The 69,865-nt window shown below is 54.0% G+C and overlaps 6 protein-coding genes across 6 annotated transcripts; all 6 read right to left on the reverse strand.

The window, feature by feature from the left end:
* Positions 1-8,653: 8,653 nt before the first annotated feature.
* LOC133270750 (pineapple eye protein-like) lies at positions 8,654-10,321 on the reverse strand. The gene has a single exon (XM_061456228.1). The coding sequence runs from the start codon at positions 10,319-10,321 to the stop codon at positions 8,654-8,656; it is 1,668 nt and encodes a 555-aa protein (XP_061312212.1).
* Positions 10,322-20,212: 9,891 nt separating this feature from the next.
* LOC133270751 (histone-lysine N-methyltransferase 2D-like) lies at positions 20,213-21,880 on the reverse strand. Its single transcript, XM_061456229.1, has one exon. It carries the CDS (start codon positions 21,878-21,880, stop codon positions 20,213-20,215), a length of 1,668 nt encoding a protein of 555 aa, XP_061312213.1.
* Positions 21,881-28,265: 6,385 nt separating this feature from the next.
* LOC133270752 (PHD finger protein 7-like) lies at positions 28,266-30,085 on the reverse strand. Its single transcript, XM_061456230.1, has 2 exons — positions 29,206-30,085; positions 28,266-28,657 (listed from the first exon to the last, which is right to left on the reverse strand). The coding sequence occupies exons 1-2, from the start codon at positions 30,083-30,085 to the stop codon at positions 28,266-28,268; spliced, it is 1,272 nt and encodes a 423-aa protein (XP_061312214.1).
* Positions 30,086-38,506: 8,421 nt separating this feature from the next.
* On the reverse strand, positions 38,507-40,174 carry LOC133270753 (pineapple eye protein-like). Its single transcript, XM_061456231.1, has one exon. It carries the CDS (start codon positions 40,172-40,174, stop codon positions 38,507-38,509), a length of 1,668 nt encoding a protein of 555 aa, XP_061312215.1.
* A 10,557-nt stretch (positions 40,175-50,731) lies between these two features.
* Positions 50,732-52,399, reverse strand: LOC133270754 (pineapple eye protein-like). The gene has a single exon (XM_061456232.1). The coding sequence runs from the start codon at positions 52,397-52,399 to the stop codon at positions 50,732-50,734; it is 1,668 nt and encodes a 555-aa protein (XP_061312216.1).
* Positions 52,400-62,336: 9,937 nt separating this feature from the next.
* On the reverse strand, positions 62,337-64,004 carry LOC133270755 (histone-lysine N-methyltransferase 2D-like). Its single transcript, XM_061456234.1, has one exon. The coding sequence runs from the start codon at positions 64,002-64,004 to the stop codon at positions 62,337-62,339; it is 1,668 nt and encodes a 555-aa protein (XP_061312218.1).
* Between the last annotated feature and the right edge of the window lie 5,861 nt (positions 64,005-69,865).

Below are 69,865 nucleotides of genomic sequence, written 5' to 3' on the forward strand. Positions count from 1 at the left end.
AATGAACAGAGCAGCTACGCCAGTGGCAAGTACAGCAGCTGCTCAAACTTCAACCGCAACAGACAGCGCGGTTACCCCAGCTCCATGCACAGCAGCTACACCACCCCTAGCAACAAGTACAGTTGCTACTCAGCCACAGTGATAATCACTGCAGCCAAACCAGAGGACCAATTCGTACCAATATCGGTTGCCCCTGTACGCAAGAGAACAAGCAAAAAGGAGGCAAAAAGGGTGAAGCGAGATGAAAGAAACAAGGAATTCACCACCCGCTCCAGAATCTGATCAGGAGTCATCATCACATGACGAAGAAGAAGAAGAAGAGGTAACTTCTCGACCTCGGACCTCAACCGAGCTGCGGAATATGCAAAAAGATTTTACCCGTCAACCAGGGGAGCACATCATCACCTGGTTACTCCGATGCTGGGACAATGGGGCCGATGGTCACGAACTAGAAGGTACAGAAGCCAAGCAGCTGGGATCACTTGCTAGAGAAGGCGGAATTGACAAAGCAATTGCAAGAGAGAAAAAGTCCCTCAGCCTTTGGAGGCGGCTCTTGGCAGCTGTGAAAGGAAGGTTTCCGTACAAGGACGATGTTACGAGTCGTTCGGCCAAGTGGACTACTATAGACAAAGGCATCCAGTCTCTGAGGGAATCGGCCATCGTAGAGATGATCTATCACATCAAGCTGAATGACGGGCATACACCTATAGATCCAGATGAAGTTGAATGTACACGACCCATGTGGCGAAAACTTACACGAATGCACCGTCATCATATGCCCATTCATTGGCAACAGTAACCTGGAATGACATAGTACCACTAACTGTGGATGAAATGGTTCATAAACTCCGAGAGTTCGAAGACAATCTCACCCCTTCCATCATCTCAGCTGTGAAAAAACTGTCCCAGGACCCTCGAACAATTGAGGGACGATCTATCTGATTTATCCAGCTCCTCACGTGTACCAACACACGTCTCAGCTATTAACAAAAGGCATCCTATTGTTCAAGAGAGGAGATACAGGAGGTATACGCCACGGGGTACCCTATGGTTTTACCTGCTGGATCACGGAGAAGACATGACAAAGTGGGATGGAAAACCTCCTTCAGCTTTGGAGGAACGGGTGAGTGAACTGAAGAGGGGAGCAAGGGCCAAGACTGATCGTCCCATGAGAGCTACGGCTTCAGTCTCTGGTGAGCAGTTTCTCAGATGGAATGGAAGAGCTGATTTTACTCCAGCTCCTGTGATAACGAAGAATAATCCCTTTCACCACGACTTAAGTGTCCAAGGCTGTGACGACCATTAGAGGGGCCCTGCCTCCAGCCAGGTGGAGGTAGGGGACAATCGGATTTACTGGACTGTGTGGATCAGATGGCCTGGCACATCAGTCCCACAGAAGTATAAGGCTCTAGTAGATACCGGTGCACAGCGTACCCTGATGCCATCAAGCTGTCAATGGGTGGAACCCATCTATATTTCTGGAGTGACAGGAGGATCCCAAGAGTTGACTGTGCTGGAGGCTGAAATCAGCCTGACTGGGAGGGAATGGCAAAAGCACCCTATTGTGACTGGTCCAGAGGCTCCATGCATCCTCGGCATAGACTACCTCAAGAGAGGGTACTTCAAAGACCCAAAAGGGTACCGGTGGGCTTTTGGTATTGCTGCTTTGGAGACTGAGGAAATTGAGCAGCTGTCCACCTTGCCTGGTCTCTCACAAGATCCCTCTGCTGTGGGGTTGCTGAAAGTTGAAGAACAACAAGTGCCAATTGCGACCACAACAGTGCACCGGCGGCAATATCGCACCAACCGAGACTCCCTGATTCCCACCCATCAGCTGATTCGTGGACTGGAGAGTCAGGGGGTGATCAGCAGGACCCGCTCACCCTTTAATAGCCCCATATGGCCAGTGCGAAAGTCGAATGGAGACTAATAGTAGACTATCGCGGCCTGAATGAAGTCACACCACCATTGAGTGCTGCCGTACCGGACATGCTAGAACTTCAGTATGAACTAGAGTCAAAGGCAGCCAAGTGGTATGCCACGATTGATATTGCCAATGCATTTTTCTCAATTCCTTTGGCAGCAGAGTGCAGGCCACAGTTTGCTTTTACTTGGAGGGGTGTCCAGTTCACTTGGAACCGACTGCCCCAGGGGTGGAAACAAAGCCCTACCATTTGCCACGGACTGATCCAGACTGCACTGGAACAGGGGCAAGCTCCAGAACACCTGCAATACATTGATGACATTATTGTGTGGGGCGATACAGCGGAAGAAGTCTTTGAGAAAGGGAGGAAAATAATCCAAATCCTGCTGAAAGCCGGTTTTGCCATAAAACGGAGTAAGGTCAAGGGACCTGCACAGGAGATTCAATTTTGGGGAATAAAATGGCAAGATGGACGTAGACAGATCCCCACAGATGTGATCAACAAGATAACAGCAATGTCTCCACCAACTAATAAGAAAGAAACGCAAGCTTTCTTGGGTGCAGTGGGGTTCTGGAGAATGCACATCCTGAATTACAGTTCGATTGTAAGCCCTCTCTATCATGTGACCCGGAAGAAGAATGATTTTAAATGGGGCCCTGAGCAGCAACAAGCCTTTGAGCAAATTAAGCGTGAGATAGTTCATGCAGTAGCCCTTGGACCAGTCCGGACCGGACCAGATGTAAAAAATGTACTGTACACTGCAGCTGGGGAGAACGGTCCTACCTGGAGCCTCTGGCAGAAAGCTCCAGGGGAGACTCGAGGTCGACCCCTCGGCTTTTGGAGTCGGGGATATAAAGGATCTGAGGCCAGCTATACCCCAACTGAGAAAGAGATACTGGCAGCCTATGAAGGGGTTCGAGCTGCTTCGGAAGTGATTGGCACTGAAGCACAGCTCCTTCTAGCACCCCGGTTGCCCGTGCTGGGCTGGATGTTCAAAGGCAGGGTCTCCTCTACACATCATGCAACTGATGCTACATGGAGTAAATGGGCTGCACTAATTACACAACGAACTCAAATAGGAAATCTCAGTCATCCAGGCATTCTAGAAGTCATCATGGACTGGCCAGAGGGCAAAGATTTTGGAATGTCACCAAAGGAGGAGGTGGTGCGCGCTGAAGAGGCCCCACCATATAATAAACTGTCAGAAAGTGAAAAGCAGTATGCCTTGTTTACTGATGGCTCTTGCCGTATTGTGGGAAAGCATCGGAGATGGAAGGCAGCTGTATGGAGTCCTGGACGACAAGTTGCAGAAACTGCTGACGGAGAGGGTGAATCAAGTCAGTTTGCCGAGGTGAAAGCCATCCAGCTGGCCCTGCACATTGCTGAACGAGAAAAGTGGCCAGTACTTTATCTCTGTACTGACTCATGGATGGTGGCAAATGCCCTGTGGGGGTGGTTGAAGCAATGGAAGCAGAGCAACTGGCAACGCAGAGGTAAACCCATCTGGGCTGCTGCACAGTGGAAAGATATCGCTGCCCAGGTGCAGAACCTGGTGGTGAAGGTACGTCATGTAGATGCCCATGTACCCAAGAGTCGGGCCACTGAAGAACACCAGAACAACCAACAAGTGGATAAAGCGGCTAAGATTGAAGTGGCTCAGATGGACTTAGATTGGCAACATAAAGGTGAATTATTTTTGGCCCGGTGGGCCCATGACACTTCAGGCCATCAGGGCAGAGATGCAACATATAGATGGGCCCGTGATCGAGGGGTGGACTTAACAATGGACACTATTGCCCAGGTTATTCATGAGTGTGAAACATGTGCTGCAATTAAACAAGCCAAGCGGTTAAAGCCCATGTATACCTCAAGGGGATTTGATTTTAGGCGAAAACAGCTAGTGAACTCAATTGTATGCTGTTGCCTGCTGTGTAATGCTTTTATAGCCCATCAACTAGATGTCTCCAGGTTACCAGCAACTGGCCCTGACTTCCCTCCAGCCATCGTCCCAGCAGAGAATGAACTTTGAACATCATGGACCGAATGGACTCGGCAGCATTATAGGGATTGGTCCATGCACTAAGAAAATGATCTTTTCCTCTTGGTCTGTATGTATATGGATGTATATATATGGGAGAGCGATGGTGTATTGAAAATGTGGGATCTGAGCACGACGTTGTCGTGGTTTAAACCCAGTCAGGTAATTCGTTCGCTCACTTCCCCCCCTTTCTTGCCCTCCCCCTGCTCTCGGAGGGACGGAGAGGAGAATCAAAAGAATGCTACTCCCACGGGTTGAGATAAGAACAGTTTAGTAACTAAGGTATAACACAAATCACTACTGCTACCACCAATGATAATAATGATAAAGGAAATAACAAGGGAACAGAATACAACACCTCACCACCCGCTGACCGATAACTCGCCCCCCAAGCCCGACCAAGCTCCGACCGATACCTCCTCCAACCCTGCAGTCTCCCAGCCCTTCCGGCTAACTCCCAGTTACATCCTGGGCATGACGTGCTGTGGTATGGAATACCTCTTTGGTCAGTTTGGGTCAGGTGTCCTGTCTCTGCTTCCTCCCAGCTTCCCCTCCTCCCTGGCAGAGCATGAGGCTCACAAAGTCCTTGGCCAAACCAAAACATCTCTATCAGCTCTGTTCCCGAGCCGAAAGTCAAAACACTGCACTGCACCAGCTACCAAGGAGGAGAAACATGACTGCTACTGCTGAACCCAGGACATTATCCACCCCTTATTCCATACCATTCACGTCATGCTCAGATCCCACATTTTCAATATACCATCACTCTTATCTCGGTGCACTCTTATCTTAGTGCATGGACCAGTCCCTATAAAGCTGCTGAGTCCATCTGGTACATGTCAGGCTCCATCTCTTATACCAGTCAGAGCAGGAGAGAATGTGTGCAGTGTTCACACTCGTGAATAATCTGGGCAATAGTGTCCATTGCTAAGTCCACCCCTCGATCATGAGTCCATCTCTATGTTGCATCTCTGCTCTGATGGCCTGAAGTGCCATGGGCCCACCAGGCTCAAAATAATTCACTGTCCCCTTCAGCAGTTTCTGCAGCTTGTTGCTGGGGACTCCATACAGCTGCCTTCCATCTCCGACGCTTCCAAAGCACTGGAGGGGCCCAGTGGACTAGATACTTGCCCATACTGTCACACACACCCTGCCACTCATGACTGTCCAGCCTTGGGGAAAACCTCTTGGTCCCCCTATATTGTCGTCTAACCCCAGACAAGACCCAAACCTGACTCTGCTTAACTTTTGAGATCAGACAAAATGGTTGTGGGTAGAACACAGTCTGTGTGTGTGCCAACATGCTGATCCCCATCACAATCAGCAGGCAGGTCCCAAGGATACCCAAAGGCCATTCGAAACCTTCAGAACTCTCAAACGATGCTGCTGTACTTGTCACTGGGGCTGGTGTAGCCTCTGTGCTTGCCGGCTCTCCCACCGCCAGCTTCTCTTTTCCTGAGTCCAGCTCTTCCTCCTCTGCCTTGCTGGGAAACGCTGCGTGGTCTCCTGCGTCCTCCTGGGGCTCGGCAGGCGGCTTCCGGGAAACGCTCTCGGCCGTCGCGGGGCTGGGCTCCTCCGCGGGGCTGGGCTCCTCCGCGGGGCTCGGCTCGGCGGCGGGGCTCGGCTCGGCGGCGGGGCTCGGCTCCTCCGCGGGCCTCGGCTCCTCCGCGGGCCTCGGCTCCTCCGCGGGCCTCGGCTCCTCCGCGGGGCTCGGCTCCTCCGCGGGGCTCGGCTCTTCCGCGGGGCTCGGCTCCTCCGCCGCCTTATCCCGCTGCTCGGCAGCCGCTTCCTTCTGCTCCTCGACCGCCCCGGCCTCCTCCACCGGCAGCCGTCCCCTGGCGGCCTCCGGCCCCGCTCCCGCCGCCGCTTGGTCCCCGGGGCCGCTCTCCTGAGCCGCTTCGGCTGCCGCCGGCTCCCGGGGCCGCTCCCCCTCGGCTCCCCGCAGCCTCACGAAGATGGAGAGTAGGGCGAGGGCCAGGACGGTGAAGAGCAGCCGGACGGCCAGGTACAAGTCCACGGCCACGTCCGTCCCGCCCTGCTGCTGGAGCCCGCCCGTATTACAAGCCGTTGCCATAAAGCACAGTGAGACAAGAACCTTAGCCCAGGCCCCACACTTGATAAACACTAACACAGCAAATACCGGCTCTAAGTAAGTTACAACGGTCTGAAGCTGTGAGATCAACAAGAACAACTCTGAGAGCCAATAAATCAGCATTGTGACGAGTGACTATTAATCCAGTCAGATCTGTCGTTATCTCAACCCTTCGTGCCCCACGTTGGGCGCCAAAAAGAACTGTCGTGGTTTAAACCCAGTCAGGTAATTCGTTCGCTCACTTCCCCCCCTTTCTTGCCCTCCCCCTGCTCTCGGAGGGACGGAGAGGAGAATCAAAAGAATGCAACTCCCACGGGTTGAGCTAAGAACAGTTTAGTAACTAAGGTATAACACAAATCACTACTGCTACCACCAATGATAATAATGATAAAGGAAATAACAAGGGAACAGAATACAACACCTCACCACCCGCTGACCGATAACTCGCCCCCCAAGCCCGACCAAGCTCCGACCGATACCTCCTCCAACCCTGCAGTCTCCCAGCCCTTCCGGCTAACTCCCAGTTACATCCTGGGCATGACGTGCTGTGGTATGGAATACCTCTTTGGTCAGTTTGGGTCAGGTGTCCTGTCTCTGCTTCCTCCCAGCTTCCCCTCCTCCCTGGCAGAGCATGAGGCTCACAAAGTCCTTGGCCAAAACAAAACATCTCTATCAGCTCTGTTCCTGAGCCGAAAGTCAAAACACTGCACTGCACCAGCTACCGAGGAGGAGAAACATGACTGCTACTGCTGAGCCCAGGACAGACGTGAATGGTATGGAATAAGGGGTGGATAATGTCCTGGGTTCAGCAGTAGCAGTCATGTTTTTTTTCCTTTGTGGTAGCTGGTGCAGTGCTGTGTTTTGACTTCCAGCCTGAGAACAGTGTTGGTGAAGTCGATGTTTTCAGTTGTTGCTAAGTGATGTTTACCCTGACCAAGGACTTTGTGAGGCTCATGCTCTGCCAGGGAGGAGGGGAAGCCGGGAGGAAGCAGAGACGGGGCGCCTGACCCGGGCTAGCCAGGAAGGTATTCCATACCACAGCACGTCATGGCCAGGGTGGGGAGTGACTGGGAGTTACCCGGAAGGACACGGGCTTCCGGGTGGAACTCGTTTTCTTGGCCGGTGGTATCGTATTCTCTTCCCTTGTTATTTTCCCTTATCGTTGTTGTAGTTGATAGTAGCGGTGGTGATTTGTTGCTGGACTGTTCTTGTCTCAACCCGTGGGAGTTGCACTTTTTCGATCCTCCTCCCCGTTCCACCGGGAGCGGGAAAGGGGAGAACCCCGGTGGGGGGGGGGGACGACACGGACCTCGATTGTTGTCAGCTCGGCACCACTCACTGGGAGTGAGTGAACAAGTTGCCTGACTGGGTTTAAACCACGACACAGCTACAGTCAGTATCAATGGAAACAGCATGGAGCAACTACCCAGCAGGACTGGGTTTACTCTGCAAAATATTCAGTGGTACATTTAACCATAATTTCTTCTGGGTTTGGTTTTTTTTTTGACAGTTTCAGCTGAAAAGACAAAAGTATAATAATATTACTATATGAGTAAATTTACATGTGTCCTTCATCTGCATATAGCACCAGCATCACATTTCATACAGAGAAAATGGAGGTTAAGAGTGAACTTTTGGCCCAAATAAAGTCAGTGGGAGTTTTGCCATGGCCTTTAGAGGACCAGCTTGTTACCACAGGTATTCAGCCTGAGTCAGTATAACCCATTCTTATTTATGGACTTTATTTGTGAACACAATTTTTGCTTTAGTGGTTAGAGTGTGTTGAAAATACTGACCTTCTGAGCTAACGAAAGGCAAAAGCAGGAAAAAAAAAGAAGTGATTTGTGTGCACGATAAAAGTGGGGTTTTTTTGGTTGCTGTTTTTTTCTGTTTGTTTGTTTGTTTTTTTTCCAGAGCTGAAGAGCCACCTTTATTGTGCCGGTAGAGGGGGATCACAGTGGTCGCTCAGAGATGAAACACGGTTGGTGCCACTGAGGTGTCCAGGCCGCGCGTCGGGAGTTTGGGCCCGATCTTGCAAGTGGGAGTTGTCTCGCACCCACGTGGGGCTAGCGGGGATGGAGCTGCTGCCGCTTTCCAGTGCTGCGGAGTCAGAGGATGCTGCCGATGGCCGATGCCTGCTGGTTCTGGGGCTCCTGGTCTCAGGTATTGGCGAGCCCTGGGACAGCCCCTCACTGCCTGGCTGTGGGTGCTCCTTTCACCACGTGGTGCTGGCAGTTGGCTTCTCTCTCGCTGTCTTCTGAGCCGCGTGTAGGCAGCTTGGGTGTGACAGTTCAACTGGGAGCACGCTGGGGAGCCGTGGCACGGCCCGATTGTTGCAGTGCCAGTGTGTGGTGCCAGGGAACTGTGGCATGGCTGTATTGCCTCCTGTCTGTCAGTGCTGCAGCTGCTGCTCCCTGATGACTCGACTGTCACTGCTGCAGAGCTGCTAGCACGTGCTGGGGAGCGCTGGCGTAGCCCCGACACAGCCCGTCTGCGTGTGCTCCTCTTTGCACGTGGTGCTGGCGTGTGGCTGCTCTAACGGTGTCTTTTGCGCCGCGTGTTGGGAGTTTGGACCCGGCGTTGCGAGCGGGAGCGGTCTCACACCTGCACGGGCCCCGTGGATCCTGAGGCGCTGTCTCTTTGACGTGTTCTGGAGCCACGGGATGACGCTGATGGCCGCTGTCTTGTTGTGCTGTGGCTGTGGCTCGCACGTTCGCGTGAGCCCTGGGACCGCCTGGGCGCAGCCAGTCTGCGGGGGCTCCTCCCAGCTCGAGCTGCTGGTGTGTGGCTGCCCTGGGAGCGTCTTCTGGGCCGTGCATAGGGAGCTTGGGCCCGACGCTGCAAGCGGGAGCGGTCTCGCACCCGCATGGGCCCACCGGCTCTGTTGCTCCTGCTTCCTTGCAGTGGTGCAGAGCCATGGGATGCCGCCGATGGCTGCTGCCTGGTGGTGCTGCGGCTGCGGGTCTCACGTGGTGGGGAGCATTGGGACAGCCTTGGCACCGCCTGGCTGCTGGTATTGCTCGCAGCGCGTGTTGCTGGCGGTCGGCTTCTCTCCTGCAGTCTTCTAGGCCATGTGTAGGGTGCCTGGGTCTGACGGGTGCCCCGGGTTTGGTGTTGCCGTCGGTCAGGCCCAGGCTGGCTGGAGCAGCTGCAGCCCTCAGACACTGGGCAACTGGGGAATGGTGCCGATGGCATCTGTCTGCTGCTGCTGGGGCTGCTGGTCTCCTGTGTCTGAGGTTCAGGAGACTGGCCCGGTGCTGCTGGGCTGGCAGTGCTTTTAGGGATTGTCTTCCAGGACCGGGGCAGGGTCCTGAGCCGTGCCCCAGTCCTCCTGGAGCAGACAGGCTGTGCCAAGCTCACACCAGGCACCCTCTGCTGGGCCTTGCCTGACCCCTGGCCCCAGCCCAGGGCCACCCGGGTGCTTTGACACTTGGAGGTGCCCAGGCCAGCACAGCTCTCACACTGCCATCTGCCCTCATAGCTGTTTGTCAGGTTCGAGCAGCGTCTGTGAGTGCCCACAGCAGCGCAGGAGCGGCACAGGAACAGCTGCCAGGGCCCATTTTGCTCAGCCACCCGCCTGCCTCCTGGACAAAGGCACTCCCTGGCATCGCAGCTCGCGTGCCTCTGCTGCCGTTCTGTGGATGCATCGTTGTCTTCCCATGACGCTTTTCTTACGGGGAGTCGGATCCCCATGGAGAGCATTTCTGTTAGAAACAGTCTCCTGTTTTGGCACAGAGGGCACACCAAGGAAAAAGCGCCAGCATTCATAGCCTGTCCCTGGATGCAGGCCCTGTGGAACCAGGCGTGTTTGCATGCTGGGCACACCATGGTCCCATAGGTGGTTCTGCCTTCCACAGGGTCCTTGCAGATGAGGCAGTTGGCGTCCTCTGGAGCCGCCAGCTCTTGCTGCTGTGGGCGGTGCTCCCAGCAGAAGGAACTGTACGGCAGGAGGTAACGGGTGACGCATTCACCCTCCACGGCACAGGGGAGATGGAACCTGCGGTCGCAGCCCGTCTCCTGGCAGGTGATGGTGGCCCCCCTCTTGCCACACACAAAGCAGACCATCCGGGCTGCCAGCTTGGCTGTACGATCAACCTCTTCAGGAAGAAATTCCATCACTTCTTCCTGCTCGGTCCCTTGTGGACGAAGGTCACTGGCAAAAAGCAGGCAAAGGTGATGAGCATAGATCCCCTGATATCTCAGTTTTGGCCCGCACATGTCCGGATCTGCCTTTACACGGCAACACAGAATGCATTCGTGCTCCATCGCGTCGGGTGTCCTGCAGCTCCTTGCGGAGGTGTCAGACATCAAAGGTTGGCAGTGCTGGAGCTTCTTCTCCAAACGCTCCTCTGCTACCTCTGAGGGAGAAGAGAGACGCGCGTGAGTTTGCAGCACAGGCCCAGAGCCCTGCGGTGTGGAGCCCCCTCCTCCCTCGGCAGCCCCCCGAGAGTCCTGTCCCTGCCCTCTACTCCCCGCACCTCACCAGGTCGCAGTGATGCACTGTGCCCAGCGTTCTCTTTTTATAGGCCTGCCCCTGCCACCGGTCAGAGTGGCCTCTGTGACATCAGCACTGCTGGCCTGCGTGCACCCCAAACACGGGCACGGGCATCCTCGGCCACACACCACCCACTGTGACACGGGCTCTTGGCACCCAGGTCGCCGGGGCGGCTGCTCCACCTGCAAGCGCAGACTCAAGGGCCAGCTTAGGGGCATGGTTTCCTGGTGAACTTGGCGGTGTTTGCTTAACGGTTGGACTCGATGACCTTTATGGCCTTCTCCAGCCTAAATGATTCCTGTGACTCTCATTACCATTCCGCTATTATTTTATCACCATTTGCTTACGCTATGGTTAACATTTAAAAGATTTAAAAGCTTATCAAGGGGCGTTTCAGCTCTGTATTTGGCACTACTGGGGTCTGCATTAATGCGTGTAAGTTACCTGTAAAATGGGAGCAATGAGGTGGTCAAATTAATGCCTGAATGGGTATTCTTGAGCGGTTACATATGCTTTTTGCCCTTTTTTTTTTAAAATGACAAAATCTGTTTTAAGTGTAGGTTGTCTTTCATGAGCATTTGTAACTTTGCCAGGTACTTAGTAACCTGTCAGCGTGTCAGAAGTCACTGGCACTGGGGTGCATGATTGTGGGGGGTGAGCCGTGAGGGCCCGGCCGGCTGGGTGGGTGGGTGGGTGGGTGCAGGAGGTGGGTCAGCAGGAGGTGCTGCTGACATCTAGGGAAAGGACAATGCGCTGGGCGCAGTCCCTCATGCTGCCCCTTGAGAAAGGCAGGGGAGGAGGAAGCCAACCAAGGAGCCTGGAATCTCCCAGTCCAGATCTGAAGTGCGTACAGGGGCAACAGCTGCTACTCAAACTTTGGCTGATATGAACAGCACAGCTACCCCAGCGGCAAGTACAGCAGCTGCTCAAACTTCAACCGCAACAGACAGCGCGGTTACCCCAGCTCCAAGCACAGCAGCTGCACCAACCCCAGCGACAAGTACAGTCGCTACTCAAACTTTGGCCTCAATGAACAGAGCAGCTACGCCAGTGGCAAGTACAGCAGCTGCTCAAACTTCAACCGCAACAGACAGCGCGGTTACCCCAGCTCCATGCACAGCAGCTACACCACCCCTAGCAACAAGTACAGTTGCTACTCAACCACAGTGATAATCACTGCAGCCAAACCAGAGGACCAATTCGTACCAATATCGGTTGCCCCTGTACGCAAGAGAACAAGCAAAAAGGAGGCAAAAAGGGTGAAGCGAGATGAAGAAACAAGGAATTCACCACCCGCTCCAGAATCTGATCAGGAGTCATCATCACATGACGAAGAAGAAGAAGAAGAGGTAACTTCTCGACCTCGGACCTCAACCGAGCTGCGGAATATGCAAAAAGATTTTACCCGTCAACCAGGGGAGCACATCATCACCTGGTTACTCCGATGCTGGGACAATGGGGCCGATGGTCACGAACTAGAAGGTACAGAAGCCAAGCAGCTGGGATCACTTGCTAGAGAAGGGGGAATTGACAAAGCAATTGCAAGAGAGAAAAAGTCCCTCAGCCTTTGGAGGCGGCTCTTGGCAGCTGTGAAAGGAAGGTTTCCGTACAAGGACGATGTTACGAGTCGTTCGGCCAAGTGGACTACTATAGACAAAGGCATCCAGTCTCTGAGGGAATCGGCCATCGTAGAGATGATCTATCACATCAAGCTGAATGACGGGCATACACCTATAGATCCAGATGAAGTTGAATGTACACGACCCATGTGGCGAAAACTTACACGGAATGCACCGTCATCATATGCCCATTCATTGGCAACAGTAACCTGGAATGACATAGTACCACTAACAGTGGATGAAATGGTTCATAAACTCCGAGAGTTCGAAGACAATCTCACCCCTTCCATCATCTCAGCTGTGAAAAAACTGTCCCAGGACCTCGAACAATTGAGGGACGATCTATCTGATTTATCCAGCTCCTCACGTGTACCAACACACGTCTCAGCTATTAACAAAAGGCATCCTATTGTTCAAGAGAGGAGATACAGGAGGTATACGCCACGGGGTACCCTATGGTTTTACCTGCTGGATCACGGAGAAGACATGACAAAGTGGGATGGAAAACCTCCTTCAGCTTTGGAGGAACGGGTGAGTGAACTGAAGAGGGGAGCAAGGGCCAAGACTGATCGTCCCATGAGAGCTACGGCTTCAGTCTCTGGTGAGCAGTTTCTCAGATGGAATGGAAGAGCTGATTTTACTCCAGCTCCTGTGATAACGAAGAATAATCCCTTTCACCACGACTTAAGTGTCCAAGGCTGTGACGACCATTAGAGGGGCCCTGCCTCCAGCCAGGTGGAGGTAGGGGACAATCGGATTTACTGGACTGTGTGGATCAGATGGCCTGGCACATCAGTCCCACAGAAGTATAAGGCTCTAGTAGATACCGGTGCACAGCGTACCCTGATGCCATCAAGCTGTCAAGGGGTGGAACCCATCTATATTTCTGGAGTGACAGGAGGATCCCAAGAGTTGACTGTGCTGGAGGCTGAAATCAGCCTGACTGGGAGGGAATGGCAAAAGCACCCTATTGTGACTGGTCCAGAGGCTCCATGCATCCTCGGCATAGACTACCTCAAGAGAGGGTACTTCAAAGACCCAAAAGGGTACCGGTGGGCTTTTGGTATTGCTGCTTTGGAGACTGAGGAAATTGAGCAGCTGTCCACCTTGCCTGGTCTCTCACAAGATCCCTCTGCTGTGGGGTTGCTGAAAGTTGAAGAACAACAAGTGCCAATTGCGACCACAACAGTGCACCGGCGGCAATATCGCACCAACCGAGACTCCCTGATTCCCACCCATCAGCTGATTCGTGGACTGGAGAGTCAGGGGGTGATCAGCAGGACCCGCTCACCCTTTAATAGCCCCATATGGCCAGTGCGAAAGTCGAATGGAGACTAACAGTAGACTGTCGTGGCCTGAATGAAGTCACACCACCATTGAGTGCTGCCGTACCGGACATGCTAGAACTTCAGTATGAACTAGAGTCAAAGGCAGCCAAGTGGTATGCCACGATTGATATTGCCAATGCATTTTTCTCAATTCCTTTGGCAGCAGAGTGCAGGCCACAGTTTGCTTTTACTTGGAGGGGTGTCCAGTTCACTTGGAACCGACTGCCCCAGGGGTGGAAACACAGCCCTACCATTTGCCACGGACTGATCCAGACTGCACTGGAACAGGGGCAAGCTCCAGAACACCTGCAATACATTGATGACATTATTGTGTGGGGCGATACAGCGGAAGAAGTCTTTGAGAAAGGGAGGAAAATAATCCAAATCCTGCTGAAAGCCGGTTTTGCCATAAAACGGAGTAAGGTCAAGGGACCTGCACAGGAGATTCAATTTTGGGGAATAAAATGGCAAGATGGACGTAGACAGATCCCCACAGATGTGATCAACAAGATAACAGCAATGTCTCCACCAACTAATAAGAAAGAAACGCAAGCTTTCTTGGGTGCAGTGGGGTTCTGGAGAATGCACATCCCGAATTACAGTTCGATTGTAAGCCCTCTCTATCATGTGACCCGGAAGAAGAATGATTTTAAATGGGGCCCTGAGCAGCAACAAGCCTTTGAGCAAATTAAACGCGAGATAGTTCATGCAGTAGCCCTTGGACCAGTCCGGACCGGACCAGATGTAAAAAATGTACTGTACACTGCAGCTGGGGAGAACGGTCCTACCTGGAGCCTCTGGCAGAAAGCTCCAGGGGAGACTCGAGGTCGACCCCTCGGCTTTTGGAGTCGGGGATATAAAGGATCTGAGGCCAGCTATACCCCAACTGAGAAAGAGATACTGGCAGCCTATGAAGGGGTTCGAGCTGCTTCGGAAGTGATTGGCACTGAAGCACAGCTCCTTCTAGCACCCCAGTTGCCCGTGCTGGGCTGGATGTTCAAAGGCAGGGTCTCCTCTACACATCATGCAACTGATGCTACATGGAGTAAATGGGCTGCACTAATTACACAACGAACTCAAATAGGAAATCTCAGTCATCCAGGCATTCTAGAAGTCATCATGGACTGGCCAGAGGGCAAAGATTTTGGAATGTCACCAAAGGAGGAGGTGGTGCGCGCTGAAGAGGCCCCACCATATAATAAACTGTCAGAAAGTGAAAAGCAGTATGCCTTGTTTACTGATGGCTCTTGCCGTATTGTGGGAAAGCATCGGAGATGGAAGGCAGCTGTATGGAGTCCTGGACGACAAGTTGCAGAAACTGCTGACGGAGAGGGTGAATCAAGTCAGTTTGCCGAGGTGAAAGCCATCCAGCTGGCCCTGCACATTGCTGAACGAGAAAAGTGGCCAGTACTTTATCTCTATACTGACTCATGGATGGTGGCAAATGCCCTGTGGGGGTGGTTGAAGCAATGGAAGCAGAGCAACTGGCAACGCAGAGGTAAACCCATCTGGGCTGCTGCACGGTGGAAAGATATCGCTGCCCAGGTGCAGAACCTGGTGGTGAAGGTACGTCATGTAGATGCCCATGTACCCAAGAGTCGGGCCACTGAGGAACACCAGAACAACCAACAAGTGGATAAAGCGGCTAAGATTGAAGTGGCTCAGATGGACTTAGATTGGCAACATAAAGGTGAATTATTTTTGGCCCGGTGGGCCCATGACACTTCAGGCCATCAGGGCAGAGATGCAACATATAGATGGGCCCGTGATCGAGGGGTGGACTTAACAATGGACACTATTGCCCAGGTTATTCATGAGTGTGAAACATGTGCTGCAATTAAACAAGCCAAGCGGTTAAAGCCCATGTATACCTCAAGGGGATTTGATTTTAGGCGAAAACAGCTAGTGAACTCAATTGTATGCTGTTGCCTGCTGTGTAATGCTTTTATAGCCCATCAACTAGATGTCTCCAGGTTACCAGCAACTGGCCCTGACTTCCCTCCAGCCATCGTCCCAGCAGAGAATGAACTTTGAACATCATGGACCGAATGGACTCGGCAACATTATAGGGATTGGTCCATGCACTAAGAAAATGATCTTTTCCTCTTGGTCTGTATGTATATGGATGTATATATATGGGAGAGCGATGGTGTATTGAAAATGTGGGATCTGAGCACGACGTTGTCGTGGTTTAAACCCAGTCAGGTAATTCGTTCGCTCACTTCCCCCCCTTTCTTGCCCTCCCCCTGCTCTCGGAGGGACGGAGAGGAGAATCAAAAGAATGCTACTCCCACGGGTTGAGATAAGAACAGTTTAGTAACTAAGGTATAACACAAATCACTACTGCTACCACCAATGATAATAATGATAAAGGAAATAACAAGGGAACAGAATACAACACCTCACCACCCGCTGACCGATAACTCGCCCCCCAAGCCCGACCAAGCTCCGACCGATACCTCCTCCAACCCTGCAGTCTCCCAGCCCTTCCGGCTAACTCCCAGTTACATCCTGGGCATGACGTGCTGTGGTATGGAATACCTCTTTGGTCAGTTTGGGTCAGGTGTCCTGTCTCTGCTTCCTCCCAGCTTCCCCTCCTCCCTGGCAGAGCATGAGGCTCACAAAGTCCTTGGCCAAACCAAAACATCTCTATCAGCTCTGTTCCCGAGCCGAAAGTCAAAACACTGCACTGCACCAGCTACCAAGGAGGAGAAACATGACTGCTACTGCTGAACCCAGGACATTATCCACCCCTTATTCCATACCATTCACGTCATGCTCAGATCCCACATTTTCAATATACCATCACTCTTATCTCGGTGCACTCTTATCTTAGTGCATGGACCAGTCCCTATAAAGCTGCTGAGTCCATCTGGTACATGTCAGGCTCCATCTCTTATACCAGTCAGAGCAGGAGAGAATGTGTGCAGTGTTCACACTCGTGAATAATCTGGGCAATAGTGTCCATTGCTAAGTCCACCCCTCGATCATGAGTCCATCTCTATGTTGCATCTCTGCTCTGATGGCCTGAAGTGCCATGGGCCCACCAGGCTCAAAATAATTCACTGTCCCCTTCAGCAGTTTCTGCAGCTTGTTGCTGGGGACTCCATACAGCTGCCTTCCATCTCCGACGCTTCCAAAGCACTGGAGGGGCCCAGTGGACTAGATACTTGCCCATACTGTCACACACACCCTGCCACTCATGACTGTCCAGCCTTGGGGAAAACCTCTTGGTCCCCCTATATTGTCGTCTAACCCCAGACAAGACCCAAACCTGACTCTGCTTAACTTTTGAGATCAGACAAAATGGTTGTGGGTAGAACACAGTCTGTGTGTGTGCCAACATGCTGATCCCCATCACAATCAGCAGGCAGGTCCCAAGGATACCCAAAGGCCATTCGAAACCTTCAGAACTCTCAAACGATGCTGCTGTACTTGTCACTGGGGCTGGTGTAGCCTCTGTGCTTGCCGGCTCTCCCACCGCCAGCTTCTCTTTTCCTGAGTCCAGCTCTTCCTCCTCTGCCTTGCTGGGAAACGCTGCGTGGTCTCCTGCGTCCTCCTGGGGCTCGGCAGGCGGCTTCCGGGAAACGCTCTCGGCCGTCGCGGGGCTGGGCTCCTCCGCGGGGCTGGGCTCCTCCGCGGGGCTGGGCTCCTCCGCGGGGCTCGGCTCGGCCGCGGGGCTCGGCTCCTCCGCGGGCCTCGGCTCCTCCGCGGGGCTCGGCTCGGCCGCGGGGCTCGGCTCCTCCGCGGGGCTCGGCTCTTCCGCGGGGCTCGGCTCCTCCGCCGCCTTATCCCGCTGCTCGGCAGCCGCTTCCTTCTGCTCCTCGACCGCCCCGGCCTCCTCCACCGGCAGCCGTCCCCTGGCGGCCTCCGGCCCCGCTCCCGCCGCCGCTTGGTCCCCGGGGCCGCTCTCCTGAGCCGCTTCGGCTGCCGCCGGCTCCCGGGGCCGCTCCCCCTCGGCTCCCCGCAGCCTCACGAAGATGGAGAGTAGGGCGAGGGCCAGGACGGTGAAGAGCAGCCGGACGGCCAGGTACAAGTCCACGGCCACGTCCGTCCCGCCCTGCTGCTGGAGCCCGCCCGTATTACAAGCCGTTGCCATAAAGCACAGTGAGACAAGAACCTTAGCCCAGGCCCCACACTTGATAAACACTAACACAGCAAATACCGGCTCTAAGTAAGTTACAACGGTCTGAAGCTGTGAGATCAACAAGAACAACTCTGAGAGCCAATAAATCAGCATTGTGACGAGTGACTATTAATCCAGTCAGATCTGTCGTTATCTCAACCCTTCGTGCCCCACGCTGGGCGCCAAAAAGAACTGTCGTGGTTTAAACCCAGTCAGGTAATTCGTTCGCTCACTTCCCCCCCTTTCTTGCCCTCCCCCTGCTCTCGGAGGGACGGAGAGGAGAATCAAAAGAATGCAACTCCCACGGGTTGAGCTAAGAACAGTTTAGTAACTAAGGTATAACACAAATCACTACTGCTACCACCAATGATAATAATGATAAAGGAAATAACAAGGGAACAGAATACAACACCTCACCACCCGCTGACCGATAACTCGCCCCCCAAGCCCGACCAAGCTCCGACCGATACCTCCTCCAACCCTGCAGTCTCCCAGCCCTTCCGGCTAACTCCCAGTTACATCCTGGGCATGACGTGCTGTGGTATGGAATACCTCTTTGGTCAGTTTGGGTCAGGTGTCCTGTCTCTGCTTCCTCCCAGCTTCCCCTCCTCCCTGGCAGAGCATGAGGCTCACAAAGTCCTTGGCCAAAACAAAACATCTCTATCAGCTCTGTTCCTGAGCCGAAAGTCAAAACACTGCACTGCACCAGCTACCAAGGAGGAGAAACATGACTGCTACTGCTGAGCCCAGGACAGACGTGAATGGTATGGAATAAGGGGTGGATAATGTCCTGGGTTCAGCAGTAGCAGTCATGTTTTTTTTCCTTTGTGGTAGCTGGTGCAGTGCTGTGTTTTGACTTCCAGCCTGAGAACAGTGTTGGTGAAGTCGATGTTTTCAGTTGTTGCTAAGTGATGTTTACCCTGACCAAGGACTTTGTGAGGCTCATGCTCTGCCAGGGAGGAGGGGAAGCCGGGAGGAAGCAGAGACGGGGCGCCTGACCCGGGCTAGCCAGGAAGGTATTCCATACCACAGCACGTCATGGCCAGGGTGGGGAGTGACTGGGAGTTACCCGGAAGGACACGGGCTTCCGGGTGGAACTCGTTTTCTTGGCCGGTGGTATCGTATTCTCTTCCCTTGTTATTTTCCCTTATCGTTGTTGTAGTTGATAGTAGCGGTGGTGATTTGTTGCTGGACTGTTCTTGTCTCAACCCGTGGGAGTTGCACTTTTTCGATCCTCCTCCCCGTTCCACCGGGAGCGGGAAAGGGGAGAACCCCGGTGGGGGGGGGGGACGACACGGACCTCGATTGTTGTCAGCTCGGCACCACTCCCTGGGAGTGAGTGAACAAGTTGCCTGACTGGGTTTAAACCACGACACAGCTACAGTCAGTATCAATGGAAACAGCATGGAGCAACTACCCAGCAGGACTGGGTTTACTCTGCAAAATATTCAGTGGTACATTTAAGAATAATTTCTTCTGGGTTTGGTTTTTTTTTTGACAGTTTCAGCTGAAAAGACAAAAGTATAATAATATTACTATATGAGTAAATTTACATGTGTCCTTCATCTGCATATAGCACCAGCATCACATTTCATACAGAGAAAATGGAGGTTAAGAGTGAACTTTTGGCCCAAATAAAGTCAGTGGGAGTTTTGCCATGGCCTTTAGAGGACCAGCTTGTTACCACAGGTATTCAGCCTGAGTCAGTATAACCCATTCTTATTTATGGACTTTATTTGTGAACACAATTTTTGCTTTAGTGGTTAGAGTGTGTTGAAAATACTGACCTTCTGAGCTAACGAAAGGCAAAAGCAGGAAAAAGAAAGAAGTGATTTGTGTGCACGATAAAAGTGGGGGTTTTTTGGTTGCTGTTTTTTTTTGTTTGTTTGTTTGTTTTTTTTCCAGAGCTGAAGAGCCACCTTTATTGTGCCGGTAGAGGGGGATCACAGTGGTCGCTCAGAGATGAAACACGGTTGGTGCCACTGAGGTGTCCAGGCCGCGCGTCGGGAGTTTGGGCCCGATCTTGCAAGTGGGAGTTGTCTCGCACCCACGTGGGGCTAGCGGGGATGGAGCTGCTGCCGCTTTCCAGTGCTGCGGAGTCAGAGGATGCTGCCGATGGCCGATGCCTGCTGGTTCTGGGGCTCCTGGTCTCAGGTATTGGCGAGCCCTGGGACAGCCCCTCACTGCCTGGCTGTGGGTGCTCCTTTCACCACGTGGTGCTGGCAGTTGGCTTCTCTCTCGCTGTCTTCTGAGCCGCGTGTAGGCAGCTTGGGTGTGACAGTTCAACTGGGAGCACGCTGGGGAGCCGTGGCACGGCCCGATTGTTGCAGTGCCAGTGTGTGGTGCCAGGGAACTGTGGCATGGCTGTATTGCCTCCTGTCTGTCAGTGCTGCAGCTGCTGCTCCCTGATGACTCGACTGTCACTGCTGCAGAGCTGCTAGCACGTGCTGGGGAGCGCTGGCGTAGCCCCGACACAGCCCGTCTGCGTGTGCTCCTCTTTGCACGTGGTGCTGGCGTGTGGCTGCTCTAACGGTGTCTTTTGCGCCGCGTGTTGGGAGTTTGGACCCGGCGTTGCGAGCGGGAGCGGTCTCACACCTGCACGGGCCCCGTGGATCCTGAGGCGCTGTCTCTTTGACGTGTTCTGGAGCCACGGGATGACGCTGATGGCCGCTGTCTTGTTGTGCTGTGGCTGTGGCTCGCACGTTCGCGTGAGCCCTGGGACCGCCTGGGCGCAGCCAGTCTGCGGGGGCTCCTCCCAGCTCGAGCTGCTGGTGTGTGGCTGCCCTGGGAGCGTCTTCTGGGCCGTGCATAGGGAGCTTGGGCCTGACGCTGCAAGCGGGAGCGGTCTCGCACCCGCATGGGCCCACCGGCTCTGTTGCTCCTGCTTCCTTGCAGTGGTGCAGAGCCATGGGATGCCGCCGATGGCTGCTGCCTGGTGGTGCTGCGGCTGCGGGTCTCACGTGGTGGGGAGCATTGGGACAGCCTTGGCACCGCCTGGCTGCTGGTATTGCTCGCAGCGCGTGTTGCTGGCGGTCGGCTTCTCTCCTGCAGTCTTCTAGGCCATGTGTAGGGTGCCTGGGTCTGACGGGTGCCCCGGGTTTGGTGTTGCCGTCGGTCAGGCCCAGGCTGGCTGGAGCAGCTGCAGCCCTCAGACACTGGGCAACTGGGGAATGGTGCCGATGGCATCTGTCTGCTGCTGCTGGGGCTGCTGGTCTCCTGTGTCTGAGGTTCAGGAGACTGGCCCGGTGCTGCTGGGCTGGCAGTGCTTTTAGGGATTGTCTTCCAGGACCGGGGCAGGGTCCTGAGCCGTGCCCCAGTCCTCCTGGAGCAGACAGGCTGTGCCAAGCTCACACCAGGCACCCTCTGCCGGGCCTTGCCTGACCCCTGGCCCCAGCCCAGGGCCACCCGGGTGCTTTGACACTTGGAGGTGCCCAGGCCAGCACAGCTCTCACACTGCCATCTGCCCTCATAGCTGTTTGTCAGGTTCGAGCAGCGTCTGTGAGTGCCCACAGCAGCGCAGGAGCGGCACAGGAACAGCTGCCAGGGCCCATTTTGCTCAGCCACCCGCCTGCCTCCTGGACAAAGGCACTCCCTGGCATCGCAGCTCGCGTGCCTCTGCTGCCGTTCTGTGGATGCATCGTTGTCTTCCCATGACGCTTTTCTTACGGGGAGTCGGATCCCCATGGAGAGCATTTCTGTTAGAAACAGTCTCCTGTTTTGGCACAGAGGGCACACCAAGGAAAAAGCGCCAGCATTCATAGCCTGTCCCTGGATGCAGGCCCTGTGGAACCAGGCGTGTTTGCATGCTGGGCACACCATGGTCCCATAGGTGGTTCTGCCTTCCACAGGGTCCTTGCAGATGAGGCAGTTGGCGTCCTCTGGAGCCGCCAGCTCTTGCTGCTGTGGGCGGTGCTCCCAGCAGAAGGAACTGTACGGCAGGAGGTAACGGGTGACGCATTCACCCTCCACGGCACAGGGGAGATGGAACCTGCGGTCGCAGCCCGTCTCCTGGCAGGTGATGGTGGCCCCCCTCTTGCCACACACAAAGCAGACCATCCGGGCTGCCAGCTTGGCTGTACGATCAACCTCTTCAGGAAGAAATTCCATCACTTCTTCCTGCTCGGTCCCATGTGGACGAAGGTCACTGGCAAAAAGCAGGCAAAGGTGATGAGCATAGATCCCCTGATATCTCAGTTTTGGCCCGCACATGTCCGGATCTGCCTTTACACGGCAACACAGAATGCATTCGTGCTCCATCGCGTCGGGTGTCCTGCAGCTCCTTGCGGAGGTGTCAGACATCAAAGGTTGGCAGTGCTGGAGCTTCTTCTCCAAACGCTCCTCTGCTACCTCTGAGGGAGAAGAGAGACGCGCGTGAGTTTGCAGCACAGGCCCAGAGCCCTGCGGTGTGGAGCCCCCTCCTCCCTCGGCAGCCCCCCGAGAGTCCTGTCCCTGCCCTCTACTCCCCGCACCTCACCAGGTCGCAGTGATGCACTGTGCCCAGCGTTCTCTTTTTATAGGCCTGCCCCTGCCACCGGTCAGAGTGGCCTCTGTGACATCAGCACTGCTGGCCTGCCTGCACCCCAAACACGGGCACGGGCATCCTCGGCCACACACCACCCACTGTGACACGGGCTCTTGGCACCCAGGTCGCCGGGGCGGCTGCTCCACCTGCAAGCGCAGACTCAAGGGCCAGCTTAGGGGCATGGTTTCCTGGTGAACTTGGCGGTGTTTGCTTAACGGTTGGACTCGATGACCTTGCCTGGTCTCTCACAAGATCCCTCTGCTGTGGGGTTGCTGAAAGTTGAAGAACAACAAGTGCCAATTGCGACCACAACAGTGCACCGGCGGCAATATCGCACCAACCGAGACTCCCTGATTCCCACCCATCAGCTGATCCGTGGACTGGAGAGTCAGGGGGTGATCAGCAGGACCCGCTCACCCTTTAATAGCCCCATATGGCCAGTGCGAAAGTCGAATAGAGACTAACAGTAGACTATCGTGGCCTGAATGAAGTCACACCACCATTGAGTGCTGCCGTACCGGACATGCTAGAACTTCAGTATGAACTAGAGTCAAAGGCAGCCAAGTGGTATGCCACGATTGATATTGCCAATGCATTTTTCTCAATTCCTTTGGCAGCAGAGCGCAGGCCACAGTTTGCTTTTACTGGGAGGGGTGTCCAGTTCACTTGGAACCGACTGCCCCAGGGGTGGAAACACAGCCCTACCATTTGCCACGGACTGATCCAGACTGCACTGGAACAGGGGCAAGCTCCAGAACACCTGCAATACATTGATGACATTATTGTGTGGGGCGATACAGCGGAAGAAGTCTTTGAGAAAGGGAGGAAAATAATCCAAATCCTGCTGAAAGCCGGTTTTGCCATAAGACGGAGTAAGGTCAAGGGACCTGCACAGGAGATTCAATTTTGGGGAATAAAATGGCAAGATGGACGTAGACAGATCCCCACAGATGTGATCAACAAGATAACAGCAATGTCTCCACCAACTAATAAGAAAGAAACGCAAGCTTTCTTGGGTGCAGTGGGGTTCTGGAGAATGCACATCCCGAATTACAGTTCGATTGTAAGCCCTCTCTATCATGTGACCCGGAAGAAGAATGATTTTAAATGGGGCCCTGAGCAGCAACAAGCCTTTGAGCAAATTAAACGCGAGATAGTTCATGCAGTAGCCCTTGGACCAGTCCGGACCGGACCAGATGTAAAAAATGTACTGTACACTGCAGCTGGGGAGAACGGTCCTACCTGGAGCCTCTGGCAGAAAGCTCCAGGGGAGACTCGAGGTCGACCCCTCGGCTTTTGGAGTCGGGGATATAAAGGATCTGAGGCCAGCTATACCCCAACTGAGAAAGAGATACTGGCAGCCTATGAAGGGGTTCGAGCTGCTTCGGAAGTGATTGGCACTGAAGCACAGCTCCTTCTAGCACCCCGGTTGCCCGTGCTGGGCTGGATGTTCAAAGGCAGGGTCTCCTCTACACATCATGCAACTGATGCTACATGGAGTAAATGGGCTGCACTAATTACACAACGAACTCAAATAGGAAATCTCAGTCATCCAGGCATTCTAGAAGTCATCATGGACTGGCCAGAGGGCAAAGATTTTGGAATGTCACCAAAGGAGGAGGTGGTGCGCGCTGAAGAGGCCCCACCATATAATAAACTGTCAGAAAGTGAAAAGCAGTATGCCTTGTTTACTGATGGCTCTTGCCGTATTGTGGGAAAGCATCGGAGATGGAAGGCAGCTGTATGGAGTCCTGGACGACAAGTTGCAGAAACTGCTGACGGAGAGGGTGAATCAAGTCAGTTTGCCGAGGTGAAAGCCATCCAGCTGGCCCTGCACATTGCTGAACGAGAAAAGTGGCCAGTACTTTATCTCTATACTGACTCATGGATGGTGGCAAATGCCCTGTGGGGGTGGTTGAAGCAATGGAAGCAGAGCAACTGGCAACGCAGAGGTAAACCCATCTGGGCTGCTGCACAGTGGAAAGATATCGCTGCCCAGGTGCAGAACCTGGTGGTGAAGGTACGTCATGTAGATGCCCATGTACCCAAGAGTCGGGCCACTGAGGAACACCAGAACAACCAACAAGTGGATAAAGCGGCTAAGATTGAAGTGGCTCAGATGGACTTAGATTGGCAACATAAAGGTGAATTATTTTTGGCCCGGTGGGCCCATGACACTTCAGGCCATCAGGGCAGAGATGCAACATATAGATGGGCCCGTGATCGAGGGGTGGACTTAACAATGGACACTATTGCCCAGGTTATTCATGAGTGTGAAACATGTGCTGCAATTAAACAAGCCAAGCGGTTAAAGCCTCTTTGGTATGGAGGACGATGGTTGAAGTATAAATATGGGGAGGCCTGGCAGATTGACTATATCACACTGCCACCAACCCGCCAAGGCAAGCGCCATGTGCTTACCATGGTGGAAGCAACCACCGGGTGGCTGGAAACATACGCTGTGCCCCATGCCACTGCCCGGAACACTATCCTGGGCCTTGAGAAACAGATTTTGTGGCGACACGGCACCCCAGAGAGAACTGAGTCAGACAATGGGACTCATTTCCGGAATAACCTTATAGATATTTGGGCCAAAGAGCATGGCATTGAGTGGGTGTATCACGTCCCCTACCATGCACCAGCCTCTGGGAAAATCGAACGGTACAATGGGCTGTTAAAAACTACACTGAGAGCAATGGGTGGCGGAACTTTCAAGCATTGGGATACACACTTACCAAAGGCCACCTGGTTGGTCAACACCAGAGGATCTGCCAACAGGGCTGGCCCAGCCCAGTCAGAACTTTTACATATTGTAGAGGGGGACAAAGTTCCCGTGGTGCATATGAAGAATTTGCTGGGGAAGACAGTCTGGGTAATTCCTGCTTCAGGTAAAGGCAAACCCACTCGTGGGATTGCTTTTGCTCTGGGACCTGGATATACTTGGTGGGTAATGCGGGAAGATGGGGAAGTCCCATGTATACCTCAAGGGGATTTGATTTTAGGGGAAAACAGCTAGTGAACTCAATTGTATGCTGTTGCCTGCTGTGTAATGCTTTTATAGCCCATCAACTAGATGTCCCCAGGTTACCAGCAACTGGCCCTGACTTCCCTCCAGCCATCGTCCCAACAGAGAATGAACTTTGAACATCATGGACCGAATGGACTCGGCAGCATTATAGGGATTGGTCCATGCACTAAGAAAATGATCTTTTCCTCTTGGTCTGTATGTATATGGATGTATATATATGGGAGAGCGATGGTGTATTGAAAATGTGGGATCTGAGCACGACGTTGTCGTGGTTTAAACCCAGTCAGGTAATTCGTTCGCTCACTTCCCCCCCTTTCTTGCCCTCCCCCTGCTCTCGGAGGGACGGAGAGGAGAATCAAAAGAATGCAACTCCCACGGGTTGAGCTAAGAACAGTTTAGTAACTAAGGTATAACACAAATCACTACTGCTACCACCAATGATAATAATGATAAAGGAAATAACAAGGGAACTGAATACAACACCTCACCACCCGCTGACCGATAACTCGCCCCCCAAGCCCGACCAAGCTCCGACCGATACCTCCTCCAACCCTGCAGTCTCCCAGCCCTTCCGGCTAACTCCCAGTTACATCCTGGGCATGACGTGCTGTGGTATGGAATACCTCTTTGGTCAGTTTGGGTCAGGTGTCCTGTCTCTGCTTCCTCCCAGCTTCCCCTCCTCCCTGGCAGAGCATGAGGCTCACAAAGTCCTTGGCCAAACCAAAACATCTCTATCAGCTCTGTTCCCGAGCCGAAAGTCAAAACACTGCACTGCACCAGCTACCAAGGAGGAGAAACATGACTGCTACTGCTGTACCCAGGACATTATCCACCCCTTATTCCATACCATTCACGTCATGCTCAGATCCCACATTTTCAATATACCATCACTCTTATCTCGGTGCACTCTTATCTTAGTGCATGGACCAGTCCCTATAAAGCTGCTGAGTCCATCTGGTACATGTCAGGCTCCATCTCTTATACCAGTCAGAGCAGGAGAGAATGTGTGCAGTGTTCACACTCGTGAATAATCTGGGCAATAGTGTCCATTGCTAAGTCCACCCCTCGATCATGAGTCCATCTCTATGTTGCATCTCTGCTCTGATGGCCTGAAGTGCCATGGGCCCACCAGGCTCAAAATAATTCACTGTCCCCTTCAGCAGTTTCTGCAGCTTGTTGCTGGGGACTCCATACAGCTGCCTTCCATCTCCGACGCTTCCAAAGCACTGGAGGGGCCCAGTGGACTAGATACTTGCCCATACTGTCACACACACCCTGCCACTCATGACTGTCCAGCCTTGGGGAAAACCTCTTGGTCCCCCTATATTGTCGTCTAACCCCAGACAAGACCCAAACCTGACTCTGCTTAACTTTTGAGATCAGACAAAATGGTTGTGGGTAGAACACAGTCTGTGTGTGTGCCAACATGCTGATCCCCATCACAATCAGCAGGCAGGTCCCAAGGATACCCAAAGGCCATTCGAAACCTTCAGAACTCTCAAACGATGCTGCTGTACTTGTCACTGGGGCTGGTGTAGCCTCTGTGCTTGCCGGCTCTCCCACCGCCAGCTTCTCTTTTCCTGAGTCCAGCTCTTCCTCCTCTGCCTTGCTGGGAAACGCTGCGTGGTCTCCTGCGTCCTCCTGGGGCTCGGCAGGCGGCTTCCGGGAAACGCTCTCGGCCGTCGCGGGGCTGGGCTCCTCCGCGGGGCTGGGCTCCTCCGCGGGGCTGGGCTCCTCCGCGGGGCTCGGCTCGGCCGCGGGGCTCGGCTCCTCCGCGGGGCTCGGCTCTTCCGCGGGGCTCGGCTCCTCCGCCGCCTTATCCCGCTGCTCGGCAGCCGCTTCCTTCTGCTCCTCGACCGCCCCGGCCTCCTCCACCGGCAGCCGTCCCCTGGCGGCCTCCGGCCCCGCTCCCGCCGCCGCTTGGTCCCCGGGGCCGCTCTCCTGAGCCGCTTCGGCTGCCGCCGGCTCCCGGGGCCGCTCCCCCTCGGCTCCCCGCAGCCTCACGAAGATGGAGAGTAGGGCGAGGGCCAGGACGGTGAAGAGCAGCCGGACGGCCAGGTACAAGTCCACGGCCACGTCCGTCCCGCCCTGCTGCTGGAGCCCGCCCGTATTACAAGCCGTTGCCATAAAGCACAGTGAGACAAGAACCTTTTTGACAGTTTCAGCTGAAAAGACAAAAGTATAATAATATTACTATATGAGTAAATTTACATGTGTCCTTCATCTGCATATAGCACCAGCATCACATTTCATACAGAGAAAATGGAGGTTGAGAGTGAACTTTTGGCCCAAATAAAGTCAGTGGGAGTTTTGCCATGGCCTTTAGAGGACCAGCTTGTTACCAGAGGACAGCCTGAGTCAGTATAACCCATTCTTATTTATGGACTTTATTTGTGAACACAATTTTTGCTTTAGTGGTTAGAGTGTGTTGAAAATACTGACCTTCTGAGCTAACGAAAGGCAAAAGCAGGAAAAAAAAAGAAGTGATTTGTGTGCACGATAAAAGTGGGGGTTTTTTGGTTGCTGTTTTTTTTTGTTTGTTTGTTTGTTTTTTTTCCAGAGCTGAAGAGCCACCTTTATTGTGCCGGTAGAGGGGGATCACAGTGGTCGCTCAGAGATGAAACACGGTTGGTGCCACTGAGGTGTCCAGGCCGCGCGTCGGGAGTTTGGGCCCGATCTTGCAAGTGGGAGTTGTCTCGCACCCACGTGGGGCTAGCGGGGATGGAGCTGCTGCCGCTTTCCAGTGCTGCGGAGTCAGAGGATGCTGCCGATGGCCGATGCCTGCTGGTTCTGGGGCTCCTGGTCTCAGGTATTGGCGAGCCCTGGGACAGCCCCTCACTGCCTGGCTGTGGGTGCTCCTTTCACCACGTGGTGCTGGCGGTTGGCTTCTCTCTCGCTGTCTTCTGAGCCGCGTGTAGGCAGCTTGGGTGTGACAGTTCAACTGGGAGCACGCTGGGGAGCCGTGGCACGGCCCGATTGTTGCAGTGCCAGTGTGTGGTGCCAGGGAACTGTGGCATGGCTGTATTGCCTCCTGTCTGTCAGTGCTGCAGCTGCTGCTCCCTGATGACTCGACTGTCACTGCTGCAGAGCTGCTAGCACGTGCTGGGGAGCGCTGGCGTAGCCCCGACACAGCCCGTCTGCATGTGCTCCTCTTTGCACGTGGTGCTGGCGTGTGGCTGCTCTAACGGTGTCTTTTGCGCCGCGTGTTGGGAGTTTGGACCCGGCGTTGCGAGCGGGAGCGGTCTCACACCTGCACGGGCCCCGTGGATCCTGAGGCGCTGTCTCTTTGACGTGTTCTGGAGCCACGGGATGACGCTGATGGCCGCTGTCTTGTTGTGCTGTGGCTGTGGCTCGCACGTTCGCGTGAGCCCTGGGACCGCCTGGGCGCAGCCAGTCTGCGGGGGCTCCTCCCAGCTCGAGCTGCTGGTGTGTGGCTGCCCTGGGAGCGTCTTCTGGGCCGTGCATAGGGAGCTTGGGCCCGACGCTGCAAGCGGGAGCGGTCTCGCACCCGCATGGGCCCACCGGCTCTGTTGCTCCTGCTTCCTTGCAGTGGTGCAGGGCCATGGGATGCCGCCGATGGCTGCTGCCTGGTGGTGCTGCGGCTGCGGGTCTCACGTGGTGGGGAGCATTGGGACAGCCTTGGCACCGCCTGGCTGCTGGTATTGCTCGCAGCGCGTGTTGCTGGCGGTCGGCTTCTCTCCTGCAGTCTTCTAGGCCATGTGTAGGGTGCCTGGGTCTGACGGGTGCCCCGGGTTTGGTGTTGCCGTCGGTCAGGCCCAGGCTGGCTGGAGCAGCTGCAGCCCTCAGACACTGGGCAACTGGGGAATGGTGCTGATGGCATCTGTCTGCTGCTGCTGGGGCTGCTGGTCTCCTGTGTCTGAGGTTCAGGAGACTGGCCCGGTGCTGCTGGGCTGGCAGTGCTTTTAGGGATTGTCTTCCAGGACCGGGGCAGGGTCCTGAGCCGTGCCCCAGTCCGCCTGGAGCAGACAGGCTGTGCCAAGCTCACACCAGGCACCCTCTGCTGGGCCTTGCCTGACCCCTGGCCCCAGCCCAGGGTCACCCGGGTGCTTTGACACTTGGAGGTGCCCAGGCCAGCACAGCTGTCACACTGCCATCTGCCCTCATAGCTGTTTGTCAGGTTCGAGCAGCGTCTGTGAGTGCCCTCAGCAGCGCAGGAGCGGCACAGGAACAGCTGCCAGGGCCCATTTTGCTCAGCCACCCGCCTGCCTCCTGGACAAAGGCACTCCCTGGCATCGCAGCTCGCGTGCCTCTGCTGCCGTTCTGTGGATGCATCGTTGTCTTCCCATGACGCTTTTCTTACGGGGAGTCGGATCCCCATGGAGAGCATTTCTGTTAGAAACAGTCTCCTGTTTTGGCACAGAGGGCACACCAAGGAAAAAGCGCCAGCATTCATAGCCTGTCCCTGGATGCAGGCCCTGTGGAACCAGGCGTGTTTGCATGCTGGGCACACCATGGTCCCATAGGTGGTTCTGCCTTCCACAGGGTCCTTGCAGATGAGGCAGTTGGCGTCCTCTGGAGCCGCCAGCTCTTGCTGCTGTGGGCGGTGCTCCCAGCAGAAGGAACTGTACGGCAGGAGGTAACGGGTGACGCATTCACCCTCCACGGCACAGGGGAGATGGAACCTGCGGTCGCAGCCCGTCTCCTGGCAGGTGATGGTGGCCCCCCTCTTGCCACACACAAAGCAGACCATCCGGGCTGCCAGCTTGGCTGTACGATCAACCTCTTCAGGAAGAAATTCCATCACTTCTTCCTGCTCGGTCCCTTGTGGACGAAGGTCACTGGCAAAAAGCAGGCAAAGGTGATGAGCATAGATCCCCTGATATCTCAGTTTTGGCCCGCACATGTCCGGATCTGCCTTTACACGGCAACACAGAATGCATTCGTGCTCCATCGCGTCGGGTGTCCTGCAGCTCCTTGCGGAGGTGTCAGACATCAAAGGTTGGCAGTGCTGGAGCTTCTTCTCCAAACGCTCCTCTGCTACCTCTGAGGGAGAAGAGAGACGCGCGTGAGTTTGCAGCACAGGCCCAGAGCCCTGCGGTGTGGAGCCCCCTCCTCCCTCGGCAGCCCCCCGAGAGTCCTGTCCCTGCCCTCTACTCCCCGCACCTCACCAGGTCGCAGTGATGCACTGTGCCCAGCGTTCTCTTTTTATAGGCCTGCCCCTGCCACCGGTCAGAGTGGCCTCTGTGACATCAGCACTGCTGGCCTGCGTGCACCCCAAACACGGGCACGGGCATCCTCGGCCACACACCACCCACTGTGACACGGGCTCTTGGCACCCAGGTCGCCGGGGCGGCTGCTCCACTTGCAAGCGCAGACTCAAGGGCCAGCTTAGGGGCATGGTTTCCTGGTGAACTTGGCGGTGTTTGCTTAACGGTTGGACTCGATGACCTTTATGGCCTTCTCCAGCCTAAATGATTCCTGTGACTCTCATTACCATTCCGCTATTATTTTATCACCATTTGCTTACGCTATGGTTAACATTTAAAAGATTTAAAAGCTTATCAAGGGGCGTTTCAGCTCTGTATTTGGCACTACTGGGGTCTGCATTAATGCGTGTAAGTTACCTGTAAAATGGGAGCAATGAGGTGGTCAAATTAATGCCTGAATGGGTGTGTGTTTTCTTGAGCGGTTACGTATGCTTTTTGCCCTTTTTTTTTTTAAATGACAAAATCTGTTTTAAGTGTAGGTTGTCTTTCATGAGCATTTGTAACTTTGCCAGGTACTTAGTAACCTGTCAGCGTGTCAGAAGTCACTGGCACTGGGGTGCATGATTGTGGGGGGTGAGCCGTGAGGGCCCGGCCGGCTGGGTGGGTGGGTGGGTGGGTGGGTGCAGGAGGTGGGTCAGCAGGAGGTGCTGCTGACATCTAGGGAAAGGACAATGCGCTGGGCGCAGTCCCTCATGCTGCCCCTTGAGAAAGGCAGGGGAGGAGGAAGCCAACCAAGGAGCCTGGAATCTCCCAGTCCAGATCTGAAGTGCGTACAGGGGCAACAGCTGCTACTCAAACTTTGGCTGATATGAACAGCACAGCTACCCCAGCGGCAAGTACAGCAGCTGCTCAAACTTCAACCGCAACAGACAGCGCGGTTACCCCAGCTCCAAGCACAGCAGCTGCACCAACCCCAGCGACAAGTACAGTCGCTACTCAAACTTTGGCCTCAATGAACAGAGCAGCTACGCCAGTGGCAAGTACAGCAGCTGCTCAAACTTCAACCGCAACAGACAGCGCGGTTACCCCAGCTCCATGCACAGCAGCTACACCACCCCTAGCAACAAGTACAGTTGCTACTCAACCACAGTGATAATCACTGCAGCCAAACCAGAGGACCAATTCGTACCAATATCGGTTGCCCCTGTACGCAAGAGAACAAGCAAAAAGGAGGCAAAAAGGGTGAAACGAGATGAAGAAACAAGGAATTCACCACCCGCTCCAGAATCTGATCAGGAGTCATCATCACATGACGAAGAAGAAGAAGAAGAGGTAACTTCTCGACCTCGGACCTCAACCGAGCTGCGGAATATGCAAAAAGATTTTACCCGTCAACCAGGGGAGCACATCATCACCTGGTTACTCCGATGCTGGGACAATGGGGCCGATGGTCACGAACTAGAAGGTACAGAAGCCAAGCAGCTGGGATCACTTGCTAGAGAAGGGGGAATTGACAAAGCAATTGCAAGAGAGAAAAAGTCCCTCAGCCTTTGGAGGCGGCTCTTGGCAGCTGTGAAAGGAAGGTTTCCGTACAAGGACGATGTTACGAATCGTTCGGCCAAGTGGACTACTATAGACAAAGGCATCCAGTCTCTGAGGAAATCGGCCATCGTAGAGATGATCTATCACATCAAGCTGAATGACGGGCATACACCTATAGATCTAGATGATGTTGAATGTACACGACCCATGTGGCGAAAACTTACACGGAATGCACCGTCATCATATGCCCATTCATTGGCAACAGTAACCTGGAATGACATAGTACCACTAACTGTGGATGAAATGGTTCATAAACTCCGAGAGTTCGAAGACAATCTCACCCCTTCCATCATCTCAGCTGTGAAAAAACTGTCCCAGGACCTCGAACAATTGAGGGACGATCTATCTGATTTATCCAGCTCCTCACGTGTACCAACACACGTCTCAGCTATTAACAAAAGGCATCCTATTGTTCAAGAGAGGAGATACAGGAGGTATACGCCACGGGGTACCCTATGGTTTTACCTGCTGGATCACGGAGAAGACATGACAAAGTGGGATGGAAAACCTCCTTCAGCTTTGGAGGAACGGGTGAGTGAACTGAAGAGGGGAGCAAGGGCCAAGACTGATCGTCCCATGAGAGCTACGGCTTCAGTCTCTGGTGAGCAGTTTCTCAGATGGAATGGAAGAGCTGATTTTACTCCAGCTCCTGTGATAACGAAGAATAATCCCTTTCACCACGACTTAAGTGTCCAAGGCTGTGACGACCATTAGAGGGGCCCTGCCTCCAGCCAGGTGGAGGTAGGGGACAATCGGATTTACTGGACTGTGTGGATCAGATGGCCTGGCACATCAGTCCCACAGAAGTATAAGGCTCTAGTAGATACCGGTGCACAGCGTACCCTGATGCCATCAAGCTGTCAAGGGGTGGAACCCATCTATATTTCTGGAGTGACAGGAGGATCCCAAGAGTTGACTGTGCTGGAGGCTGAAATCAGCCTGACTGGGAGGGAATGGCAAAAGCACCCTATTGTGACTGGTCCAGAGGCTCCATGCATCCTCGGCATAGACTACCTCAAGAGAGGGTACTTCAAAGACCCAAAAGGGTACCGGTGGGCTTTTGGTATTGCTGCTTTGGAGACTGAGGAAATTGAGCAGCTGTCCACCTTGCCTGGTCTCTCACAAGATCCCTCTGCTGTGGGGTTGCTGAAAGTTGAAGAACAACAAGTGCCAATTGCGACCACAACAGTGCACCGGCGGCAATATCGCACCAACCGAGACTCCCTGATTCCCACCCATCAGCTGATCCGTGGACTGGAGAGTCAGGGGGTGATCAGCAGGACCCGCTCACCCTTTAATAGCCCCATATGGCCAGTGCGAAAGTCGAATGGAGACTAACAGTAGACTATCGTGGCCTGAATGAAGTCACACCACCATTGAGTGCTGCCGTACCGGACATGCTAGAACTTCAGTATGAACTAGAGTCAAAGGCAGCCAAGTGGTATGCCACGATTGATATTGCCAATGCATTTTTCTCAATTCCTTTGGCAGCAGAGTGCAGGCCACAGTTTGCTTTTACTTGGAGGGGTGTCCAGTTCACTTGGAACCGACTGCCCCAGGGGTGGAAACACAGCCCTACCATTTGCCACGGACTGATCCAGACTGCACTGGAACAGGGGCAAGCTCCAGAACACCTGCAATACATTGATGACATTATTGTGTGGGGCGATACAGCGGAAGAAGTCTTTGAGAAAGGGAGGAAAATAATCCAAATCCTGCTGAAAGCCGGTTTTGCCATAAAACGGAGTAAGGTCAAGGGACCTGCACAGGAGATTCAATTTTGGGGAATAAAATGGCAAGATGGACGTAGACAGATCCCCACAGATGTGATCAACAAGATAACAGCAATGTCTCCACCAACTAATAAGAAAGAAACGCAAGCTTTCTTGGGTGCAGTGGGGTTCTGGAGAATGCACATCCCGAATTACAGTTCGATTGTAAGCCCTCTCTATCATGTGACCCGGAAGAAGAATGATTTTAAATGGGGCCCTGAGCAGCAACAAGCCTTTGAGCAAATTAAACGCGAGATAGTTCATGCAGTAGCCCTTGGACCAGTCCGGACCGGACCAGATGTAAAAAATGTACTGTACACTGCAGCTGGGGAGAACGGTCCTACCTGGAGCCTCTGGCAGAAAGCTCCAGGGGAGACTCGAGGTCGACCCCTCGGCTTTTGGAGTCGGGGATATAAAGGATCTGAGGCCAGCTATACCCCAACTGAGAAAGAGATACTGGCAGCCTATGAAGGGGTTCGAGCTGCTTCGGAAGTGATTGGCACTGAAGCACAGCTCCTTCTAGCACCCCGGTTGCCCGTGCTGGGCTGGATGTTCAAAGGCAGGGTCTCCTCTACACATCATGCAACTGATGCTACATGGAGTAAATGGGCTGCACTAATTACACAACGAACTCAAATAGGAAATCTCAGTCATCCAGGCATTCTAGAAGTCATCATGGACTGGCCAGAGGGCAAAGATTTTGGAATGTCACCAAAGGAGGAGGTGGTGCGCGCTGAAGAGGCCCCACCATATAATAAACTGTCAGAAAGTGAAAAGCAGTATGCCTTGTTTACTGATGGCTCTTGCCGTATTGTGGGAAAGCATCGGAGATGGAAGGCAGCTGTATGGAGTCCTGGACGACAAGTTGCAGAAACTGCTGACGGAGAGGGTGAATCAAGTCAGTTTGCCGAGGTGAAAGCCATCCAGCTGGCCCTGCACATTGCTGAACGAGAAAAGTGGCCAGTACTTTATCTCTGTACTGAGTCATGGATGGTGGCAAATGCCCTGTGGGGGTGGTTGAAGCAATGGAAGCAGAGCAACTGGCAATGCAGAGGTAAACCCATCTGGGCTGCTGCACGGTGGAAAGATATCGCTGCCCAGGTGCAGAACCTGGTGGTGAAGGTACGTCATGTAGATGCCCATGTACCCAAGAGTCGGGCCACTGAGGAACACCAGAACAACCAACAAGTGGATAAAGCGGCTAAGATTGAAGTGGCTCAGATGGACTTAGATTGGCAACATAAAGGTGAATTATTTTTGGCCCGGTGGGCCCATGACACTTCAGGCCATCAGGGCAGAGATGCAACATATAGATGGGCCCGTGATCGAGGGGTGGACTTAACAATGGACACTATTGCCCAGGTTATTCATGAGTGTGAAACATGTGCTGCAATTAAACAAGCCAAGCGGTTAAAGCCTCTTTGGTATGGAGGACGATGGTTGAAGTATAAATATGGGGAGGCCTGGCAGATTGACTATATCACACTGCCACCAACCCGCCAAGGCAAGCGCCATGTGCTTACCATGGTGGAAGCAACCACCGGGTGGCTGGAAACATACGCTGTGCCCCATGCCACTGCCCGGAACACTATCCTGGGCCTTGAGAAACAGATTTTGTGGCGACACGGCACCCCAGAGAGAACTGAGTCAGACAATGGGACTCATTTCCGGAATAACCTTATAGATATTTGGGCCAAAGAGCATGGCATTGAGTGGGTGTATCACGTCCCCTACCATGCACCAGCCTCTGGGAAAATCGAACGGTACAATGGGCTGTTAAAAACTACACTGAGAGCAATGGGTGGCGGAACTTTCAAGCATTGGGATACACACTTACCAAAGGCCACCTGGTTGGTCAACACCAGAGGATCTGCCAACAGGGCTGGCCCAGCCCAGTCAGAACTTTTACATATTGTAGAGGGGGACAAAGTTCCCGTGGTGCATATGAAGAATTTGCTGGGGAAGACAGTCTGGGTAATTCCTGCTTCAGGTAAAGGCAAACCCACTCGTGGGATTGCTTTTGCTCTGGGACCTGGATATACTTGGTGGGTAATGCGGGAAGATGGGGAAGTCCCATGTATACCTCAAGGGGATTTGATTTTAGGGGAAAACAGCTAGTGAACTCAATTGTATGCTGTTGCCTGCTGTGTAATGCTTTTATAGCCCATCAACTAGATGTCTCCAGGTTACCAGCGACTGGCCCTGACTTCCCTCCAGCCATCGTCCCAACAGAGAATGAACTTTGAACATCATGGACCGAATGGACTCGGCAGCATTATAGGGATTGGTCCATGCACTAAGAAAATGATCTTTTCCTCTTGGTCTGTATGTATATGGATGTATATATATGGGAGAGCGATGGTGTATTGAAAATGTGGGATCTGAGCACGACGTTGTCGTGGTTTAAACCCAGTCAGGTAATTCGTTCGCTCACTTCCCCCCCTTTCTTGCCCTCCCCCTGCTCTCGGAGGGACGGAGAGGAGAATCAAAAGAATGCAACTCCCACGGGTTGAGCTAAGAACAGTTTAGTAACTAAGGTATAACACAAATCACTACTGCTACCACCAATGATAATAATGATAAAGGAAATAACAAGGGAACTGAATACAACACCTCACCACCCGCTGACCGATAACTCGCCCCCCAAGCCCGACCAAGCTCCGACCGATACCTCCTCCAACCCTGCAGTCTCCCAGCCCTTCCGGCTAACTCCCAGTTACATCCTGGGCATGACGTGCTGTGGTATGGAATACCTCTTTGGTCAGTTTGGGTCAGGTGTCCTGTCTCTGCTTCCTCCCAGCTTCCCCTCCTCCCTGGCAGAGCATGAGGCTCACAAAGTCCTTGGCCAAAACAAAACATCTCTATCAGCTCTGTTCCTGAGCCGAAAGTCAAAACACTGCACTGCACCAGCTACCGAGGAGGAGAAACATGACTGCTACTGCTGAGCCCAGGACAGACGTGAATGGTATGGAATAAGGGGTGGATAATGTCCTGGGTTCAGCAGTAGCAGTCATGTTTTTTTTCCTTTGTGGTAGCTGGTGCAGTGCTGTGTTTTGACTTCCAGCCTGAGAACAGTGTTGGTGAAGTCGATGTTTTCAGTTGTTGCTAAGTGATGTTTACCCTGACCAAGGACTTTGTGAGGCTCATGCTCTGCCAGGGAGGAGGGGAAGCCGGGAGGAAGCAGAGACGGGGCGCCTGACCCGGGCTAGCCAGGAAGGTATTCCATACCACAGCACGTCATTGCCAGGGTGGGGAGTGACTGGGAGTTACCCGGAAGGACACGGGCTTCCGGGTGGAACTCGTTTTCTTGGCCGGTGGTATCGTATTCTCTTCCCTTGTTATTTTCCCTTATCGTTGTTGTAGTTGATAGTAGCGGTGGTGATTTGTTGCTGGACTGTTCTTGTCTCAACCCGTGGGAGTTGCACTTTTTCGATCCTCCTCCCCGTTCCACCGGGAGCGGGAAAGGGGAGAACCCCGGTGGGGGGGGGGGGACGACACGGACCTCGATTGTTGTCAGCTCGGCACCACTCACTGGGAGTGAGTGAACAAGTTGCCTGACTGGGTTTAAACCACGACACAGCTACAGTCAGTATCAATGGAAACAGCATGGAGCAACTACCCAGCAGGACTGGGTTTACTCTGCAAAATATTCAGTGGTACATTTAACCATAATTTCTTCAGGGTTTGGTTTTTTTTTTGACAGTTTCAGCTGAAAAGACAAAAGTATAATAATATTACTATATGAGTAAATTTACATGTGTCCTTCATCTGCATATAGCACCAGCATCACATTTCATACAGAGAAAATGGAGGTTAAGAGTGAACTTTTGGCCCAAATAAAGTCAGTGGGAGTTTTGCCATGGCCTTTAGAGGACCAGCTTGTTACCACAGGTATTCAGCCTGAGTCAGTATAACCCATTCTTATTTATGGACTTTATTTGTGAACACAATTTTTGCTTTAGTGGTTAGAGTGTGTTGAAAATACTGACCTTCTGAGCTAACGAAAGGCAAAAGCAGGAAAAAAAAAGAAGTGATTTGTGTGCACGATAAAAGTGGGGTTTTTTTGGTTGCTGTTTTTTTCTGTTTGTTTGTTTGTTTTTTTTCCAGAGCTGAAGAGCCACCTTTATTGTGCCGGTAGAGGGGGATCACAGTGGTCGCTCAGAGATGAAACACGGTTGGTGCCACTGAGGTGTCCAGGCCGCGCGTCGGGAGTTTGGGCCCGATCTTGCAAGTGGGAGTTGTCTCGCACCCACGTGGGGCTAGCGGGGATGGAGCTGCTGCCGCTTTCCAGTGCTGCGGAGTCAGAGGATGCTGCCGATGGCCGATGCCTGCTGGTTCTGGGGCTCCTGGTCTCAGGTATTGGCGAGCCCTGGGACAGCCCCTCACTGCCTGGCTGTGGGTGCTCCTTTCACCACGTGGTGCTGGCAGTTGGCTTCTCTCTCGCTGTCTTCTGAGCCGCGTGTAGGCAGCTTGGGTGTGACAGTTCAACTGGGAGCACGCTGGGGAGCCGTGGCACGGCCCGATTGTTGCAGTGCCAGTGTGTGGTGCCAGGGAACTGTGGCATGGCTGTATTGCCTCCTGTCTGTCAGTGCTGCAGCTGCTGCTCCCTGATGACTCGACTGTCACTGCTGCAGAGCTGCTAGCACGTGCTGGGGAGCGCTGGCGTAGCCCCGACACAGCCCGTCTGCGTGTGCTCCTCTTTGCACGTGGTGCTGGCGTGTGGCTGCTCTAACGGTGTCTTTTGCGCCGCGTGTTGGGAGTTTGGACCCGGCGTTGCGAGCGGGAGCGGTCTCACACCTGCACGGGCCCCGTGGATCCTGAGGCGCTGTCTCTTTGACGTGTTCTGGAGCCACGGGATGACGCTGATGGCCGCTGTCTTGTTGTGCTGTGGCTGTGGCTCGCACGTTCGCGTGAGCCCTGGGACCGCCTGGGCGCAGCCAGTCTGCGGGGGCTCCTCCCAGCTCGAGCTGCTGGTGTGTGGCTGCCCTGGGAGCGTCTTCTGGGCCGTGCATAGGGAGCTTGGGCCCGACGCTGCAAGCGGGAGCGGTCTCGCACCCGCATGGGCCCACCGGCTCTGTTGCTCCTGCTTCCTTGCAGTGGTGCAGGGCCATGGGATGCCGCCGATGGCTGCTGCCTGGTGGTGCTGCGGCTGCGGGTCTCACGTGGTGGGGAGCATTGGGACAGCCTTGGCACCGCCTGGCTGCTGGTATTGCTCGCAGCGCGTGTTGCTGGCGGTCGGCTTCTCTCCTGCAGTCTTCTAGGCCATGTGTAGGGTGCCTGGGTCTGACGGGTGCCCCGGGTTTGGTGTTGCCGTCGGTCAGGCCCAGGCTGGCTGGAGCAGCTGCAGCCCTCAGACACTGGGCAACTGGGGAATGGTGCCGATGGCATCTGTCTGCTGCTGCTGGGGCTGCTGGTCTCCTGTGTCTGAGGTTCAGGAGACTGGCCCGGTGCTGCTGGGCTGGCAGTGCTTTTAGGGATTGTCTTCCAGGACCGGGGCAGGGTCCTGAGCCGTGCCCCAGTCCGCCTGGAGCAGACAGGCTGTGCCAAGCTCACACCAGGCACCCTCTGCTGGGCCTTGCCTGACCCCTGGCCCCAGCCCAGGGTCACCCGGGTGCTTTGACACTTGGAGGTGCCCAGGCCAGCACAGCTGTCACACTGCCATCTGCCCTCATAGCTGTTTGTCAGGTTCGAGCAGCGTCTGTGAGTGCCCTCAGCAGCGCAGGAGCGGCACAGGAACAGCTGCCAGGGCCCATTTTGCTCAGCCACCCGCCTGCCTCCTGGACAAAGGCACTCCCTGGCATCGCAGCTCGCGTGCCTCTGCTGCCGTTCTGTGGATGCATCGTTGTCTTCCCATGACGCTTTTCTTACGGGGAGTCGGATCCCCATGGAGAGCATTTCTGTTAGAAACAGTCTCCTGTTTTGGCACAGAGGGCACACCAAGGAAAAAGCGCCAGCATTCATAGCCTGTCCCTGGATGCAGGCCCTGTGGAACCAGGCGTGTTTGCATGCTGGGCACACCATGGTCCCATAGGTGGTTCTGCCTTCCACAGGGTCCTTGCAGATGAGGCAGTTGGCGTCCTCTGGAGCCGCCAGCTCTTGCTGCTGTGGGCGGTGCTCCCAGCAGAAGGAACTGTACGGCAGGAGGTAACGGGTGACGCATTCACCCTCCACGGCACAGGGGAGATGGAACCTGCGGTCGCAGCCCGTCTCCTGGCAGGTGATGGTGGCCCCCCTCTTGCCACACACAAAGCAGACCATCCGGGCTGCCAGCTTGGCTGTACGATCAACCTCTTCAGGAAGAAATTCCATCACTTCTTCCTGCTCGGTCCCTTGTGGACGAAGGTCACTGGCAAAAAGCAGGCAAAGGTGATGAGCATAGATCCCCTGATATCTCAGTTTTGGCCCGCACATGTCCGGATCTGCCTTTACACGGCAACACAGAATGCATTCGTGCTCCATCGCGTCGGGTGTCCTGCAGCTCCTTGCGGAGGTGTCAGACATCAAAGGTTGGCAGTGCTGGAGCTTCTTCTCCAAACGCTCCTCTGCTACCTCTGAGGGAGAAGAGAGACGCGCGTGAGTTTGCAGCACAGGCCCAGAGCCCTGCGGTGTGGAGCCCCCTCCTCCCTCGGCAGCCCCCCGAGAGTCCTGTCCCTGCCCTCTACTCCCCGCACCTCACCAGGTCGCAGTGATGCACTGTGCCCAGCGTTCTCTTTTTATAGGCCTGCCCCTGCCACCGGTCAGAGTGGCCTCTGTGACATCAGCACTGCTGGCCTGCGTGCACCCCAAACACGGGCACGGGCATCCTCGGCCACACACCACCCACTGTGACACGGGCTCTTGGCACCCAGGTCGCCGGGGCGGCTGCTCCACTTGCAAGCGCAGACTCAAGGGCCAGCTTAGGGGCATGGTTTCCTGGTGAACTTGGCGGTGTTTGCTTAACGGTTGGACTCGATGACCTTTATGGCCTTCTCCAGCCTAAATGATTCCTGTGACTCTCATTACCATTCCACTATTATTTTATCACCATTTGCTTACGCTATGGTTAACATTTAAAAGATTTAAAAGCTTATCAAGGGGCGTTTCAGCTCTGTATTTGGCACTACTGGGGTCTGCATTAATGCGTGTAAGTTACCTGTAAAATGGGAGCAATGAGGTGGTCAAATTAATGCCTGAATGGGTGTGTGTTTTCTTGAGCGGTTACGTATGCTTTTTGCCCTTTTTTTTTTAAAATGACAAAATCTGTTTTAAGTGTAGGTTGTCTTTCATGAGCATTTGTAACTTTGCCAGGTACTTAGTAACCTGTCAGCGTGTCAGAAGTCACTGGCACTGGGGTGCATGATTGTGGGGGGTGAGCCGTGAGGGCCCGGCCGGCTGGGTGGGTGGGTGGGTGGGTGGGTGCAGGAGGTGGGTCAGCAGGAGGTGCTGCTGACATCTAGGGAAAGGACAATGCGCTGGGCGCAGTCCCTCATGCTGCCCCTTGAGAAAGGCAGGGGAGGAGGAAGCCAACCAAGGAGCCTGGAATCTCCCAGTCCAGATCTGAAGTGCGTACAGGGGCAACAGCTGCTACTCAAACTTTGGCTGATATGAACAGCACAGCTACCCCAGCGGCAAGTACAGCAGCTGCTCAAACTTCAACCGCAACAGACAGCGCGGTTACCCCAGCTCCAAGCACAGCAGCTGCACCAACCCCAGCGACAAGTACAGTCGCTACTCAAACTTTGGCCTCAATGAACAGAGCAGCTACGCCAGTGGCAAGTACAGCAGCTGCTCAAACTTCAACCGCAACAGACAGCGCGGTTACCCCAGCTCCATGCACAGCAGCTACACCACCCCTAGCAACAAGTACAGTTGCTACTCAACCACAGTGATAATCACTGCAGCCAAACCAGAGGACCAATTCGTACCAATATCGGTTGCCCCTGTACGCAAGAGAACAAGCAAAAAGGAGGCAAAAAGGGTGAAACGAGATGAAGAAACAAGGAATTCACCACCCGCTCCAGAATCTGATCAGGAGTCATCATCACATGACGAAGAAGAAGAAGAAGAGGTAACTTCTCGACCTCGGACCTCAACCGAGCTGCGGAATATGCAAAAAGATTTTACCCGTCAACCAGGGGAGCACATCATCACCTGGTTACTCCGATGCTGGGACAATGGGGCCGATGGTCACGAACTAGAAGGTACAGAAGCCAAGCAGCTGGGATCACTTGCTAGAGAAGGCGGAATTGACAAAGCAATTGCAAGAGAGAAAAAGTCCCTCAGCCTTTGGAGGCGGCTCTTGGCAGCTGTGAAAGGAAGGTTTCCGTACAAGGACGATGTTACGAATCGTTCGGCCAAGTGGACTACTATAGACAAAGGCATCCAGTCTCTGAGGAAATCGGCCATCGTAGAGATGATCTATCACATCAAGCTGAATGACGGGCATACACCTATAGATCTAGATGATGTTGAATGTACACGACCCATGTGGCGAAAACTTACACGGAATGCACCGTCATCATATGCCCATTCATTGGCAACAGTAACCTGGAATGACATAGTACCACTAACTGTGGATGAAATGGTTCATAAACTCCGAGAGTTCGAAGACAATCTCACCCCTTCCATCATCTCAGCTGTGAAAAAACTGTCCCAGGACCTCGAACAATTGAGGGACGATCTATCTGATTTATCCAGCTCCTCACGTGTACCAACATACGTCTCAGCTATTAACAAAAGGCATCCTATTGTTCAAGAGAGGAGATACAGGAGGTATACGCCACGGGGTACCCTATGGTTTTACCTGCTGGATCACGGAGAAGACATGACAAAGTGGGATGGAAAACCTCCTTCAGCTTTGGAGGAACGGGTGAGTGAACTGAAGAGGGGAGCAAGGGCCAAGACTGATCGTCCCATGAGAGCTACGGCTTCAGTCTCTGGTGAGCAGTTTCTCAGATGGAATGGAAGAGCTGATTTTACTCCAGCTCCTGTGATAACGAAGAATAATCCCTTTCACCACGACTTAAGTGTCCAAGGCTGTGACGACCATTAGAGGGGCCCTGCCTCCAGCCAGGTGGAGGTAGGGGACAATCGGATTTACTGGACTGTGTGGATCAGATGGCCTGGCACATCAGTCCCACAGAAGTATAAGGCTCTAGTAGATACCGGTGCACAGCGTACCCTGATGCCATCAAGCTGTCAAGGGGTGGAACCCATCTATATTTCTGGAGTGACAGGAGGATCCCAAGAGTTGACTGTGCTGGAGGCTGAAATCAGCCTGACTGGGAGGGAATGGCAAAAGCACCCTATTGTGACTGGTCCAGAGGCTCCATGCATCCTCGGCATAGACTACCTCAAGAGAGGGTACTTCAAAGACCCAAAAGGGTACCAGTGGGCTTTTGGTATTGCTGCTTTGGAGACTGAGGAAATTGAGCAGCTGTCCACCTTGCCTGGTCTCTCACAAGATCCCTCTGCTGTGGGGTTGCTGAAAGTTGAAGAACAACAAGTGCCAATTGCGACCACAACAGTGCACCGGCGGCAATATCGCACCAACCGAGACTCCCTGATTCCCACCCATCAGCTGATCCGTGGACTGGAGAGTCAGGGGGTGATCAGCAGGACCCGCTCACCCTTTAATAGCCCCATATGGCCAGTGCGAAAGTCGAATGGAGACTAACAGTAGACTATCGTGGCCTGAATGAAGTCACACCACCATTGAGTGCTGCCGTACCGGACATGCTAGAACTTCAGTATGAACTAGAGTCAAAGGCAGCCAAGTGGTATGCCACGATTGATATTGCCAATGCATTTTTCTCAATTCCTTTGGCAGCAGAGTGCAGGCCACAGTTTGCTTTTACTTGGAGGGGTGTCCAGTTCACTTGGAACCGACTGCCCCAGGGGTGGAAACACAGCCCTACCATTTGCCACGGACTGATCCAGACTGCACTGGAACAGGGGCAAGCTCCAGAACACCTGCAATACATTGATGACATTATTGTGTGGGGCGATACAGCGGAAGAAGTCTTTGAGAAAGGGAGGAAAATAATCCAAATCCTGCTGAAAGCCGGTTTTGCCATAAAACGGAGTAAGGTCAAGGGACCTGCACAGGAGATTCAATTTTGGGGAATAAAATGGCAAGATGGACGTAGACAGATCCCCACAGATGTGATCAACAAGATAACAGCAATGTCTCCACCAACTAATAAGAAAGAAACGCAAGCTTTCTTGGGTGCAGTGGGGTTCTGGAGAATGCACATCCCGAATTACAGTTCGATTGTAAGCCCTCTCTATCATGTGACCCGGAAGAAGAATGATTTTAAATGGGGCCCTGAGCAGCAACAAGCCTTTGAGCAAATTAAACGCGAGATAGTTCATGCAGTAGCCCTTGGACCAGTCCGGACCAGACCAGATGTAAAAAATGTACTGTACACTGCAGCTGGGGAGAACGGTCCTACCTGGAGCCTCTGGCAGAAAGCTCCAGGGGAGACTCGAGGTCGACCCCTCGGCTTTTGGAGTCGGGGATATAAAGGATCTGAGGCCAGCTATACCCCAACTGAGAAAGAGATACTGGCAGCCTATGAAGGGGTTCGAGCTGCTTCGGAAGTGATTGGCACTGAAGCACAGCTCCTTCTAGCACCCCGGTTGCCCGTGCTGGGCTGGATGTTCAAAGGCAGGGTCTCCTCTACACATCATGCAACTGATGCTACATGGAGTAAATGGGCTGCACTAATTACACAACGAACTCAAATAGGAAATCTCAGTCATCCAGGCATTCTAGAAGTCATCATGGACTGGCCAGAGGGCAAAGATTTTGGAATGTCACCAAAGGAGGAGGTGGTGCGCGCTGAAGAGGCCCCACCATATAATAAACTGTCAGAAAGTGAAAAGCAGTGTGCCTTGTTTACTGATGGCTCTTGCCGTATTGTGGGAAAGCATCGGAGATGGAAGGCAGCTGTATGGAGTCCTGGACGACAAGTTGCAGAAACTGCTGACAGAGAGGGTGAATCAAGTCAGTTTGCCGAGGTGAAAGCCATCCAGCTGGCCCTGCACATTGCTGAACGAGAAAAGTGGCCAGTACTTTATCTCTATACTGACTCATGGATGGTGGCAAATGCCCTGTGGGGGTGGTTGAAGCAATGGAAGCAGAGCAACTGGCAACGCAGAGGTAAACCCATCTGGGCTGCTGCACGGTGGAAAGATATCGCTGCCCAGGTGCAGAACCTGGTGGTGAAGGTACGTCATGTAGATGCCCATGTACGAAAGAGTCGGGCCACTGAGGAACACCAGAACAACCAACAAGTGGATAAAGCGGCTAAGATTGAAGTGGCTCAGATGGACTTAGATTGGCAACATAAAGGTGAATTATTTTTGGCCCGGTGGGCCCATGACACTTCAGGCCATCAGGGCAGAGATGCAACATATAGATGGGCCCGTGATCGAGGGGTGGACTTAACAATGGACACTATTGCCCAGGTTATTCATGAGTGTGAAACATGTGCTGCAATTAAACAAGCCAAGCGGTTAAAGCCTCTTTGGTATGGAGGACGATGGTTGAAGTATAAATATGGGGAGGCCTGGCAGATTGACTATATCACACTGCCACCAACCCGCCAAGGCAAGCGCCATGTGCTTACCATGGTGGAAGCAACCACCGGGTGGCTGGAAACATACGCTGTGCCCCATGCCACTGCCCGGAACACTATCCTGGGCCTTGAGAAACAGATTTTGTGGCGACACGGCACCCCAGAGAGAACTGAGTCAGACAATGGGACTCATTTCCGGAATAACCTTATAGATATTTGGGCCAAAGAGCATGGCATTGAGTGGGTGTATCACGTCCCCTACCATGCACCAGCCTCTGGGAAAATCGAACGGTACAATGGGCTGTTAAAAACTACACTGAGAGCAATGGGTGGCGGAACTTTCAAGCATTGGGATACACACTTACCAAAGGCCACCTGGTTGGTCAACACCAGAGGATCTGCCAACAGGGCTGGCCCAGCCCAGTCAGAACTTTTACATATTGTAGAGGGGGACAAAGTTCCCGTGGTGCATATGAAGAATTTGCTGGGGAAGACAGTCTGGGTAATTCCTGCTTCAGGTAAAGGCAAACCCACTCGTGGGATTGCTTTTGCTCTGGGACCTGGATATACTTGGTGGGTAATGCGGGAAGATGGGGAAGTCCCATGTATACCTCAAGGGGATTTGATTTTAGGGGAAAACAGCTAGTGAACTCAATTGTATGCTGTTGCCTGCTGTGTAATGCTTTTATAGCCCATCAACTAGATGTCCCCAGGTTACCAGCAACTGGCCCTGACTTCCCTCCAGCCATCGTCCCAACAGAGAATGAACTTTGAACATCATGGACCGAATGGACTCGGCAGCATTATAGGGATTGGTCCATGCACTAAGAAAATGATCTTTTCCTCTTGGTCTGTATGTATATGGATGTATATATATGGGAGAGCGATGGTGTATTGAAAATGTGGGATCTGAGCACGACGTTGTCGTGGTTTAAACCCAGTCAGGTAATTCGTTCGCTCACTTCCCCCCCTTTCTTGCCCTCCCCCTGCTCTCGGAGGGACGGAGAGGAGAATCAAAAGAATGCAACTCCCACGGGTTGAGCTAAGAACAGTTTAGTAACTAAGGTATAACACAAATCACTACTGCTACCACCAATGATAATAATGATAAAGGAAATAACAAGGGAACTGAATACAACACCTCACCACCCGCTGACCGATAACTCGCCCCCCAAGCCCGACCAAGCTCCGACCGATACCTCCTCCAACCCTGCAGTCTCCCAGCCCTTCCGGCTAACTCCCAGTTACATCCTGGGCATGACGTGCTGTGGTATGGAATACCTCTTTGGTCAGTTTGGGTCAGGTGTCCTGTCTCTGCTTCCTCCCAGCTTCCCCTCCTCCCTGGCAGAGCATGAGGCTCACAAAGTCCTTGGCCAAACCAAAACATCTCTATCAGCTCTGTTCCCGAGCCGAAAGTCAAAACACTGCACTGCACCAGCTACCAAGGAGGAGAAACATGACTGCTACTGCTGAACCCAGGACATTATCCACCCCTTATTCCATACCATTCACGTCATGCTCAGATCCCACATTTTCAATATACCATCACTCTTATCTCGGTGCACTCTTATCTTAGTGCATGGACCAGTCCCTATAAAGCTGCTGAGTCCATCTGGTACATGTCAGGCTCCATCTCTTATACCAGTCAGAGCAGGAGAGAATGTGTGCAGTGTTCACACTCGTGAATAATCTGGGCAATAGTGTCCATTGCTAAGTCCACCCCTCGATCATGAGTCCATCTCTATGTTGCATCTCTGCTCTGATGGCCTGAAGTGCCATGGGCCCACCAGGCTCAAAATAATTCACTGTCCCCTTCAGCAGTTTCTGCAGCTTGTTGCTGGGGACTCCATACAGCTGCCTTCCATCTCCGACGCTTCCAAAGCACTGGAGGGGCCCAGTGGACTAGATACTTGCCCATACTGTCACACACACCCTGCCACTCATGACTGTCCAGCCTTGGGGAAAACCTCTTGGTCCCCCTATATTGTCGTCTAACCCCAGACAAGACCCAAACCTGACTCTGCTTAACTTTTGAGATCAGACAAAATGGTTGTGGGTAGAACACAGTCTGTGTGTGTGCCAACATGCTGATCCCCATCACAATCAGCAGGCAGGTCCCAAGGATACCCAAAGGCCATTCGAAACCTTCAGAACTCTCAAACGATGCTGCTGTACTTGTCACTGGGGCTGGTGTAGCCTCTGTGCTTGCCGGCTCTCCCACCGCCAGCTTCTCTTTTCCTGAGTCCAGCTCTTCCTCCTCTGCCTTGCTGGGAAACGCTGCGTGGTCTCCTGCGTCCTCCTGGGGCTCGGCAGGCGGCTTCCGGGAAACGCTCTCGGCCGTCGCGGGGCTGGGCTCCTCCGCGGGGCTGGGCTCCTCCGCGGGGCTGGGCTCCTCCGCGGGGCTGGGCTCGGCCGCGGGGCTCGGCTCCTCCGCGGGCCTCGGCTCCTCCGCGGGGCTCGGCTCGGCCGCGGGGCTCGGCTCCTCCGCGGGGCTCGGCTCTTCCGCGGGGCTCGGCTCCTCCGCCGCCTTATCCCGCTGCTCGGCAGCCGCTTCCTTCTGCTCCTCGACCGCCCCGGCCTCCTCCACCGGCAGCCGTCCCCTGGCGGCCTCCGGCCCCGCTCCCGCCGCCGCTTGGTCCCCGGGGCCGCTCTCCTGAGCCGCTTCGGCTGCCGCCGGCTCCCGGGGCCGCTCCCCCTCGGCTCCCCGCAGCCTCACGAAGATGGAGAGTAGGGCGAGGGCCAGGACGGTGAAGAGCAGCCGGACGGCCAGGTACAAGTCCACGGCCACGTCCGTCCCGCCCTGCTGCTGGAGCCCGCCCGTATTACAAGCCGTTGCCATAAAGCACAGTGAGACAAGAACCTTAGCCCAGGCCCCACACTTGATAAACACTAACACAGCAAATACCGGCTCTAAGTAAGTTACAACGGTCTGAAGCTGTGAGATCAACAAGAACAACTCTGAGAGCCAATAAATCAGCATTGTGACGAGTGACTATTAATCCAGTCAGATCTGTCGTTATCTCAACCCTTCGTGCCCCACGTTGGGCGCCAAAAAGAACTGTCGTGGTTTAAACCCAGTCAGGTAATTCGTTCGCTCACTTCCCCCCCTTTCTTGCCCTCCCCCTGCTCTCGGAGGGACGGAGAGGAGAATCAAAAGAATGCTACTCCCACGGGTTGAGATAAGAACAGTTTAGTAACTAAGGTATAACACAAATCACTACTGCTACCACCAATGATAATAATGATAAAGGAAATAACAAGGGAACAGAATACAACACCTCACCACCCGCTGACCGATAACTCGCCCCCCAAGCCCGACCAAGCTCCGACCGATACCTCCTCCAACCCTGCAGTCTCCCAGCCCTTCCGGCTAACTCCCAGTTACATCCTGGGCATGACGTGCTGTGGTATGGAATACCTCTTTGGTCAGTTTGGGTCAGGTGTCCTGTCTCTGCTTCCTCCCAGCTTCCCCTCCTCCCTGGCAGAGCATGAGGCTCACAAAGTCCTTGGCCAAAACAAAACATCTCTATCAGCTCTGTTCCTGAGCCGAAAGTCAAAACACTGCACTGCACCAGCTACCGAGGAGGAGAAACATGACTGCTACTGCTGAGCCCAGGACAGACGTGAATGGTATGGAATAAGGGGTGGATAATGTCCTGGGTTCAGCAGTAGCAGTCATGTTTTTTTTCCTTTGTGGTAGCTGGTGCAGTGCTGTGTTTTGACTTCCAGCCTGAGAACAGTGTTGGTGAAGTCGATGTTTTCAGTTGTTGCTAAGTGATGTTTACCCTGACCAAGGACTTTGTGAGGCTCATGCTCTGCCAGGGAGGAGGGGAAGCCGGGAGGAAGCAGAGACGGGGCGCCTGACCCGGGCTAGCCAGGAAGGTATTCCATACCACAGCACGTCATTGCCAGGGTGGGGAGTGACTGGGAGTTACCCGGAAGGACACGGGCTTCCGGGTGGAACTCGTTTTCTTGGCCGGTGGTATCGTATTCTCTTCCCTTGTTATTTTCCCTTATCGTTGTTGTAGTTGATAGTAGCGGTGGTGATTTGTTGCTGGACTGTTCTTGTCTCAACCCGTGGGAGTTGCACTTTTTCGATCCTCCTCCCCGTTCCACCGGGAGCGGGAAAGGGGAGAACCCCGGTGGGGGGGGGGGACGACACGGACCTCGATTGTTGTCAGCTCGGCACCACTCACTGGGAGTGAGTGAACAAGTTGCCTGACTGGGTTTAAACCACGACACAGCTACAGTCAGTATCAATGGAAACAGCATGGAGCAACTACCCAGCAGGACTGGGTTTACTCTGCAAAATATTCAGTGGTACATTTAACCATAATTTCTTCAGGGTTTGGTTTTTTTTTTGACAGTTTCAGCTGAAAAGACAAAAGTATAATAATATTACTATATGAGTAAATTTACATGTGTCCTTCATCTGCATATAGCACCAGCATCACATTTCATACAGAGAAAATGGAGGTTAAGAGTGAACTTTTGGCCCAAATAAAGTCAGTGGGAGTTTTGCCATGGCCTTTAGAGGACCAGCTTGTTACCACAGGTATTCAGCCTGAGTCAGTATAACCCATTCTTATTTATGGACTTTATTTGTGAACACAATTTTTGCTTTAGTGGTTAGAGTGTGTTGAAAATACTGACCTTCTGAGCTAACGAAAGGCAAAAGCAGGAAAAAAAAAGAAGTGATTTGTGTGCACGATAAAAGTGGGGTTTTTTTGGTTGCTGTTTTTTTCTGTTTGTTTGTTTGTTTTTTTTCCAGAGCTGAAGAGCCACCTTTATTGTGCCGGTAGAGGGGGATCACAGTGGTCGCTCAGAGATGAAACACGGTTGGTGCCACTGAGGTGTCCAGGCCGCGCGTCGGGAGTTTGGGCCCGATCTTGCAAGTGGGAGTTGTCTCGCACCCACGTGGGGCTAGCGGGGATGGAGCTGCTGCCGCTTTCCAGTGCTGCGGAGTCAGAGGATGCTGCCGATGGCCGATGCCTGCTGGTTCTGGGGCTCCTGGTCTCAGGTATTGGCGAGCCCTGGGACAGCCCCTCACTGCCTGGCTGTGGGTGCTCCTTTCACCACGTGGTGCTGGCAGTTGGCTTCTCTCTCGCTGTCTTCTGAGCCGCGTGTAGGCAGCTTGGGTGTGACAGTTCAACTGGGAGCACGCTGGGGAGCCGTGGCACGGCCCGATTGTTGCAGTGCCAGTGTGTGGTGCCAGGGAACTGTGGCATGGCTGTATTGCCTCCTGTCTGTCAGTGCTGCAGCTGCTGCTCCCTGATGACTCGACTGTCACTGCTGCAGAGCTGCTAGCACGTGCTGGGGAGCGCTGGCGTAGCCCCGACACAGCCCGTCTGCGTGTGCTCCTCTTTGCACGTGGTGCTGGCGTGTGGCTGCTCTAACGGTGTCTTTTGCGCCGCGTGTTGGGAGTTTGGACCCGGCGTTGCGAGCGGGAGCGGTCTCACACCTGCACGGGCCCCGTGGATCCTGAGGCGCTGTCTCTTTGACGTGTTCTGGAGCCACGGGATGACGCTGATGGCCGCTGTCTTGTTGTGCTGTGGCTGTGGCTCGCACGTTCGCGTGAGCCCTGGGACCGCCTGGGCGCAGCCAGTCTGCGGGGGCTCCTCCCAGCTCGAGCTGCTGGTGTGTGGCTGCCCTGGGAGCGTCTTCTGGGCCGTGCATAGGGAGCTTGGGCCCGACGCTGCAAGCGGGAGCGGTCTCGCACCCGCATGGGCCCACCGGCTCTGTTGCTCCTGCTTCCTTGCAGTGGTGCAGAGCCATGGGATGCCGCCGATGGCTGCTGCCTGGTGGTGCTGCGGCTGCGGGTCTCACGTGGTGGGGAGCATTGGGACAGCCTTGGCACCGCCTGGCTGCTGGTATTGCTCGCAGCGCGTGTTGCTGGCGGTCGGCTTCTCTCCTGCAGTCTTCTAGGCCATGTGTAGGGTGCCTGGGTCTGACGGGTGCCCCGGGTTTGGTGTTGCCGTCGGTCAGGCCCAGGCTGGCTGGAGCAGCTGCAGCCCTCAGACACTGGGCAACTGGGGAATGGTGCCGATGGCATCTGTCTGCTGCTGCTGGGGCTGCTGGTCTCCTGTGTCTGAGGTTCAGGAGACTGGCCCGGTGCTGCTGGGCTGGCAGTGCTTTTAGGGATTGTCTTCCAGGACCGGGGCAGGGTCCTGAGCCGTGCCCCAGTCCTCCTGGAGCAGACAGGCTGTGCCAAGCTCACACCAGGCACCCTCTGCTGGGCCTTGCCTGACCCCTGGCCCCAGCCCAGGGCCACCCGGGTGCTTTGACACTTGGAGGTGCCCAGGCCAGCACAGCTCTCACACTGCCATCTGCCCTCATAGCTGTTTGTCAGGTTCGAGCAGCGTCTGTGAGTGCCCACAGCAGCGCAGGAGCGGCACAGGAACAGCTGCCAGGGCCCATTTTGCTCAGCCACCCGCCTGCCTCCTGGACAAAGGCACTCCCTGGCATCGCAGCTCGCGTGCCTCTGCTGCCGTTCTGTGGATGCATCGTTGTCTTCCCATGACGCTTTTCTTACGGGGAGTCGGATCCCCATGGAGAGCATTTCTGTTAGAAACAGTCTCCTGTTTTGGCACAGAGGGCACACCAAGGAAAAAGCGCCAGCATTCATAGCCTGTCCCTGGATGCAGGCCCTGTGGAACCAGGCGTGTTTGCATGCTGGGCACACCATGGTCCCATAGGTGGTTCTGCCTTCCACAGGGTCCTTGCAGATGAGGCAGTTGGCGTCCTCTGGAGCCGCCAGCTCTTGCTGCTGTGGGCGGTGCTCCCAGCAGAAGGAACTGTACGGCAGGAGGTAACGGGTGACGCATTCACCCTCCACGGCACAGGGGAGATGGAACCTGCGGTCGCAGCCCGTCTCCTGGCAGGTGATGGTGGCCCCCCTCTTGCCACACACAAAGCAGACCATCCGGGCTGCCAGCTTGGCTGTACGATCAACCTCTTCAGGAAGAAATTCCATCACTTCTTCCTGCTCGGTCCCTTGTGGACGAAGGTCACTGGCAAAAAGCAGGCAAAGGTGATGAGCATAGATCCCCTGATATCTCAGTTTTGGCCCGCACATGTCCGGATCTGCCTTTACACGGCAACACAGAATGCATTCGTGCTCCATCGCGTCGGGTGTCCTGCAGCTCCTTGCGGAGGTGTCAGACATCAAAGGTTGGCAGTGCTGGAGCTTCTTCTCCAAACGCTCCTCTGCTACCTCTGAGGGAGAAGAGAGACGCGCGTGAGTTTGCAGCACAGGCCCAGAGCCCTGCGGTGTGGAGCCCCCTCCTCCCTCGGCAGCCCCCCGAGAGTCCTGTCCCTGCCCTCTACTCCCCGCACCTCACCAGGTCGCAGTGATGCACTGTGCCCAGCGTTCTCTTTTTATAGGCCTGCCCCTGCCACCGGTCAGAGTGGCCTCTGTGACATCAGCACTGCTGGCCTGCGTGCACCCCAAACACGGGCACGGGCATCCTCGGCCACACACCACCCACTGTGACACGGGCTCTTGGCACCCAGGTCGCCGGGGCGGCTGCTCCACCTGCAAGCGCAGACTCAAGGGCCAGCTTAGGGGCATGGTTTCCTGGTGAACTTGGCGGTGTTTGCTTAACGGTTGGACTCGATGACCTTTATGGCCTTCTCCAGCCTAAATGATTCCTGTGACTCTCATTACCATTCCGCTATTATTTTATCACCATTTGCTTACGCTATGGTTAACATTTAAAAGATTTAAAAGCTTATCAAGGGGCGTTTCAGCTCTGTATTTGGCACTACTGGGGTCTGCATTAATGCGTGTAAGTTACCTGTAAAATGGGAGCAATGAGGTGGTCAAATTAATGCCTGAATGGGTGTGTGTTTTCTTGAGCGGTTACGTATGCTTTTTGCCCTTTTTTTTTTTAAATGACAAAATCTGTTTTAAGTGTAGGTTGTCTTTCATGAGCATTTGTAACTTTGCCAGGTACTTAGTAACCTGTCAGCGTGTCAGAAGTCACTGGCACTGGGGTGCATGATTGTGGGGGGTGAGCCGTGAGGGCCCGGCCGGCTGGGTGGGTGGGTGGGTGGGTGGGTGCAGGAGGTGGGTCAGCAGGAGGTGCTGCTGACATCTAGGGAAAGGACAATGCGCTGGGCGCAGTCCCTCATGCTGCCCCTTGAGAAAGGCAGGGGAGGAGGAAGCCAACCAAGGAGCCTGGAATCTCCCAGTCCAGATCTGAAGTGCGTACAGGGGCAACAGCTGCTACTCAAACTTTGGCTGATATGAACAGCACAGCTACCCCAGCGGCAAGTACAGCAGCTGCTCAAACTTCAACCGCAACAGACAGCGCGGTTACCCCAGCTCCAAGCACAGCAGCTGCACCAACCCCAGCGACAAGTACAGTCGCTACTCAAACTTTGGCCTCAATGAACAGAGCAGCTACGCCAGTGGCAAGTACAGCAGCTGCTCAAACTTCAACCGCAACAGACAGCGCGGTTACCCCAGCTCCATGCACAGCAGCTACACCACCCCTAGCAACAAGTACAGTTGCTACTCAGCCACAGTGATAATCACTGCAGCCAAACCAGAGGACCAATTCGTACCAATATCGGTTGCCCCTGTACGCAAGAGAACAAGCAAAAAGGAGGCAAAAAGGGTGAAGCGAGATGAAGAAACAAGGAATTCACCACCCGCTCCAGAATCTGATCAGGAGTCATCATCACATGACGAAGAAGAAGAAGAAGAGGTAACTTCTCGACCTCGGACCTCAACCGAGCTGCGGAATATGCAAAAAGATTTTACCCGTCAACCAGGGGAGCACATCATCACCTGGTTACTCCGATGCTGGGACAATGGGGCCGATGGTCACGAACTAGAAGGTACAGAAGCCAAGCAGCTGGGATCACTTGCTAGAGAAGGGGGAATTGACAAAGCAATTGCAAGAGAGAAAAAGTCCCTCAGCCTTTGGAGGCGGCTCTTGGCAGCTGTGAAAGGAAGGTTTCCGTACAAGGACGATGTTACGAGTCGTTCGGCCAAGTGGACTACTATAGACAAAGGCATCCAGTCTCTGAGGGAATCGGCCATCGTAGAGATGATCTATCACATCAAGCTGAATGACGGGCATACACCTATAGATCCAGATGAAGTTGAATGTACACGACCCATGTGGCGAAAACTTACACGGAATGCACCGTCATCATATGCCCATTCATTGGCAACAGTAACCTGGAATGACATAGTACCACTAACAGTGGATGAAATGGTTCATAAACTCCGAGAGTTCGAAGACAATCTCACCCCTTCCATCATCTCAGCTGTGAAAAAACTGTCCCAGGACCTCGAACAATTGAGGGACGATCTATCTGATTTATCCAGCTCCTCACGTGTACCAACACACGTCTCAGCTATTAACAAAAGGCATCCTATTGTTCAAGAGAGGAGATACAGGAGGTATACGCCACGGGGTACCCTATGGTTTTACCTGCTGGATCACGGAGAAGACATGACAAAGTGGGATGGAAAACCTCCTTCAGCTTTGGAGGAACGGGTGAGTGAACTGAAGAGGGGAGCAAGGGCCAAGACTGATCGTCCCATGAGAGCTACGGCTTCAGTCTCTGGTGAGCAGTTTCTCAGATGGAATGGAAGAGCTGATTTTACTCCAGCTCCTGTGATAACGAAGAATAATCCCTTTCACCACGACTTAAGTGTCCAAGGCTGTGACGACCATTAGAGGGGCCCTGCCTCCAGCCAGGTGGAGGTAGGGGACAATCGGATTTACTGGACTGTGTGGATCAGATGGCCTGGCACATCAGTCCCACAGAAGTATAAGGCTCTAGTAGATACCGGTGCACAGCGTACCCTGATGCCATCAAGCTGTCAAGGGGTGGAACCCATCTATATTTCTGGAGTGACAGGAGGATCCCAAGAGTTGACTGTGCTGGAGGCTGAAATCAGCCTGACTGGGAGGGAATGGCAAAAGCACCCTATTGTGACTGGTCCAGAGGCTCCATGCATCCTCGGCATAGACTACCTCAAGAGAGGGTACTTCAAAGACCCAAAAGGGTACCGGTGGGCTTTTGGTATTGCTGCTTTGGAGACTGAGGAAATTGAGCAGCTGTCCACCTTGCCTGGTCTCTCACAAGATCCCTCTGCTGTGGGGTTGCTGAAAGTTGAAGAACAACAAGTGCCAATTGCGACCACAACAGTGCACCGGCGGCAATATCGCACCAACCGAGACTCCCTGATTCCCACCCATCAGCTGATTCGTGGACTGGAGAGTCAGGGGGTGATCAGCAGGACCCGCTCACCCTTTAATAGCCCCATATGGCCAGTGCGAAAGTCGAATGGAGACTAATAGTAGACTATCGCGGCCTGAATGAAGTCACACCACCATTGAGTGCTGCCGTACCGGACATGCTAGAACTTCAGTATGAACTAGAGTCAAAGGCAGCCAAGTGGTATGCCACGATTGATATTGCCAATGCATTTTTCTCAATTCCTTTGGCAGCAGAGTGCAGGCCACAGTTTGCTTTTACTTGGAGGGGTGTCCAGTTCACTTGGAACCGACTGCCCCAGGGGTGGAAACAAAGCCCTACCATTTGCCACGGACTGATCCAGACTGCACTGGAACAGGGGCAAGCTCCAGAACACCTGCAATACATTGATGACATTATTGTGTGGGGCGATACAGCGGAAGAAGTCTTTGAGAAAGGGAGGAAAATAATCCAAATCCTGCTGAAAGCCGGTTTTGCCATAAAACGGAGTAAGGTCAAGGGACCTGCACAGGAGATTCAATTTTGGGGAATAAAATGGCAAGATGGACGTAGACAGATCCCCACAGATGTGATCAACAAGATAACAGCAATGTCTCCACCAACTAATAAGAAAGAAACGCAAGCTTTCTTGGGTGCAGTGGGGTTCTGGAGAATGCACATCCTGAATTACAGTTCGATTGTAAGCCCTCTCTATCATGTGACCCGGAAGAAGAATGATTTTAAATGGGGCCCTGAGCAGCAACAAGCCTTTGAGCAAATTAAGCGTGAGATAGTTCATGCAGTAGCCCTTGGACCAGTCCGGACCGGACCAGATGTAAAAAATGTACTGTACACTGCAGCTGGGGAGAACGGTCCTACCTGGAGCCTCTGGCAGAAAGCTCCAGGGGAGACTCGAGGTCGACCCCTCGGCTTTTGGAGTCGGGGATATAAAGGATCTGAGGCCAGCTATACCCCAACTGAGAAAGAGATACTGGCAGCCTATGAAGGGGTTCGAGCTGCTTCGGAAGTGATTGGCACTGAAGCACAGCTCCTTCTAGCACCCCGGTTGCCCGTGCTGGGCTGGATGTTCAAAGGCAGGGTCTCCTCTACACATCATGCAACTGATGCTACATGGAGTAAATGGGCTGCACTAATTACACAACGAACTCAAATAGGAAATCTCAGTCATCCAGGCATTCTAGAAGTCATCATGGACTGGCCAGAGGGCAAAGATTTTGGAATGTCACCAAAGGAGGAGGTGGTGCGCGCTGAAGAGGCCCCACCATATAATAAACTGTCAGAAAGTGAAAAGCAGTATGCCTTGTTTACTGATGGCTCTTGCCGTATTGTGGGAAAGCATCGGAGATGGAAGGCAGCTGTATGGAGTCCTGGACGACAAGTTGCAGAAACTGCTGACGGAGAGGGTGAATCAAGTCAGTTTGCCGAGGTGAAAGCCATCCAGCTGGCCCTGCACATTGCTGAACGAGAAAAGTGGCCAGTACTTTATCTCTGTACTGACTCATGGATGGTGGCAAATGCCCTGTGGGGGTGGTTGAAGCAATGGAAGCAGAGCAACTGGCAACGCAGAGGTAAACCCATCTGGGCTGCTGCACAGTGGAAAGATATCGCTGCCCAGGTGCAGAACCTGGTGGTGAAGGTACGTCATGTAGATGCCCATGTACCCAAGAGTCGGGCCACTGAAGAACACCAGAACAACCAACAAGTGGATAAAGCGGCTAAGATTGAAGTGGCTCAGATGGACTTAGATTGGCAACATAAAGGTGAATTATTTTTGGCCCGGTGGGCCCATGACACTTCAGGCCATCAGGGCAGAGATGCAACATATAGATGGGCCCGTGATCGAGGGGTGGACTTAACAATGGACACTATTGCCCAGGTTATTCATGAGTGTGAAACATGTGCTGCAATTAAACAAGCCAAGCGGTTAAAGCCCATGTATACCTCAAGGGGATTTGATTTTAGGCGAAAACAGCTAGTGAACTCAATTGTATGCTGTTGCCTGCTGTGTAATGCTTTTATAGCCCATCAACTAGATGTCTCCAGGTTACCAGCAACTGGCCCTGACTTCCCTCCAGCCATCGTCCCAGCAGAGAATGAACTTTGAACATCATGGACCGAATGGACTCGGCAGCATTATAGGGATTGGTCCATGCACTAAGAAAATGATCTTTTCCTCTTGGTCTGTATGTATATGGATGTATATATATGGGAGAGCGATGGTGTATTGAAAATGTGGGATCTGAGCACGACGTTGTCGTGGTTTAAACCCAGTCAGGTAATTCGTTCGCTCACTTCCCCCCCTTTCTTGCCCTCCCCCTGCTCTCGGAGGGACGGAGAGGAGAATCAAAAGAATGCTACTCCCACGGGTTGAGATAAGAACAGTTTAGTAACTAAGGTATAACACAAATCACTACTGCTACCACCAATGATAATAATGATAAAGGAAATAACAAGGGAACAGAATACAACACCTCACCACCCGCTGACCGATAACTCGCCCCCCAAGCCCGACCAAGCTCCGACCGATACCTCCTCCAACCCTGCAGTCTCCCAGCCCTTCCGGCTAACTCCCAGTTACATCCTGGGCATGACGTGCTGTGGTATGGAATACCTCTTTGGTCAGTTTGGGTCAGGTGTCCTGTCTCTGCTTCCTCCCAGCTTCCCCTCCTCCCTGGCAGAGCATGAGGCTCACAAAGTCCTTGGCCAAACCAAAACATCTCTATCAGCTCTGTTCCCGAGCCGAAAGTCAAAACACTGCACTGCACCAGCTACCAAGGAGGAGAAACATGACTGCTACTGCTGAACCCAGGACATTATCCACCCCTTATTCCATACCATTCACGTCATGCTCAGATCCCACATTTTCAATATACCATCACTCTTATCTCGGTGCACTCTTATCTTAGTGCATGGACCAGTCCCTATAAAGCTGCTGAGTCCATCTGGTACATGTCAGGCTCCATCTCTTATACCAGTCAGAGCAGGAGAGAATGTGTGCAGTGTTCACACTCGTGAATAATCTGGGCAATAGTGTCCATTGCTAAGTCCACCCCTCGATCATGAGTCCATCTCTATGTTGCATCTCTGCTCTGATGGCCTGAAGTGCCATGGGCCCACCAGGCTCAAAATAATTCACTGTCCCCTTCAGCAGTTTCTGCAGCTTGTTGCTGGGGACTCCATACAGCTGCCTTCCATCTCCGACGCTTCCAAAGCACTGGAGGGGCCCAGTGGACTAGATACTTGCCCATACTGTCACACACACCCTGCCACTCATGACTGTCCAGCCTTGGGGAAAACCTCTTGGTCCCCCTATATTGTCGTCTAACCCCAGACAAGACCCAAACCTGACTCTGCTTAACTTTTGAGATCAGACAAAATGGTTGTGGGTAGAACACAGTCTGTGTGTGTGCCAACATGCTGATCCCCATCACAATCAGCAGGCAGGTCCCAAGGATACCCAAAGGCCATTCGAAACCTTCAGAACTCTCAAACGATGCTGCTGTACTTGTCACTGGGGCTGGTGTAGCGTCTGTGCTTGCCGGCTCTCCCACCGCCAGCTTCTCTTTTCCTGAGTCCAGCTCTTCCTCCTCTGCCTTGCTGGGAAACGCTGCGTGGTCTCCTGCGTCCTCCTGGGGCTCGGCAGGCGGCTTCCGGGAAACGCTCTCGGCCGTCGCGGGGCTGGGCTCCTCCGCGGGGCTGGGCTCCTCCGCGGGGCTGGGCTCCTCCGCGGGGCTCGGCTCGGCGGCGGGGCTCGGCTCGGCGGCGGGGCTCGGCTCCTCCGCGGGCCTCGGCTCCTCCGCGGGCCTCGGCTCCTCCGCGGGCCTCGGCTCCTCCGCGGGGCTCGGCTCCTCCGCGGGGCTCGGCTCTTCCGCGGGGCTCGGCTCCTCCGCCGCCTTATCCCGCTGCTCGGCAGCCGCTTCCTTCTGCTCCTCGACCGCCCCGGCCTCCTCCACCGGCAGCCGTCCCCTGGCGGCCTCCGGCCCCGCTCCCGCCGCCGCTTGGTCCCCGGGGCCGCTCTCCTGAGCCGCTTCGGCTGCCGCCGGCTCCCGGGGCCGCTCCCCCTCGGCTCCCCGCAGCCTCACGAAGATGGAGAGTAGGGCGAGGGCCAGGACGGTGAAGAGCAGCCGGACGGCCAGGTACAAGTCCACGGCCACGTCCGTCCCGCCCTGCTGCTGGAGCCCGCCCGTATTACAAGCCGTTGCCATAAAGCACAGTGAGACAAGAACCTTAGCCCAGGCCCCACACTTGATAAACACTAACACAGCAAATACCGGCTCTAAGTAAGTTACAACGGTCTGAAGCTGTGAGATCAACAAGAACAACTCTGAGAGCCAATAAATCAGCATTGTGACGAGTGACTATTAATCCAGTCAGATCTGTCGTTATCTCAACCCTTCGTGCCCCACGTTGGGCGCCAAAAAGAACTGTCGTGGTTTAAACCCAGTCAGGTAATTCGTTCGCTCACTTCCCCCCCTTTCTTGCCCTCCCCCTGCTCTCGGAGGGACGGAGAGGAGAATCAAAAGAATGCAACTCCCACGGGTTGAGCTAAGAACAGTTTAGTAACTAAGGTATAACACAAATCACTACTGCTACCACCAATGATAATAATGATAAAGGAAATAACAAGGGAACAGAATACAACACCTCACCACCCGCTGACCGATAACTCGCCCCCCAAGCCCGACCAAGCTCCGACCGATACCTCCTCCAACCCTGCAGTCTCCCAGCCCTTCCGGCTAACTCCCAGTTACATCCTGGGCATGACGTGCTGTGGTATGGAATACCTCTTTGGTCAGTTTGGGTCAGGTGTCCTGTCTCTGCTTCCTCCCAGCTTCCCCTCCTCCCTGGCAGAGCATGAGGCTCACAAAGTCCTTGGCCAAAACAAAACATCTCTATCAGCTCTGTTCCTGAGCCGAAAGTCAAAACACTGCACTGCACCAGCTACCGAGGAGGAGAAACATGACTGCTACTGCTGAGCCCAGGACAGACGTGAATGGTATGGAATAAGGGGTGGATAATGTCCTGGGTTCAGCAGTAGCAGTCATGTTTTTTTTCCTTTGTGGTAGCTGGTGCAGTGCTGTGTTTTGACTTCCAGCCTGAGAACAGTGTTGGTGAAGTCGATGTTTTCAGTTGTTGCTAAGTGATGTTTACCCTGACCAAGGACTTTGTGAGGCTCATGCTCTGCCAGGGAGGAGGGGAAGCCGGGAGGAAGCAGAGACGGGGCGCCTGACCCGGGCTAGCCAGGAAGGTATTCCATACCACAGCACGTCATGGCCAGGGTGGGGAGTGACTGGGAGTTACCCGGAAGGACACGGGCTTCCGGGTGGAACTCGTTTTCTTGGCCGGTGGTATCGTATTCTCTTCCCTTGTTATTTTCCCTTATCGTTGTTGTAGTTGATAGTAGCGGTGGTGATTTGTTGCTGGACTGTTCTTGTCTCAACCCGTGGGAGTTGCACTTTTTCGATCCTCCTCCCCGTTCCACCGGGAGCGGGAAAGGGGAGAACCCCGGTGGGGGGGGGGGACGACACGGACCTCGATTGTTGTCAGCTCGGCACCACTCACTGGGAGTGAGTGAACAAGTTGCCTGACTGGGTTTAAACCACGACACAGCTACAGTCAGTATCAATGGAAACAGCATGGAGCAACTACCCAGCAGGACTGGGTTTACTCTGCAAAATATTCAGTGGTACATTTAACCATAATTTCTTCTGGGTTTGGTTTTTTTTTTGACAGTTTCAGCTGAAAAGACAAAAGTATAATAATATTACTATATGAGTAAATTTACATGTGTCCTTCATCTGCATATAGCACCAGCATCACATTTCATACAGAGAAAATGGAGGTTAAGAGTGAACTTTTGGCCCAAATAAAGTCAGTGGGAGTTTTGCCATGGCCTTTAGAGGACCAGCTTGTTACCACAGGTATTCAGCCTGAGTCAGTATAACCCATTCTTATTTATGGACTTTATTTGTGAACACAATTTTTGCTTTAGTGGTTAGAGTGTGTTGAAAATACTGACCTTCTGAGCTAACGAAAGGCAAAAGCAGGAAAAAGAAAGAAGTGATTTGTGTGCACGATAAAAGTGGGGGTTTTTTGGTTGCTGTTTTTTTTTGTTTGTTTGTTTGTTTTTTTTCCAGAGCTGAAGAGCCACCTTTATTGTGCCGGTAGAGGGGGATCACAGTGGTCGCTCAGAGATGAAACACGGTTGGTGCCACTGAGGTGTCCAGGCCGCGCGTCGGGAGTTTGGGCCCGATCTTGCAAGTGGGAGTTGTCTCGCACCCACGTGGGGCTAGCGGGGATGGAGCTGCTGCCGCTTTCCAGTGCTGCGGAGTCAGAGGATGCTGCCGATGGCCGATGCCTGCTGGTTCTGGGGCTCCTGGTCTCAGGTATTGGCGAGCCCTGGGACAGCCCCTCACTGCCTGGCTGTGGGTGCTCCTTTCACCACGTGGTGCTGGCAGTTGGCTTCTCTCTCGCTGTCTTCTGAGCCGCGTGTAGGCAGCTTGGGTGTGACAGTTCAACTGGGAGCACGCTGGGGAGCCGTGGCACGGCCCGATTGTTGCAGTGCCAGTGTGTGGTGCCAGGGAACTGTGGCATGGCTGTATTGCCTCCTGTCTGTCAGTGCTGCAGCTGCTGCTCCCTGATGACTCGACTGTCACTGCTGCAGAGCTGCTAGCACGTGCTGGGGAGCGCTGGCGTAGCCCCGACACAGCCCGTCTGCGTGTGCTCCTCTTTGCACGTGGTGCTGGCGTGTGGCTGCTCTAACGGTGTCTTTTGCGCCGCGTGTTGGGAGTTTGGACCCGGCGTTGCGAGCGGGAGCGGTCTCACACCTGCACGGGCCCCGTGGATCCTGAGGCGCTGTCTCTTTGACGTGTTCTGGAGCCACGGGATGACGCTGATGGCCGCTGTCTTGTTGTGCTGTGGCTGTGGCTCGCACGTTCGCGTGAGCCCTGGGACCGCCTGGGCGCAGCCAGTCTGCGGGGGCTCCTCCCAGCTCGAGCTGCTGGTGTGTGGCTGCCCTGGGAGCGTCTTCTGGGCCGTGCATAGGGAGCTTGGGCCCGACGCTGCAAGCGGGAGCGGTCTCGCACCCGCATGGGCCCACCGGCTCTGTTGCTCCTGCTTCCTTGCAGTGGTGCAGAGCCATGGGATGCCGCCGATGGCTGCTGCCTGGTGGTGCTGCGGCTGCGGGTCTCACGTGGTGGGGAGCATTGGGACAGCCTTGGCACCGCCTGGCTGCTGGTATTGCTCGCAGCGCGTGTTGCTGGCGGTCGGCTTCTCTCCTGCAGTCTTCTAGGCCATGTGTAGGGTGCCTGGGTCTGACGGGTGCCCCGGGTTTGGTGTTGCCGTCGGTCAGGCCCAGGCTGGCTGGAGCAGCTGCAGCCCTCAGACACTGGGCAACTGGGGAATGGTGCCGATGGCATCTGTCTGCTGCTGCTGGGGCTGCTGGTCTCCTGTGTCTGAGGTTCAGGAGACTGGCCCGGTGCTGCTGGGCTGGCAGTGCTTTTAGGGATTGTCTTCCAGGACCGGGGCAGGGTCCTGAGCCGTGCCCCAGTCCTCCTGGAGCAGACAGGCTGTGCCAAGCTCACACCAGGCACCCTCTGCCGGGCCTTGCCTGACCCCTGGCCCCAGCCCAGGGCCACCCGGGTGCTTTGACACTTGGAGGTGCCCAGGCCAGCACAGCTCTCACACTGCCATCTGCCCTCATAGCTGTTTGTCAGGTTCGAGCAGCGTCTGTGAGTGCCCACAGCAGCGCAGGAGCGGCACAGGAACAGCTGCCAGGGCCCATTTTGCTCAGCCACCCGCCTGCCTCCTGGACAAAGGCACTCCCTGGCATCGCAGCTCGCGTGCCTCTGCTGCCGTTCTGTGGATGCATCGTTGTCTTCCCATGACGCTTTTCTTACGGGGAGTCGGATCCCCATGGAGAGCATTTCTGTTAGAAACAGTCTCCTGTTTTGGCACAGAGGGCACACCAAGGAAAAAGCGCCAGCATTCATAGCCTGTCCCTGGATGCAGGCCCTGTGGAACCAGGCGTGTTTGCATGCTGGGCACACCATGGTCCCATAGGTGGTTCTGCCTTCCACAGGGTCCTTGCAGATGAGGCAGTTGGCGTCCTCTGGAGCCGCCAGCTCTTGCTGCTGTGGGCGGTGCTCCCAGCAGAAGGAACTGTACGGCAGGAGGTAACGGGTGACGCATTCACCCTCCACGGCACAGGGGAGATGGAACCTGCGGTCGCAGCCCGTCTCCTGGCAGGTGATGGTGGCCCCCCTCTTGCCACACACAAAGCAGACCATCCGGGCTGCCAGCTTGGCTGTACGATCAACCTCTTCAGGAAGAAATTCCATCACTTCTTCCTGCTCGGTCCCTTGTGGACGAAGGTCACTGGCAAAAAGCAGGCAAAGGTGATGAGCATAGATCCCCTGATATCTCAGTTTTGGCCCGCACATGTCCGGATCTGCCTTTACACGGCAACACAGAATGCATTCGTGCTCCATCGCGTCGGGTGTCCTGCAGCTCCTTGCGGAGGTGTCAGACATCAAAGGTTGGCAGTGCTGGAGCTTCTTCTCCAAACGCTCCTCTGCTACCTCTGAGGGAGAAGAGAGACGCGCGTGAGTTTGCAGCACAGGCCCAGAGCCCTGCGGTGTGGAGCCCCCTCCTCCCTCGGCAGCCCCCCGAGAGTCCTGTCCCTGCCCTCTACTCCCCGCACCTCACCAGGTCGCAGTGATGCACTGTGCCCAGCGTTCTCTTTTTATAGGCCTGCCCCTGCCACCGGTCAGAGTGGCCTCTGTGACATCAGCACTGCTGGCCTGCGTGCACCCCAAACACGGGCACGGGCATCCTCGGCCACACACCACCCACTGTGACACGGGCTCTTGGCACCCAGGTCGCCGGGGCGGCTGCTCCACCTGCAAGCGCAGACTCAAGGGCCAGCTTAGGGGCATGGTTTCCTGGTGAACTTGGCGGTGTTTGCTTAACGGTTGGACTCGATGACCTTGCCTGGTCTCTCACAAGATCCCTCTGCTGTGGGGTTGCTGAAAGTTGAAGAACAACAAGTGCCAATTGCGACCACAACAGTGCACCGGCGGCAATATCGCACCAACCGAGACTCCCTGATTCCCACCCATCAGCTGATCCGTGGACTGGAGAGTCAGGGGGTGATCAGCAGGACCCGCTCACCCTTTAATAGCCCCATATGGCCAGTGCGAAAGTCGAATAGAGACTAACAGTAGACTATCGTGGCCTGAATGAAGTCACACCACCATTGAGTGCTGCCGTACCGGACATGCTAGAACTTCAGTATGAACTAGAGTCAAAGGCAGCCAAGTGGTATGCCACGATTGATATTGCCAATGCATTTTTCTCAATTCCTTTGGCAGCAGAGCGCAGGCCACAGTTTGCTTTTACTGGGAGGGGTGTCCAGTTCACTTGGAACCGACTGCCCCAGGGGTGGAAACACAGCCCTACCATTTGCCACGGACTGATCCAGACTGCACTGGAACAGGGGCAAGCTCCAGAACACCTGCAATACATTGATGACATTATTGTGTGGGGCGATACAGCGGAAGAAGTCTTTGAGAAAGGGAGGAAAATAATCCAAATCCTGCTGAAAGCCGGTTTTGCCATAAGACGGAGTAAGGTCAAGGGACCTGCACAGGAGATTCAATTTTGGGGAATAAAATGGCAAGATGGACGTAGACAGATCCCCACAGATGTGATCAACAAGATAACAGCAATGTCTCCACCAACTAATAAGAAAGAAACGCAAGCTTTCTTGGGTGCAGTGGGGTTCTGGAGAATGCACATCCCGAATTACAGTTCGATTGTAAGCCCTCTCTATCATGTGACCCGGAAGAAGAATGATTTTAAATGGGGCCCTGAGCAGCAACAAGCCTTTGAGCAAATTAAACGCGAGATAGTTCATGCAGTAGCCCTTGGACCAGTCCGGACCGGACCAGATGTAAAAAATGTACTGTACACTGCAGCTGGGGAGAACGGTCCTACCTGGAGCCTCTGGCAGAAAGCTCCAGGGGAGACTCGAGGTCGACCCCTCGGCTTTTGGAGTCGGGGATATAAAGGATCTGAGGCCAGCTATACCCCAACTGAGAAAGAGATACTGGCAGCCTATGAAGGGGTTCGAGCTGCTTCGGAAGTGATTGGCACTGAAGCACAGCTCCTTCTAGCACCCCGGTTGCCCGTGCTGGGCTGGATGTTCAAAGGCAGGGTCTCCTCTACACATCATGCAACTGATGCTACATGGAGTAAATGGGCTGCACTAATTACACAACGAACTCAAATAGGAAATCTCAGTCATCCAGGCATTCTAGAAGTCATCATGGACTGGCCAGAGGGCAAAGATTTTGGAATGTCACCAAAGGAGGAGGTGGTGCGCGCTGAAGAGGCCCCACCATATAATAAACTGTCAGAAAGTGAAAAGCAGTGTGCCTTGTTTACTGATGGCTCTTGCCGTATTGTGGGAAAGCATCGGAGATGGAAGGCAGCTGTATGGAGTCCTGGACGACAAGTTGCAGAAACTGCTGACGGAGAGGGTGAATCAAGTCAGTTTGCCGAGGTGAAAGCCATCCAGCTGGCCCTGCACATTGCTGAACGAGAAAAGTGGCCAGTACTTTATCTCTATACTGACTCATGGATGGTGGCAAATGCCCTGTGGGGGTGGTTGAAGCAATGGAAGCAGAGCAACTGGCAACGCAGAGGTAAACCCATCTGGGCTGCTGCACGGTGGAAAGATATCGCTGCCCAGGTGCAGAACCTGGTGGTGAAGGTACGTCATGTAGATGCCCATGTACCCAAGAGTCGGGCCACTGAGGAACACCAGAACAACCAACAAGTGGATAAAGCGGCTAAGATTGAAGTGGCTCAGATGGACTTAGATTGGCAACATAAAGGTGAATTATTTTTGGCCCGGTGGGCCCATGACACTTCAGGCCATCAGGGCAGAGATGCAACATATAGATGGGCCCGTGATCGAGGGGTGGACTTAACAATGGACACTATTGCCCAGGTTATTCATGAGTGTGAAACATGTGCTGCAATTAAACAAGCCAAGCGGTTAAAGCCTCTTTGGTATGGAGGACGATGGTTGAAGTATAAATATGGGGAGGCCTGGCAGATTGACTATATCACACTGCCACCAACCCGCCAAGGCAAGCGCCATGTGCTTACCATGGTGGAAGCAACCACCGGGTGGCTGGAAACATACGCTGTGCCCCATGCCACTGCCCGGAACACTATCCTGGGCCTTGAGAAACAGATTTTGTGGCGACACGGCACCCCAGAGATAACTGAGTCAGACAATGGGACTCATTTCCGGAATAACCTTATAGATATTTGGGCCAAAGAGCATGGCATTGAGTGGGTGTATCACGTCCCCTACCATGCACCAGCCTCTGGGAAAATCGAACGGTACAATGGGCTGTTAAAAACTACACTGAGAGCAATGGGTGGCGGAACTTTCAAGCATTGGGATACACACTTACCAAAGGCCACCTGGTTGGTCAACACCAGAGGATCTGCCAACAGGGCTGGCCCAGCCCAGTCAGAACTTTTACATATTGTAGAGGGGGACAAAGTTCCCGTGGTGCATATGAAGAATTTGCTGGGGAAGACAGTCTGGGTAATTCCTGCTTCAGGTAAAGGCAAACCCACTCGTGGGATTGCTTTTGCTCTGGGACCTGGATATACTTGGTGGGTAATGCGGGAAGATGGGGAAGTCCCATGTATACCTCAAGGGGATTTGATTTTAGGGGAAAACAGCTAGTGAACTCAATTGTATGCTGTTGCCTGCTGTGTAATGCTTTTATAGCCCATCAACTAGATGTCCCCAGGTTACCAGCAACTGGCCCTGACTTCCCTCCAGCCATCGTCCCAACAGAGAATGAACTTTGAACATCATGGACCGAATGGACTCGGCAGCATTATAGGGATTGGTCCATGCACTAAGAAAATGATCTTTTCCTCTTGGTCTGTATGTATATGGATGTATATATATGGGAGAGCGATGGTGTATTGAAAATGTGGGATCTGAGCACGACGTTGTCGTGGTTTAAACCCAGTCAGGTAATTCGTTCGCTCACTTCCCCCCCTTTCTTGCCCTCCCCCTGCTCTCGGAGGGACGGAGAGGAGAATCAAAAGAATGCAACTCCCACGGGTTGAGCTAAGAACAGTTTAGTAACTAAGGTATAACACAAATCACTACTGCTACCACCAATGATAATAATGATAAAGGAAATAACAAGGGAACAGAATACAACACCTCACCACCCGCTGACCGATAACTCGCCCCCCAAGCCCGACCAAGCTCCGACCGATACCTCCTCCAACCCTGCAGTCTCCCAGCCCTTCCGGCTAACTCCCAGTTACATCCTGGGCATGACGTGCTGTGGTATGGAATACCTCTTTGGTCAGTTTGGGTCAGGTGTCCTGTCTCTGCTTCCTCCCAGCTTCCCCTCCTCCCTGGCAGAGCATGAGGCTCACAAAGTCCTTGGCCAAACCAAAACATCTCTATCAGCTCTGTTCCCGAGCCGAAAGTCAAAACACTGCACTGCACCAGCTACCAAGGAGGAGAAACATGACTGCTACTGCTGAACCCAGGACATTATCCACCCCTTATTCCATACCATTCACGTCATGCTCAGATCCCACATTTTCAATATACCATCACTCTTATCTCGGTGCACTCTTATCTTAGTGCATGGACCAGTCCCTATAAAGCTGCTGAGTCCATCTGGTACATGTCAGGCTCCATCTCTTATACCAGTCAGAGCAGGAGAGAATGTGTGCAGTGTTCACACTCGTGAATAATCTGGGCAATAGTGTCCATTGCTAAGTCCACCCCTCGATCATGAGTCCATCTCTATGTTGCATCTCTGCTCTGATGGCCTGAAGTGCCATGGGCCCACCAGGCTCAAAATAATTCACTGTCCCCTTCAGCAGTTTCTGCAGCTTGTTGCTGGGGACTCCATACAGCTGCCTTCCATCTCCGACGCTTCCAAAGCACTGGAGGGGCCCAGTGGACTAGATACTTGCCCATACTGTCACACACACCCTGCCACTCATGACTGTCCAGCCTTGGGGAAAACCTCTTGGTCCCCCTATATTGTCGTCTAACCCCAGACAAGACCCAAACCTGACTCTGCTTAACTTTTGAGATCAGACAAAATGGTTGTGGGTAGAACACAGTCTGTGTGTGTGCCAACATGCTGATCCCCATCACAATCAGCAGGCAGGTCCCAAGGATACCCAAAGGCCATTCGAAACCTTCAGAACTCTCAAACGATGCTGCTGTACTTGTCACTGGGGCTGGTGTAGCCTCTGTGCTTGCCGGCTCTCCCACCGCCAGCTTCTCTTTTCCTGAGTCCAGCTCTTCCTCCTCTGCCTTGCTGGGAAACGCTGCGTGGTCTCCTGCGTCCTCCTGGGGCTCGGCAGGCGGCTTCCGGGAAACGCTCTCGGCCGTCGCGGGGCTGGGCTCCTCCGCGGGGCTGGGCTCCTCCGCGGGGCTGGGCTCCTCCGCGGGGCTCGGCTCGGCCGCGGGGCTCGGCTCCTCCGCGGGCCTCGGCTCCTCCGCGGGGCTCGGCTCGGCCGCGGGGCTCGGCTCCTCCGCGGGGCTCGGCTCTTCCGCGGGGCTCGGCTCCTCCGCCGCCTTATCCCGCTGCTCGGCAGCCGCTTCCTTCTGCTCCTCGACCGCCCCGGCCTCCTCCACCGGCAGCCGTCCCCTGGCGGCCTCCGGCCCCGCTCCCGCCGCCGCTTGGTCCCCGGGGCCGCTCTCCTGAGCCGCTTCGGCTGCCGCCGGCTCCCGGGGCCGCTCCCCCTCGGCTCCCCGCAGCCTCACGAAGATGGAGAGTAGGGCGAGGGCCAGGACGGTGAAGAGCAGCCGGACGGCCAGGTACAAGTCCACGGCCACGTCCGTCCCGCCCTGCTGCTGGAGCCCGCCCGTATTACAAGCCGTTGCCATAAAGCACAGTGAGACAAGAACCTTAGCCCAGGCCCCACACTTGATAAACACTAACACAGCAAATACCGGCTCTAAGTAAGTTACAACGGTCTGAAGCTGTGAGATCAACAAGAACAACTCTGAGAGCCAATAAATCAGCATTGTGACGAGTGACTATTAATCCAGTCAGATCTGTCGTTATCTCAACCCTTCGTGCCCCACGCTGGGCGCCAAAAAGAACTGTCGTGGTTTAAACCCAGTCAGGTAATTCGTTCGCTCACTTCCCCCCCTTTCTTGCCCTCCCCCTGCTCTCGGAGGGACGGAGAGGAGAATCAAAAGAATGCAACTCCCACGGGTTGAGCTAAGAACAGTTTAGTAACTAAGGTATAACACAAATCACTACTGCTA

This window comes from Pezoporus flaviventris, unplaced genomic scaffold (genome assembly GCF_033815535.1).
Source record: "Pezoporus flaviventris isolate CSIRO_AGI_PZ_B2104156 unplaced genomic scaffold, CSIRO_AGI_Pfla_v1 ptg000022l, whole genome shotgun sequence".
NCBI lineage: Eukaryota > Metazoa > Chordata > Aves > Psittaciformes > Psittacidae > Pezoporus > Pezoporus flaviventris.

Bases quoted from the DNA above. Each gene is read 5' to 3' on its own strand.
- LOC133270755 (XM_061456234.1), bottom strand. From the start codon at position 64,004: ATGGAGCACGAATGCATTCTGTGTTGCCGTGTAAAGGCAGATCCGGAC.
- LOC133270752 (XM_061456230.1), bottom strand. From the start codon at position 30,085: ATGGAGCACGAATGCATTCTGTGTTGCCGTGTAAAGGCAGATCCGGAC. The intron at 28,658-29,205 runs GCAAGGCCCAGC...TCCCGCTTGCAG, and splicing joins GGGCTGGGGCCAGGGGTCAG to CGTCGGGCCCAAGCTCCCTA.
- LOC133270754 (XM_061456232.1), bottom strand. From the start codon at position 52,399: ATGGAGCACGAATGCATTCTGTGTTGCCGTGTAAAGGCAGATCCGGAC.
- LOC133270751 (XM_061456229.1), bottom strand. From the start codon at position 21,880: ATGGAGCACGAATGCATTCTGTGTTGCCGTGTAAAGGCAGATCCGGAC.
- LOC133270750 (XM_061456228.1), bottom strand. From the start codon at position 10,321: ATGGAGCACGAATGCATTCTGTGTTGCCGTGTAAAGGCAGATCCGGAC.
- LOC133270753 (XM_061456231.1), bottom strand. From the start codon at position 40,174: ATGGAGCACGAATGCATTCTGTGTTGCCGTGTAAAGGCAGATCCGGAC.